General features: G+C 45.8%; 2 protein-coding genes across 2 annotated transcripts; both read left to right on the plus strand.

Moving 5' to 3' along the window:
- The first annotated feature begins 36898 nt into the window (after positions 1 to 36898).
- Positions 36899 to 44681, plus strand: HOXC13 (homeobox C13). The gene is made up of 2 exons (XM_019724370.3): positions 36899 to 37683; positions 43113 to 44681. Exons 1-2 carry the CDS (start codon positions 36954 to 36956, stop codon positions 43367 to 43369), a joined length of 987 nt encoding a protein of 328 aa, XP_019579929.2. The 5' UTR covers positions 36899 to 36953; the 3' UTR covers positions 43370 to 44681.
- Positions 44682 to 51769: 7088 nt separating this feature from the next.
- HOXC12 (homeobox C12) lies at positions 51770 to 57261 on the plus strand. The gene is made up of 2 exons (XM_019724425.3): positions 51770 to 53953; positions 54700 to 57261. The coding sequence occupies exons 1-2, from the start codon at positions 53344 to 53346 to the stop codon at positions 54936 to 54938; spliced, it is 849 nt and encodes a 282-aa protein (XP_019579984.1). The 5' UTR covers positions 51770 to 53343; the 3' UTR covers positions 54939 to 57261.
- Positions 57262 to 60948: the final 3687 nt, after the last annotated feature.

A 60948-nucleotide genomic window follows, 5' to 3' on the forward strand; every position in this document is an offset into this window, starting at 1 on the left:
AATATAGACAGATGGGAATGAAAGTACACGTAATAGCATTTTGTCACATCTCACATCTCTTATTTACCCTCAACAGATGCATTTCCCTCCTACTCCTCCCCTGCATTAAAACCATCTGTGGGTACTAGACTTATTGGGGTGATCACTTTGTAAGTTATATAAACGTCTAATCAAAATGTTGTACATCTGAAACTACTATAATATTGTATGTCAACTTTAATTGAAAAAAATACTTTAAAAAGGGAAAAAAACATCTAGTGCTAACTCCCACAATTTCTCCCCACCCCCCTGCCCTCTAAACTTTATTATAACCTCTCCTCCAAGTGTCTTATATGAATTAGAGGAATATATGGCCTTACTACTTTTAGATGAACCTCTCCACTTCGGTTCTCACTCCATCTCCTTCCCCTTCACCTGTCCCTGACCCATGTTCTCATCTTTGTCACCCAAAATAAACCTTTCCTTGGATCTCTTTCCCCTAAGACTTCCTCAATTCCCTTTCACTCTTCAACCCACCATCTTTCCAAAGCCTCTTTCTCCTGCATTTCCTATCTGAGTTTATGGAGTCACTATCCACACAGTCTCTCAAGCTAAAAACTTTGCAATTATCTTCCACTCTCTCTCTTCCATATCAAGTTGATCACCCAGGCTTTTGACCAATGGAATTGCACATCAGAATTATCTCTCGATTACATTTCTCCTCTCATCCCTGTTTTGGTTCAAACTCTCATCACCTTTACCTCGAACTATTGCAACAGCCACCATGTACTTCTTTCTATCAGGTGTCTTTCATTCTCCAGCCTACCTTCCATACCACCACCACCACCACCACCACCACCAGAATTATCTATCTAAAATATGAATCTGATTGGGTCACTTCTCTGCTCAAACTTTAGCTCTGCATTGCCTATGGGATAGAGGCCAAGCCCCTGGGCGTGGTAGTAATTGCACTTCAGTCTAACTCCCCATTCTCACCATAGGCAGCTGCCACAATGTGTTTTCTATTGTCCCATCTCTGTGAGTCTACATGCTTCTTTCCTGTGGAAAATTCCTGCTTGTCTGTCATTACTGCCTAAATAATCACCACTTCTGAGAAGACCACACTGATGTATTCTCCTCCAAAGAGTTAGATGCTCCCTCCTCTGTGTGCCCATAGCATTTTGTTTATATTCCATATTAACATTTATAATGTTGTTTTTTAAAAGTTTTTTGAAAAATATCTCTTTCTCACTACCTCTCTATAAACTAAGCTCATACAGGGCAGGATTCAAATTTTATTTGTCTTTGTATCTTCTGTGCCCAGAGCAATAATTGACATCTAGTTAGCCCAGGCCAATAAACACTTGAGTGAGTGACTGAGCCAGCAATAGTTTTCTACTGGGAATCCTAGGCAGTGGATGTGAAGTTAATCACACTACTTTTTTTTAAAGCTTTTATTAAAATATAGCTAACATACAATATTATATTGGTTTCAGGTATACACCATAGTTATTTAACATTTATATACCTAAAGAAGTGATCACCATGCTAAGTCCAGCAACCATCTGACACTGTACTATGTTATCACAATATTATTGACTATATTCCCTATGCTGTACATTACATCCCTGTGACTTATTTGTTTTATACCTGGAAATTTGGACCTCTTATTCCCCTTCACCTTTTCCCCCCTTTTTAATTTTTTGATTACAGTTGACATTCAATATTACTTTATATAAATTTCAGGTGTACAGCATAGTGATTAGACATTTATATAATTTAAGAAGTGATCCCCTTGGCTAGTCTAGTACCCACCTGGAACTATACATAGTTATTACCATATTATTGATTATATTCCCTATGCTTTACTTTACATCCCCATGACTATTTTGTAACTATCAATTTGTATTTCTTTTTTTTTTAAGGAGGGCGCAGCTCACAGTGGCCCACGCAGGGACTGAACTGGCAACCTTGGTGTTATTAACACCACACTCTACTCAACTGAGCTAACTGGTCACCCCTCAATTTGTATTTCTTAACTCCTTCACCTTTTTCAACCTGCCCTCCAACCCCCTCTCATCTATCACCCCAATAAATCTAGCACCCATCTGACAACATACATAGATACTACAATATTACTGACTATATTCCTTATGCTATATCCTACATCCCCATGACTACCGTGTAACAACCATTTTGTACTCCTTAATCTCTTCCCCTTTTTCACCCACTCCCAAACACCCTCCCACTTGGCAACCATCAAAATGTTCCCTATATCTATGAGTTCGTTTCCAGTTCGTTTGTTTGTTTATTTTGTTCTTTAGATTCCACTTATAAGTAAAATCATATGACGTTTGTCTTTCTCTGTCTGACTTACTACACTCAGCACAATACCCTCTAGGTCCATCCGTGTTGCAGATGGCAAGATTTCATTTTCTTTTACAGCTGAGTAATATTCCATTATATATATGTACCACCTCCTCTTTATACATTCATCCATTCATCCATTCAGGGACACACAGGTTGCCTTCATATCTTGGCTATTGTAAATAATGCTGCAATGAACATATGGATGCACACATCCCCTCGAAGTAGTATTTTGGGTTTCTTTGGATAAATACCCAGAAATGGGATTACTAGTTCCTTCTTTGTCTCTTGTCATAACCTTTGTTTTAAAGTCATTTTGTCTAATATAAGTATTGCTAAACCAACTTGTTGTTTTCTTTTCCATTTTTATGAAATATCTTTTACCATCCCATTACTGTCAGTCTGTTTGTGTCTTTTGATCTGAAGTGAGTCTTTTGTAGACAACATATACATGGGTCTTGTTTTCTTATCCATTCACCTACCCTGTGTCTTTTGATTGGAGCATTTAATCCATTTACATTTAAAGTAATTGTTATTAGATATGTGGTTATTCCTTGTTTTTTTTCTAAAAGAGTCTTTCTAACATTCCTTATAATATTGGTTTGGTGGTGATGAACTCCTTCAGTTTTTTCTTGTCTTGGAAGCTCTTTGTACTTCGATTCTAAATCATAGCTTTGCTGGGTAGAGTAATCTTGGTTGTAGGTCCTTGTTTTTCATCACTTTGAATAGTCCATGCTAATCCCTTCTGGACTGCAAAGTTTCTGTTGAGAAATCAGCTGACAGTTTTATGGAAGCTCCCTTGTAGGTAGCTAACTGCTTTTCTCTTGCTGCTTTTAAAATTCTTTGTCTTTAACTTTTGGCATTTTAATTATGATGTATCTTGGTGTGGGCCTCTTTGGGTTCATCTTGTTTGGGACTCTCTGAGCTTCCTGAGTTTCAATGTCCATTTTGTTCTATAGGTTAGGGAAGTTTTCAGTCACTATTTCTTCAAATAAGTTTTCAATTCCTTGCTCTCTTCTTCTTCTGGTACTCATATGATGTGAATGTTGGTACACTTGATATTGTCCCAGAGGCCCCTCAAACTGTCCTCAGTTTTTGAATTCTTTTTTAGTTTTGCTGTTTTGTTTGGGTGTTTTCTGCTACCTTATGTTCTAAATTACTGATTGTGTTCTCTGCTTCATCTAATCTACTGTTGATTCCTTCTAACATATTCTTCATTTCAGTTATTGTATTCTTTATTTCTGACTGGTTCTTTTTTTATGGTTTTTTATCTCCATTTTTATGTTTCCTATCTCTTTGTTGAAGTTCTCCCTGAGATCATTGAGCATCCTTATAACCTTCATTTTGAACTGTGCATCTGGTAGATTCCTTGTGTCCATTTTGTTTAGTTCTTTTTCTGGGGCTTTGTTCTGTTCTTTTATTTGGGACATGTTTCTTTGTCTCCCCATTTTGGCTGCTTCTTTGTGTTTGTTTCTATGTATTAGGTAGGGCTGCAATGTGTCATGGTCTTAGTAGAGTGGCCTTATGTCGTAGGTGTGTGGTGGGGCCCAGGAGCATCAGAGCCAGGTATTCCAGGAATGTTCTTTGTGTGGGTTATGTGTACCCTCCTGTTGTAGTTGAAACTTGGTTGCTGTTTGCACATCAGTGGGAGGAATTGACCCTCGGGTTCATTGGTTGTGAGGACTGGCTCTGACTACAATGGAGGAGTTGTGGTGCAGGGCTGACCCTATGGAGCAGGATTCACTTTAGCAGGGCTCTGGTGCCTGCCCAGTCTGCCCTTAGGGTGTGTCATCTTTGGAGATGGCCAGGTGATACTCTAACTCAGTCCAAAACTGGACACTGAGCATGCCAGCCCTGGCTCCTCCTGGGAGGGGACCCACTGCCGGCCAAGTTCAGCCACAGCCCATGTCCTGCCTGGGGACACCTGGCATGAACCACAAAGGAATCTGCAGATGGCCACTGCCTGCACTGTGCTTGGAGGTGCCTTGAGAGACCAAGCCATGAACCAAGGCCAGGTGTCACTAGAGCCAGGCTTAGGGCTGCTCAGCCAGAGGTACAGGACATGCCAAAGTCAAATGCTGCTTTTTTGGGTTTTGTGAACTTTTGAGAGATTTTAGGAATGTCTGCAGTATGAACCAAGGCAGGTCATTTGTATAGAAAAACCACTAGCAGCAGCTTGTGTGGGCCTGCAAGTTGGGTGGGGCAGGGTCTCAGAACCACCAGGGTGGGGTAAATGAACAATTTTAGCCAGGTTGATGGAGACTCCAATATGGCAGCCAGCTGTGTCTGCATGCAGGGAGAGGGGAAGGCTCAACAAAGAAACAATGGCCTCCATCAGCTCCTCCGTCTGGGAGAAATCTTCTCCTGAAATCTTCCCCTCCACCCCTTGTCCTGAAGCCAGACACTTCAGTTCCTCCCCGTATGTCCCTGTAGCCTTTCAAGCTGCTGCCCCAGCACTGGTGCTCAGAGCAAGTGAGTCCATCAGCGAGTAAGTCCATGCACAGGCCCTTTAGGAGGAGTGCCTGGGACTGCAGCTGCACTCTGTCTCACTCAGCCACAATCTCCACTAGTTTTTACAGCGAGAAGTTATGGAGACTTCTCTCCCTGGCACTGAAAACCTGAGCTGGGGAGCCTGGTATGTGTCTGGGACCCCTCACTCCTCCAGGGGGGACTTCCACAGCCGAAATATCCCTCCTGATTTTTAATGGTCACAGGTGGCTTCTTCTGTATGTCCTTAGATGTAGGGCTTGATTCAGCTACATTTCAGGCAATTCTCAATGATGGTTGTTCTAGTTTAGTTGTAATTTTTATGTGGTCATGAGAAGAGGTAAGCACAGCATTTACCTACTTCGCCATCTTGAGTGGAAATCACAACATTGCTTTTTCAAATGTGCAAGAGAATGTGCATTAAGTGATATGCTACAGTTACAGGGTAGTACGACCCAAAGACATATGCAAATGATATTTGCTCTTTTTCTAATATTTGGACTAACTGATGTTTTGGATTATCTACTAACTATTTTGGATGAACTCTACCTCGACTTTCTTCCTGTAATGTTGTTCTAGGTTAGAATATGAATTTTTTTCTTAGACTATTCACACCATTGTATCTCTTGCCCAAGATAAATAATTGGGATTTAGTTATAAATACTGCCTCATTCTAGGATAGCAGATTTGAGTGTTCTCTCCTGGTCTATTGTCAGTCATACTTAACATTGGATAAGGATTTACAAAAGTTTTCCCTGGCTGAAAGATTTATTTTACATATATGCTGTTTTCACCTAATTTTTTTCCTTTGTTTTGTTCACTCCTATATCTCAAGCACTTGGAACACTAACTGGCACATAGTGGGTGTTTAGTAAATGTTTATTGAATGAATTTTTATTATTCTCAGATATTTCATACATATAAAAGAATACATATAACCTAAATGTAACATTAAATAAGTAAAACAGATGCCCATGTGCCTCCTACCTAGCTAAGGAATAGATTCTTATTGATATTAGTGAAGCCTCCCTTGTGTCTCCATTTGATTACATTCCTTTTCTCACCCTCTGGAGGAAACCTCTATTCCAAATTTTGTGTTTTTCATTCCTTGAGTTTCATTATGTTTTACTACTATAGATCCTTTGACAATATATTATTTAAATTTTAATGTGTTGGAACTTTTGTAAAAATTCTGTCGTGATGCATGAATTCTTTGGTGGCTTGCTTTTTTCTCTCAACATTATGTTTATGAGACTCGTCCCCATTGCAGTATATAGCTTTAGTTCATTTTAATTGATGTTGTATAGTTAAATAAATGAATATACCAGAATATATTTAGCGATTCTCCTGTAAATAGATAATCAAGTTCAAATATTTGTTTCTACAAGTAATACTTTTATAAACATTGTATTGTGATATATGTCTCCAAGAACGCATGTGCAGAATTTTCTCTAAGATACATATTTAAGAATAGAACTGCTGGCCACAGATAATATATACAATGGTGAAAAACTGAAAGCTTTCTCTCTAAGATTGGGAAAAAGCCAAGGATGCCTGCTCTCACCACTTCTATTCTACATAGTACAGGAAGTCCTAGCCAGAGCAGTTAAACAAGAAAAAGAAATAGAAGGCAACCAAACAGGAAAGGAAGAAGTAAAATTATCTCTGTTCATATATAACATGATCTTGTATGTTAGAAAATCCTAAAGATTCCACCAAAAAATTGTTAGAACTGATAAATTCAGCAAAATTGCAGGATACAAAATCAGCACACAAAAATCAGTTGTGCTTCTATACACTAGCAATGAACAACTCAAAAAGGAAGTTAAGAAAATGATCCCATTTACAATAGCATCAAAAAGAATAAGCTACTTAGGAATAAATGTATTGTATATATACAATACATTTGTATTGTAAGTATATACATACTTAATTTTCTGTATATTATGGTATTTTGATATCTTAAAAAAAAAATTTGGCTGGGGAGAAACTGCCCTTCTGAGGCTAGCGAATTCTTAGAAATAGAAAAGAGCCTTGTGATATGCAAAATAGCCAGGCCAGAGCCATACCTCTATCTAGCCAATGCACCCAGGAGGCAATATTCCTCTATCTTAATCATCCCAGGGCAAGGTGCCAGGGAATTTAGCCCACTTCTATAACTCAAAACCTACCAAAATTATTCAAACTGGCCAGTCCTAAACTGTTCACCCTGCCCTGCCTTGACTTTTTCATGGAAATCCCAATAAAGGCTGTGGCCTAAACCTTTCCTTTCCTCCTGTCTTCTGCCTCCTGACCTGCCTGGTGTTTTTCCATGTGGTCCTGCCTGGTACGCTGTGCCTTCTGTTTCTAGGACTTGTGAGTATAATACACTTTTTATTCCTGAGCTTCTCCTCTGTCTCCTCTTGTGCTCCACCTGACTGACCATCTCATAAACAAAATACAAAACAATAAACCTAACAAAGGAGACAAAAACTTGCACACTGAAACTAGAAAACATGGTTGAAAGAGATTAATGAAGACACAAATAAATTGAAAGATATCTCATGTTCATGGATTAGAAAAAGTAATATTGTTAAAATGTCAATACTACCTAAAATGATCTACAGATTTAGTGCATTCCCCATCAAAATCCCATGGCATTTTTTGCAGAAATAGAAAATAGCAATCCTAAAATTTATATGCAATCTCAAAGGACGCTTGAATAGCTAAAACAATTTTGATGAAGAAAAACAAAACTGGAGGCCTCAAACTTCCTGAGTTTAAAGCATATTACAAAGCTTTAACAATTAAAAAGGTATGGTACTGACATAGAGACCAATGGACCAGAATAGAGAACCCAGTAATAAATCTTCACATATATGATCAAATGATCCCTGACAAAGGTGCCAAGGTTATACAATGGGGAAAGGACAGTTTCTTCAACAAGTGATGTTGGGAAGATTGGTTATCCACATGCAAAAAAATAAAGTTGGACCCTTGCCTTACACCATATAAAAAATTAACTAAAAATGAAAGACCTGAAACTATAAAACTCCTAAAGGAAAACATAGAGGAAAAGCTTTATTATGTTGTATTTGGCAATGAATTCTTGGATATGATATCAAAAATATAGGCAACAAAAACAAAAATAGACATATGGGACCACATCAAACTTAAAATTTTCTGTGTAGCAAAGGAAACAATACACAGATTGAAAAAACATCTATGGAATGGGAGAAAATATTTGCAAGCCATGTATCTGTTAAGAGGTTAATATCTAGGATATATAAAGAACACCATAATTCAATGATTAAAAAAGAAAACAATTCAATTGGAAATGGGCAAAGAACTTTAATAGACATTTCAAAGAAGATGTTATGCTAAACATCATAATCATTAGGAAAATGCAACTCAAAACCACAATGAGCTATTACTTCCCACCTGTTTTTTATATTATATAACTTTTATATTATAAAAAATAAAAACAGAAAATATAACAAGTATTGGTGAGGATACGGAGAAATTGGAAACTTTTTACCCTGTTGGTGGGAATGTAAAATGGTACAGCCACTTTGTATGGTACTCCTCCAAACAGTATGGAGGTTCCTCAAAACATTAAAAATAGAACTGCCACATGAACCAGAAATCCCATTTCTAAGTATTTATCCAAAAGAGTTGAAAACAAGATCTCAGAGAGCTCTTTGCACACCCATGTTTATTGCAGCATTATTTATAACAACCAAGATGGAAACAATTTCAATGTCTGTCAACAGACGAATGAATAAAGAAAATGTAGTACCTGTATATATGCAATGGAATATTATTCACCCTTAAAAAAAAAAAGAGGGGTGGCTGGTTAGCTCAGTTGGTGAGAGCATGTAGCTGGTAGCACCAAGGTTGCCGGTTCGATCCCCACATGGGCCAGTGTGAGCTGCGCCCTCCTTAAAAAAAAAAAAAAAAAAAGGAAATCTTGTCATATACTACAACTTGAGGACATTATGTTAAGTCAATCACAAAAAGACACAAACTGCATGATTTCACTTTTATGAGATATCTGAAATAGGTAAACTCTTAGAAACATAAAGTAGAATGGTGGTTGCCAGAGGCTGGAAGAAGGAGAAAAAGGCAAATTGTTCAATAGGTATAGTTTCAGTTTTGCAAGATGAAAAAGTTCTAGAGATCTGTTGCACTCTAGAGAGTGTGCATATAGATAACACTGTACCGTACAGCAGTGTTAAGATGGTAAACTTTACGTTATGTATTTTTGACCACACGTACATATACACGAAGAATTAATAGAATTGCTAGATGATAGGTTTTGCGTATCTTCAACTTTAGAAGATAAAGCTAAATTGTTTCCAAGGTGGAGTGCCAATTACACTCTTACTAGTAGTGTACAAGAATTTTGCTCCATATTCTCACCAACATTTGGTATTGCCATACTTTCAAAATTTTGCCAATCTGATGAATTATTTTAATTTGAATTTTATTGATTACTGGAGAGTTTGAGCATCTTTTCAGATGTTTATTGGCTATTTAGATTTCCACTTAAGTGAACAACCTGTTCATGTCTCTTGCCCATTTTTCTGTTGTTCTGCTTGTCTTTTCTTATTCTTTTTAACAGTTCTTTATATATTCTGTGTACAAAGCCTTTATAAGTCACTGAGTAGCAAATGTCTTCCAGTTTGTGGCTTGTCTTGTCACTTTTTAAACAGAGTCCTTTAAAAAAACAACTTTTTATGTAGTCAAATTTATCCATCTCTTCCATTATAACTTACTTATATCTTGTTTTAAGAAATATTTCCCTATCTTGAGGTCATAAAGACATTCTATGTTTTCACCTAAAAAATTAAAGTAGGGGTAGAACTGAATTTTGAAAAGGAATGAGAACTTGGAATGGGAAATCATCAAGAGAGGCTTTCCTTCTTTCAGAGAAGGCGGATGCCAAAGGTTGTCTATCTACGTGGAGGTAGAGCTGAAGTCGCTGCAGAAAGAGTTGGTCTAACCTCAGCAGGGGTTTTTTTGTCCATAAGGGTTTGCAAAGTTTTATTGGCTTACTGAGGCAATGGAGACTATTTCATTTTGCTTGGTAGCAGTGGGTGAGGGGGAGCGCTTGGGGTTGTTGAACACTAGAGAGATAATAATTCAACTGGGAGGGAAGAGGTGAAGAGGCAAGGGACAGACAAAATGATCTCCAGTTTTCTATGAACCTAAATATATCACTAATAGGCTCCAAGGCACAAACTGAAAATAAGTGTGTACAGTTCTGTCTCAGCTTCCACACTTACCCCTTATCCTTCACCTAGAACTTTCTATCTAGCAGAAATAAAACAATCTCAAGAGAATATGGCCAAAACCATAGTGGAAAGGATAAAAGGTAAAACATTGAAAGTTAGAAATACTCTACTTGAGGACTCACCTTCCCTCGAGCTCTGGAAAGTCAGAATGAAATGCCTTTGAATGGAGGAAGGAGGGGACTCTGGAGCTGCTTGGATCTCTGCGGAGGACTTGCACTGAGTCTTATGACTGGTCAGCTGACAAGTCCTTCTCATTCTACTTAATCCAGGGTGGCTGCCCCAAAACGGAGGACATTTCAGGAGTCAGTGGAGAAGGTTTGGGGAAGGAGAGGAGACAGAATGCCTGTCCTCTAGAGCAGAGCGAAAGGAGTGGAGTGAGAAAAGCTCTAGAGAGACAGACTGACAGAGTGGGGATGAATGACACTCCTGGCTCCTCCAAAAGGACATCACTATCAATCTTTAGTTTTTCATTCTAGGCAAGTGAAGGGGAGCCAGAGAGGAAGGACAATGCAGTGTAAATTATTACACAGCCCTTGGCTTTCCGAGTACCGCCAGTAAGAGAGATTTATGGCGTGAACATAGGTTTCTGGAAAATGCTCACACCAACTTCAGGCACACTTGTCAACTACATTTGTGCACGTGGGCATGCATCTCCTCCCCACCCTGCCATACACACACACATGCATTCACACCCATAGAAACAGCAGGCGTGCAGTGGTGTGCCATGTAATTTCACTATACTTTTCAGAAATAACCCTGTCCATTCTTCTGTTTCCACACAGGCTCCAGGCTAGATCCAATCACTGATATGGGTTTTGTTCAGGTTGGCGTGGTATGAGGGGGCGCCTGTAAAAGTGACAAGGGGTTACAGAAGTCTGCACTAAGGATTTTGAATTGATTTGGTAAATGTTCTTGAGGAAGGACGTGAGCAGAGCAGTGATTCATGGAGGCATTGTGTCAACTACTCTATATAACAGGGAGTTAAGTTTTCTCTTTCTGTATACCTGAAATCTATGTAACTTTGCTAACAATTGTCACCCCAATAAACTTTAATTTTAAAAAAGGGAGTTAAGTTTTGATGGCTAGAGACTGAGGACTGAGAAGGAGACTATGCCGTTGGACAGATGCAAAAAGTGACTCTTGGAAACTTCAGCTAAAAACTAGGACTGTAACTGCAATGGCCAAGCAGATTGAACCTGGGGTAATGTGTATGTGTCTTGTGTGTCCTTCTTTTTATTTTCAATCTCTTGGGAGTTGGGGTATAGCCAAGAGCTGGGGGAGAGGGACCTTTGATCTAACGCCCTTGGATGCTCTATTGGGGAAGACTGCCATCCTGTCTGGCTTTTTTAGGAGTTCGCTCAGAGGCTTGCAAAGGACTTCTAAACCAAACCCATGGCTAAGTCCTGGCTGGTTTGAAGCAGCCTCTCAGAAAAACTGAGAAAGGCAAAGGGGGAGGGACACTTGGCTGTTGAGAGGGCAGCTCAGCTATCTTCCCACCAGGGGATGGCTCTTACACCAGCCTGCACTGGTCATGACCACTCTTTCCTAAAAAGCTTCCTTTCTTCACTTGATTTCAATGTGAATGGTTGGGAAGTTACTTCTGGCATTTAACCTTCCTCTGTCCGGCTCTGGGAGGAACAACACCTAGGACATGCATGCAGAAAACTTTAATATGTTTAAAGGACATTGCAGAGTCATCATAGAGCCTTGGGATATTATAAGCTCAACTGTATTTGTTTTTATTTGCCTTTTATTAGGTTGAACCTTATGCAGTTGCTGACATATTTGAACATTTTGGCCTACAAAAATGATAACCTCATAAATTTCATCTGAATATTAAGAACCTACTGTGTGCTTAATAAGACTATGAGGCAATTTGGTGAAATGGTTAAAAGCCAGAGCCAAACTGCTTTTTTTAAAAATCAAGATCAGCTAGTCTTGAACAGGTTCCGTAACTTTTCTGTGTCTCCATTTCCTCATCCTTTGAATGGAGATAATAATAGTAACAACCCTCCCAGGGTTGTTGTGAGAATTTAAATGAACTGTCATATAGAAAGCACTTAGAACAGTGCCTAACTCAGACCAAGCTCTATATAAATACTACTACTACATACTAGTCAGTTATTTCATTTAATTTTATTACTAAATATTTCTGGCATACAAAAAGGTATAGATGCCAAGAAAATAACACTTCCATGTTAGAAATGAAGCATTACAGATATAATGGAAACCCATGAGTACCCTGTTCCTATCACATTACTGTTCTCAAAGGTAGCCTCTGTTCTGAATTTGATGCTTATCGTTACCATGAACATTTTTACACTTTAACTACATATGTATGTAACATAAGCGATGTATAGTATGGTTTTATATAATTCTTACTTTTTATAAGTGGTGTCATACCATACTTATCCTTTAACTTGCCTTTGTTGTTCAGTATTCTGTTTTTGATATTTCTCTATGTGGATACACAAAGCTCTAATTTAGTCACTTTAACTGCTATACAGTATTCCAGTGTAAAGAATGTGCCACAGTTTACTTAGCCATTGTCCTTTGGGAGAACATTGAGGTTGCTTCCAAATCTTTGCTAGTACAAACTCATTATTTAATTTACTCAACCAATTTTTACTGAATGGCTAATACTTCCAGGTATCTTTTAGGCACAGGAATTCAGCAGTGAGCAAAAGACAATCTGGGGCCGGCCCCGTGGCTCAGGCGGTTAGAGCTCCGTGCTCCTAACTCCGAAGGCTGCCGGTTCGATTCCCACATGGGCCAGTGGGCTCTCAACCACAAGGTTGCCAGTTCAATTCCTCGAGTCCCGCAAGGGATGGTGGGCTGTGCCCCCTGCAACTAGCAACGGCAACTGGACCTGGAGCTGAGCTGCGCCCTCCACAACTAAGACTGAAAGAACAACAACTTGAAGCTGAACAGAACCCTCCACAACTAAGATTGAAAGGACAACAATTTGACCATTGTTCCCCAATAAAGTCCTGTTCCCCTTCCCCAATAAAATCTTTAAAAAAAAAAAAAAAAAGACAATCTGTGTCCTCAGGGAACTTAGAGTAGTGGAAGGAAAATGTTTATAAACATAATGAAGATATTTAAGACTATATCATACGTTGGAAGAACTATGATTTAAAAAGCATGATAAAGGGCATGGGGAGTGCTGAGGTGGTCTATGATTTAAACAGGGTGATCAAGGAGAGGCTCACTGAGAAAGTGACATCTGAACTAAGACCTGAAGGACAGAGAGTGAGCCATGTAAGTATCTGGGGGAAGTTTCAGGCAGAAGGAATGGTTGGTGAATGGTCCAGGGTTGGAGAAATGCTGCAATGAATATTCTAGTACATTTCTCCTCATGCCTGTGAGCAAGCCCTTCCCCAGGCTATACATTTGGGAGTGGAATTGCTGGGTTGCAAAGTATGTATCTCTTCAACAACACTTGATATTGCCAAATTGCCCTCCAAGGAGGTTATACCAATTTGTGCTATAGAAGTTCCAGTTATTTCATATCTTAGTCAACACTTCTTACCATAAAACTTTTCAATTTTGCCATTGTGATAGTAGGAAATGATTTCTCATTGTTGTTTTAAATTGTATTTTCCTGACTACTAGAGAGTCAAACATCTTTTCATATTTTTATTGACCATTCAGGTTTCCTCTTCTGTTACTTTCCTGTTCATATCCTTTGCTCATTTTTCTGTTAAATTTTTGTTTCTTTCTTATTGATTTTTAGGAGTCCTTTACATATCCTGAATGTTAATCCTTTGTCCAATATCTGCATTGCAAATGTCTTTTCCTAGGCTGAAACTTATATACCCGTGATATTTATGATGCTTTAACTATTATACATGTCATGATATTTTTATGATGTTTTAAAGTGAATCAACAAACAGTGTTTAATCTTAATTTCATCAAATTTCTCAAAGTTTTCCTTATGGTTGATGTTTTTTGTATCTTGTTTAGGAAATTCTTTCCTATTCTAAGTTCATAAAAAATTCTCATTCATTCACCCACTTATTCATTTAATTCAAATATATTGAATGTCTACTATGTGCCAGAAACTGTTCTTGACTCAGGGAATGCAATTGTGGATAAGACAGGCAATCTTACGGACTTAGATTCTAGTGTGGGAGAGAGACAATAAACAACAGATAAATATAAAATAGACCATGAAAAAAAATAAAACAGGATGAAGAGATAAAGAGAAATCAATGGGCTGCTGTTTTAGATTTAGTGGTCAGGGAAGGCCTGAGGTGACATTCAGCAGACAACTGAAGTTGGTAGATAGCAAGAAGTGATAATAATATCCAAGGAGAAGCACATTCCAGGCAGAGGAAACAGCAAGTGTAGAGGCCCTAAGGTATCAACCTGCTTGGTGGGTTATAGAATGGTTGAGAAAATGGCCAATGTGGCCAAGTGACATGAGTGATGGGAAGAGCGTTAAGTGGTTACTTCAGAGAAGTAGCCAAGGTTTTTTTCTGTGATGGGAAGTCACTGGAGTATGTTGAGCAGGGGAAAGATTTTTTTTTAAAGATCATTATGACTATTATCATAATATCCAGGCAAAAATAGAAGCAAGAAGACTGGTTAGGAGTTTATTGCTGTAGTCCACGTGAGAGATGATATTGACTGAGACGAGGTTGATAGCTGAAAAAATCAAGAGAAGTGGTCAGATTCAGAGTATATTTTGAAGTTAGATCTCATAAGATTTTCCAATGAATTTGATGAGGATTATATGAAACAGAAGTCAGGATATCTCCAAGTCTCATGCCTGAGCAAATGGATGATGGTGCTAATTTTCTTAAATGGGGAAACTTGCAGGAGGAGAAAGTTTTGGGGGAAAATGAATAGTTTGTTTTTCAAGATGTTAATTTAGAGATGTCTATTAGATATCCAAGTGGAAAAAAAATTTTAAGATTTTTGTTTTTTAGACATTATGTTGTTTTTTTTTGTTTGTTTTTTTTAAGGAGGGCGCCACTCACAGTGGCCCATGCGGGGATCCAACCGGCAGACTTGGTGTTACTAGGTAGCACCATGCTCTAACTAACTGAGCTAACCGGCCACCCCGCCCAAGTGGAAATTTTGAACTGGAAGTAGGATATGTGCGTGTGTGGTGTTTAGGCGATAGGTATAAGCTAAAGATGTAAATGTAGAAGTCATTAGCAAAATAATGTTTCTTGCCTTAAATTCTCATATATTTTCCTCTAAAAGTGTTCACTTTTTGCATTTAGATCTTTAATCCAATAGAAATTAGTTGTTTTCATATAGTGAGAGAAAAGCATTTAATTTTTCCTCCTAAGGGTGGCCCATGGTCCCAACAGCATTTGTTATATAGTCCACTCTTTTCTCCACTGGATTGAAATGTCATGTAGCAGATTAAATTAGTACAGGTCTATTTCTGGGTTCTCTGTTCTTTTACATTGGTCAATTTGTGACTATCCCCACGCAAATACCACAGTATCTTAATCATTATGTGATTCAGTCAGGCCTTAGTGCAAAAACAGAAATAAGTCTAGAATTCCAAGCAGAAAGGAATTTACTACAGGAAATTTGATACTTAGAAAATTATTGGAAAGGCTGAAAGAACAGGAGTCACAAGGTGCCATTAAACTCATTAGTTGAACAACATACCACCGGGGCTGTGATCAAGAGGCCAGGAAGCTGCTGCTCCCACCATCATAGCTACGTCACAGAGCTTCTGAGAACAAGGCTGTAGCTGCTATTTATAACTTGCTTAGTCAACTACCCATTCTATGTTCTTTTTGTCCTTAGTCAGCACCAATCTGGTTCAGGTTCCTGGTGGAGAGACCCAAACCTTTATTCCTGAAGGAGCCAGCCTTTAGTGGCCCTGCCTGCATTGGGGTGCTCTATTCTTCCATTAACTTTATCCCAGTCATGGAGGCGCTATGAAGCACCCCAGAGGATACTGTGAATTTTAAGCATATTCCTCCCTGCTCTCACTGGGAGGCAATCACTCTTTCACCCGCGCTGGTACAGGCGTCCTTTTGTTGATTCAGTGGCATGAAGAATACAAAATGGCCGGGAGGCTATAAACCTCTCCTAGGAATTAACACCTCTAAAACAGCAGAATCCAAAGGTAAAGGAATGAGAGGCAAGAGAAATGTTCAAGTAGGTCATTATGTGTAATAGTGAGAGAAGTTAGCTCTATGTACACTCCTTGTGCCTAGATCCATATATTCTGGCTATGGGAGAAATATCTCCAAATATGACTTACCCAAGATAGCACCCCAACCTCACAAGGTGTTGTCTCCAGGCTGGCTCTGTAATAGAGTCTTCATTAGGCCATTCTACCATTCCGTAAAGTTAGCCACCTATGGATGATGGAGTGCATGGTAAGAGTACCAAGTCCTGCGAGCATGAACCCACTGCCTCACTTCTTTTTCTGTGAACTTTTGATGGGAAAGCTGTAGTATGGGATAGCATGATGATATATAAGGCATTTAGTAAATTTGTGGATGATGGTGCTAACAGTTGCAAAATCATTATCTAGAAAACTTCTTCCACTGAGGATAAAACACTGCCTCTTCTATGATGGAAGGGACCCACTATGGCCAACTTACCTTAGCTGGTCCCCTCAGGTACAGTACCATGTGGCTCATTATTGGTCTATGCTATTGGTAGATTATCCTCAGGAAGTATATGGCAGGTAGATCTGCCTTGGTGAGAGAAAATTTTTTTGCTGCGTAATTTGCAACCTTGCCCTCAGAGCTACTGTAGTAATGAGCCCTTTTAGCGCTGAGTGGCTTGATAAAGAGGCAGAATGACATTTACAGATCCAGGTCCTCTTGTCCAGCTGGTTATTGAGATCAGTGCCCTTTGGTGAGTGAGCATTTTGTCAATTTGTAGTTTTGTTGATTATCCCTATTGTGTCTTTGTTTTCTAATTTTTACTTTTACAATTGTTATTTCTTTCCATCAGCTTTGATGGGGGTGAGAGCTGTGATATTTTTTTGTAAATTCTTAAGCTGGGAACTTAGCTCTTTGTTTTTCTTTCTTTTTTTCTAATGTTATTAAGGATATAAATCTCTCTCATGCTACTTTAGCTGTATCCCACATTTTTCGATTGTGTATTTTCTTTATTGTTCAGTCTAAATATGATCTAATTTCCATTATTAAGTATGCTTTGAAATTTGTTCTTAAATTTGCAACTATATAGGAATTTTACCTTTTTGTTATTGATATCTAAATGAATTGCTTGTGTTCAGAGAAATGTAGTCTGATTCTTTTTATTTGTTGAGATTTGTTTTGTGATCTTGTGTACGGTCAATTTTTTAAATGTTCTGTATGTTCTTAAAACAAATGTGTATTCTCTACTTTCCACATAAAAGGTTTTAGGTATATCCAATAAAGCATGTTTGTTGATTATGGTATTAAAACGTTCTATGATTTACTAATTTTTGTCTGCCAATTCATCAATTACTAGAGATTTTTAAAATCTCTATCATAGTTAACTTATCAATTTCTCTTATAGTTTTGTTTTATGCATTTGAAGTGATAACATAAAAGTAAAGAATTGCTTTACCTTCCCGGTGAACTGTTACTCTTATGATTACATGACGACTACATTTTATTTGTCTTAAAGTCTATATTTTTATTGTGGTACAGTAAACATAATGCAATAAGAGTGCTGCAGGTTGTTTCCAGGATTTGTTAAAAGTCACTGTCATCTATTCTGCAAATTTTGATGTGTATGAGTAGGCAATGACAACTACATCAAAAGTTCTGCCTAACCAACAGAGATTGTAGGAAATATCCCAGTTTCAGAGGTGCTAAAATATGAACAAAACATATCTTAGAAGTAAGAAAATATGATATATTTTTCATATCTAAAAACTCCACTAGGTTCCTTTTCAAATTTGTCTGGTCTTTTTTAAAATAGTATTTTATTTTTCAGATTTTAAAAAATGTCTTGCTTTGTATCTTTAATCACATAAGCATATTTATTTTATTATCGGGATCTGATAATGGATTATTTTAAGTTCTTGGGAGTCCAAATCTGCTTTTTGATGTGTCTGCTGATATTTGTTCTTTTGGATGGCTTCTTTGTCTCTTTGTTATCTTGATTTATGAGTGTATCTTAAGCAAGAGTTTATCTGTGGGAATACTGTCTGGTCTAGTTGAAGAGAGGTTTTCTATGTTTGCTTCTGCAAGGCAATCAAGCATGGGATCATGTTAATATTAATTTCTCAGCTAAGGAATTCCTATTCTATGCAAATGATATAAATTTGAACTCCAAAATGGCATGAAGGGAGGCAAAAAAAAAATAATCTCATAGGAGAATGTGTTTTGATATGTTGGAATTCTTTTCCAGTCCAGAATCTAGACCAAAATAGATAAGCTTCTTTGTCCTCTCTCTCTCTTTTTGTAATTTAATTTTTTTCAGTTATTGGTGATATACAATATTGTATGAGTTTCAGGTGTACAACACAGTGGTTAAACATTTATATAACTTACAAAGTGATCACCCCAATAAGTCTAGTCCCCATCTGACACCATACATAGTTATTACAATGTTATTGACTAAATTCCCTATGCTGTACTTTATGAACCCATGACTATTTTATAACTGCCAATTGGTACTTAACGCCATCACCTTTTTCACCCATCCCCCAACACCCCTCCCATCTGGTAACCATCAGTTTGTTCTCTGTATCGATGAGTTTGTTTCTATTTTGTTTGTTTGTTTATTTGGTTTTTAGATTCCACATGAAAGTGAAATCCTATGGTATTTGTCTTTCTCTGTCTGCTTTGTCCTCTCTTTTTACTAGTGGGCAGATGTTTTTGCTACTCTTCCTTTTTATTTGGGCCAAATTTTGATTCCTATTCCTGACTTTAAAACCTAAAAAAAAAGAGTGGGTGTTGACTGGAGAAATGGAATGGAATACAAATTACCTATTCTAATTAAATATATCAAATTGGAAGGAATAAATAAAAAATCTAAAGTTTATATTCCTGTATTTATTATGTTTTAAATTAACATTCTGATTTATGTGTAACATTAAAAAATAAATAAAACCGAAAAACCCAACCCTTCGGTTGCCAAGATCAGCAACTACTCCCAAACGCAGTGTAGGAAAGCTCCAGGGCCAGCTCTCACACTTCCCGTTCAGGTCTTCAGTTCTCTTCTTATTTTTGGTCCCTTAGGAGATTTTTTTTTCCTAGCAAGCTCAGCTATGTATTTAAAAGAATATATTTTATCTAGTATTTCTGGATGCTTTATAGTAAAGCATTCTTGTTTGCGCTAATGCTGGAAACTAAAGTTCATCTCATTAACAAGTTCATTAATTTCCTTTTAACAAATGAGAAGATTAAGGCTCAGTGAGGTTAAATCCTTTCCCCAAGTTCACACAGATAACATGTGGCAGAATCAACGTTCAAACTGAGGTCTTTTTGTTCTCTAAACCCAGGCCTTTAGCATTGAACCATAGGTAGACAGCCTTGCTGTTTTCAGGCTCCTGAGGTTTGCTGATCACTTGTGTATCTCCAGCTACTGGAATGATTACATTCTTATTTATTATAACAGGGGGTTTGAGTTAATTGCACTTTATAAAAATGCCACAATGAACCTTTGATGAGTTTTTTAATATTGTGTTTTTTAAAATAGACTTCTGGGCTGGGAAGCCACTTTAAGCAGTCATCTTTTCCATCCCCTTGCCTCCAGACAGAACCACCCTCCAACCATTACTCACAGTCCTTGCTAGGTGATAATTTCCCTGGGATCTAAGGTGCTATAAGAGATAAACTATGTATTCTTTTAGTCAAACTCAGGCTTAGCCTCCTTTTCTGAACTCATTCTCTCCTTCTATAAATTCAGTCACTTCTGTTCACAGGGGAGAGACAAAAGAATTTTCCTTGTCCTCTTTAAATAGCGTCTTTGCTCTCTCCCCATTACTGAGTAACCAAGCCCCTATGGAATCGCTCAGCTTTTTTAAGCTTTCCCTTCTTTCTTTTTGGTCATTAATTTTTTTCTCAGCTGTAATTCGGTGAGTTATCTCCTATTAATGATGCTGACATATAGGCCCAGATAAAGTGCAATATAAATTCTTATTTTACTACAATATAAGACCTGGTATAATATACTATAATATAATATAATGTAATGTAATGTAATATAATACCAGGTCTTATATTAATTTTTGCTCCAAAAGACCCATTAGAGCTGACTGTCCGGCTAAGTCTTATTTTCAGGGAAACACGGTATACACGAATGCTATTCAACGTCTGCATATGTGTGTGTGGTGTAGAGGGATTAGCATTATGCTTTCCTCCATGGAATGCATATTACTCAAACCCTATCATCAGCTTACCATCTAATTTAATGTCTAATGTCTACTGTTGGTGCATCTTTCGCATACTTTTCTAAAGTGTTCAAGAAGAAACACAATATGTTCTATGATAAGAAATTCAGACTCAATGCTTTAACTATACTATATCTTTAACAAGTAATTTGATACATTTATTCTTATATTACTTCTTTCTAATCTTCATTTCACGCTATAGAAGTAGGTTCAATTCATTTCAGCTATTTCCTTTGCAGTCTTTATAAATTCTTCATTAAAAGAATTCTTTAAATGATATTTTTTTAAAAGGTTAATATTGACCATGGTGGGTTACTTGAATTGGTTAGGTAGGAGACACTGACTTGCAAAATGCAAGTTGATTAATCCTGCTGTGCATTTGTAATATTTGCTTTTGTTTTATTCAAGAAACGTTTGAATGACAGAATGCTATCTGAATGAAAATCTTGGATTAGTCAGATAATTAATGTCTAATAAATTAATTTTGAAAATTTGAAAAACAAAAGGAAGAAACACAGTCAGAACATATAAAGATGTGCATGCAGCCTTAAACACACACATCTGCGCGTGCACACTCAGAGACATATAACCAGGCACGTGCTCCTACACAGTCCCTGGCTCTTCCCTGGGTACTCCTGCTATAGCTGGCAGATATTACTGTTCCTTCATACTGAAACCAATGAAGCAGCCTGCGTTTTCTGTGTGTGTCCTGTTTAGCTGACCAGAGATGACTACATCAGCCTCATTTGCTTAGATTTTGCTTCTTTTCTAAAAGGTAAACAGAGCAAAAGCTTCTTCACTAATCAACATTTTTGTCACAAACTCTTTTACACAGAAATTCATGTCAGGTTCATCTCATCCTGTTGACTTTATAATTCGTCAGCTTCCAAGCCTCTTCTCCCATGATTCCCTGGTGCAGAATTTCTGCTCAAGCAGACTCCTGCACTCTCTCCGACACATACGTTGTCCTCTCCAGTCTCTAAACTGCACAAGTCATTTCCTGACCTGGGACACAAGTCTTTTCCCACGTCTGCGCTCATGCCCATTTCAGCTCTCCTCCCAAACTCTGAATGATCTCCCGTCCTTGACTTTGTCTGATTCCTCCAGCCTCAATGAGGCTTCTGCCTGATATCCCTCACCTCTCTTGTCTCTTAGTTTTCTCATCTTTCTTTCTGGGTCCTGAATCTATGCTCCATTTCCCTAATAGATGGGGTAAGGCTCCCCATGTGCAGAAATTGGCCTTATCTCTTGTTTTGTCATGTCCCCTCCCCCAGCCCAGGACATGCCTTGTTCTTTTTAAGGTGTTGATTGACAGACTGGCTGTAGTAGAAACTCAGCCTCATACCTCTCTTATCTCTTTTCTTAATTAATTTGATGTGTTTAGCATCACTCTGCTGCTAGAGGGGTATTTCCCAGGAGGCAAGAGGAGTAAGGGAGGCCTTGCTCCTGTTCTTTCCTTTCCCAAATAGACTAGTATTTCAACCTGACAGCTCCCAGCCGGTCTTCTGGCTATGGAGCATCGAGTGTTTATTTTCCTGATGTTTTCATTCCAAAGTCTTTGCCAGGGTCTTGTTGTTGAAGTCTGCCAAGTGACAGCATTCCCTGACCCTGCTACTGAATCTGACACATTTTACAGGTACAGCTGTTGTCAGAAAATTATAGAAGCCAAAGGCAAAAAAAAAAAAAAAAAAAAAAAAGCCTTGAGAGTTCATCTTGGACATACCCCTGTCTCCAATTCATTTCCATTCAGGTAAATTAGAAAAGATCTAATATTCAAAGTGCTACACAAGGGGAATGGATGTCACCACACACTCTTCAATTCCCATTCTGTTATCTAACAGCACTCACTGCCAGAATAATATGCTTCATTATATGAACCCACAACCTCTCCATTTGAATGTCAGGCCTTTTTCCTTCGATTGTTCTTCAAAAGTGTGTGATGGTGAATATAACGTACTATAGACTTGAAGATCAGACATAATCCAGAGAAAGTGGGCCAAATGGTCAACCATGATGGATAATTCAATCTTTAACCCAATTTACATTCTTTCCAAAGACCTGAGTAATTTCCAGACTGATTTAGCTGTTAGCCATAGACATGCAAAATAGATCCTGGCTCACAATGATATAAGCGAGTTTCTAAGTTTCCATTAGCCTCGTTCACAGATTTAAATGCTTTTTGTCTACCCACATCCCACTCTACAGCTCTTCCCCCAGCTCAGGCTCAGAGAATGCTGGTGCCATTCAATAGCATGCACACTTAATAAGGGTCTATTAATGCCAAGCAACTGGTCATAAGCAGGAAGAAAATGTCATCTGGTTAATCCATCCACTTGCTACCATATATCGATATATTTGGAAATAACCCAATGAAGGACTGATGTTTTCCTTTGTCAGCATGTACAGAGCCTTAAAACCTTATAGTCGAGCAGTGTCCATGGGCAAAGTTAACTGCATCGTTAACACTTCATTTTTCCATTTGGTATTCTATGGCTGGACAGGCTTTGTCCCCACCTGGTGACCCTGAAGCTGGCCTAGTGGCTTGCACTGATTGTAAAGAAAGATGCCAGTGTCTCAAAAGTGCCAGTGAGTCTGGCACTCATCCTGACTATTAGACAGCTGTTGTGATTTCCATGAGGGAAGATGCAGAATGCAAAACAGAACTGTAGGGAAGAGACAGCCCAGTTCCTAGTGTTGGAAGGGGCAAAAATAGAAACTCATTTTCTGAGAGAGTCTAATCTATATATCCAGGGAAGAAGGTGAGGGAAATATGGGTGAACCAATTCAAAGCAATGTATCCTCATTACCTGTGAAGAAAACGCTCTCCTATCAGCCACCTTTTCAAGGGACCAATTGGAGCTGTACCTACACAATCTAGTGAAGTGAACAGAGATTCCTTACCTAGATCTAGAAATATATCAAACCAAATAATTCAGAAAATCTACTTAAAAACTAAAATTGTACAGATCTGCACTGTTTTGTCTGCATGTTGAATTAAGTAATTGCCAAAGTTCTGCTTCATTCAGTAATTTCCACTACAGTAATCCTGATCTAGTTGGTTTATCTCCACGACTCAAAATACTGAAACATTGTTCAAGCCAATCCCCCACTCTTTCCATCTCTTGAACCACTATTGGGTCTGAAACAGCCCTGAGGATAGGGAGAAGAAGAGAAACACAAGGTTAAGAAATAAAGAACCCAATATCACGCCCCTCCTTTCCCTCTACAGGCATCTAAGATGAAGCAATCCAGAGTTAGGGAGAGTAGAAGATGTCACATTAAATCAAACCCAAAGTCTTGAAGATACATTGGACTGGACGTTCTAATTACAGATTTGAAATTGTGTATATGACTTAAAGCTGTTATAGGTTTGTCTGTTATCTAAGAGTAGGCAGAAGTGAGGCCTCTTAGAGTTTAAATCCAAGGTCCAAGAAGGATTACCTATCATCCATTGACATTCATAAGGGGTAATAGAAGACAAAACTTAAGTTGTGTTTTGTCTTTTAAAGACTGTGTTAGTTAAGGATAGACTGGGCAGCAATATTAAACTCCAAAATGTGCAGTGGCTCAGACACAATAGAATGTTATTTCTTCCTTGGGTAAAGTCCTAAGCAAATGATTCTTGTCAGTGGGCAGCTCTCCTCTACACATGATTCCAGGATCAAGGCTCTTCTCATCTGTGTCTCTCTCCACAGTTCCCTGGGGCCTCGGGACTGAAAGCATGGGGAGAGGGGAATGAGGGCACATCCACTTGTTAAAAGCTTTGGCCAGGAAATGGCATATGCATTCTATTGACTAAAAGCAGTCACATGGCCACATCAAACTGCAAAGGAAGCTGGGGAATGTAGTCCAGCTGTGGGCCCAGGAGAAGAGTTTACAAGATTTAGGGGGAGCAGTTGCAATAGAGACCAACCTGGAAGATCCTCACAGAGTGCTAATTGTTCACTATAGAGAGCATACTTCCTTTTTTCCTCAAAAGGAAGGTCATCACTCTCTAAAGGGACTTTTCTCCAGGTGGTGTGTGCTTATAAATGGGGGAGAATGAAGATGGAATGGGGGAGAAAAGGAGAGAACTCTTGTGAAAGAAGAGGAAGAAAGGTGAAAACAATTGGGTGGCCACAAAGATGAACAAGTCTCCTGTAACTTGACTACTGAGACTTTCCACTTGCAAGAGACTGGTTCCTCCCCTTCCCCTAAATTTCTGGCCTCTTGTGTAGTGAAGATGTACCTGAAACACTAGGTCTTGGGAAACTTGAAAGTGGACTCAACCCTAAAAAAAAAAAAAAAAAAAAAAATTGCTACAGAAAAGAATCCAGTAAAATTTGACACTGAACACAGAAGCCAGTAAAATCCAGTGAAGACAGGAGAATTGCCTGGCCCTTCAGCCCTAAACAAAATCGTATTTTACATTAGATGAATAATTCCCAAACTGGATTTAATTTTGTATAAGTGCCTCATTCTGGTAGGATCAGAAGACACATCTTGCAGGGATGAGGTCATCACAAGAAGAATTTGAATATTTACAATAAAAAAATGTCCTCTGGGGGTCTCACTCGTGGTGGGGGCAAACAGCTTCGGAGGACCTGTCACCCAAGGCAGTTTTCCGGCAACTCGATCCCCTCTGTTACCTATATTCTGGACCTTTACGTTTGCTAATAGAAGGGTGTCTCCATTTTCCCTCAGATGTACGGTTCTGCAGCGACACTCACTACCTTATTTATGCATGTGTGCAGTGAGCATTTTCCTGTTCTCCTAGTTTCACTGGAGTTTTATATTAAGCACCCTCCCCTGCAGGGTTTCTTGAGATGTGGTGGAACACGCTGGAAAAACCAAACGCCTGCCGGAGGAGGTCTGTCAAATCCCAAAGCTAAGAGCAGCCGAGGTTTCCTAAGTAAATAAATAAAAAGGACTTTGGAAAGAAATAATCCGTTAGTGTAGACCCTCAGGGGTTGAGATTACGCCCCTCTCCCTCCAATGACACAATTAAGAAGGACCAGGTCAGCGCCTTTTGGCGTGAGCTGCTCTGAGGGTTACAGAGCTGCAAATTGCGGTTTTGGAGACATCGGGAGTCAGGACTCCCTCACTTCATTCCCGCCGCTCATTCCCGCCGGCCCACGCGCAAGCCGGGTCGCAAGGTTTCGAAGATTTCGGGACCCGTGCTGCTCCGGGTGGCGAAAGACGAGTAGCCTCGTCTGCGGGGCCGCGTCCCCTCGCCACTGCCCGCCCGCCGCCCGCAGCGGCCGCGGCTCCGACGCTGCCTGGAGAGGGGGCCGCCCCTCTGATAAAACAGCTTTGGGGGCGATCGGTCCCGAAAGAGTGAGTGCGGGAAAGTGACGCGGTTCCCTAAAGCAGAGATGTTGCAGCAGGACCCCGCTCCTGGGAAGGGCGGGGAGGCGCTGGGCGGACGCCTAGCCCCAGCGCGGCGCCAACACTCACAAATTCCGCTAGGAATGTTTAAAAATTTCTCCCCATTCCACTTTTTCCCTCCCTTTAAACCAATTCCCTTCCAAAAAACAAAGACGTGGACGGGCAGGCGCCACTGGGTCTGGGCACTAAGGTGCTAACCCGTGCAGATTTCGTTGGGTTCAGGTCGAGAAAAAAGAGTGGCCCTGTCCCAGGCTGGAGCGTGGGGACCTCGGACTCTGGACTGTGTAAACAGACTGGGGCGGGGGCGGGGGGTGGTCCCTCCGAGAAAAGTGCTCTGCCCAGCTGCCCGAAGCCTGGTGGAGGCTCCTCAGAGGCGGTCTGTCCGCACCGCTGGACCCCAGGTCACTGTGGCGGTGGGCAGAGCAAAAGCCCTGAGTACATAGCCCACACCCCTCGAAGTCGCTGACCCGAAAGCGTTGGTCGAACGCATGGGGTGAGAAGGCAAGGGGCAGTCCCCAGCCGCGTGCTCCTCGCTCTGCTTTGGCCATTCCCTCCGCCTGATTTCGGCTGCAGGAGGCCGTCAGTTTTCTAGGGCAGAATACGAAGTTGCTGGGGAATTAGGTAAGAAGGCAATATTCCTGAGCTCTTTGAACAGCCCTAGGAGAGAAGCAAATTAAATAATGCGACTGATTTCTAAAATAAAGACCTGGACCGAGATTGTGACCCCACTGGGGTCATAATCTTTTCCGATGAGGAACCCTTTGCTCCCCCCACCAACCCACCCACCCACACACACACCAGGAGCCTGCACGTCGAGCTGGCTCTGTCCTCAGGGCACAAAAAGGAGCTTTTTTGACCTTAAAAAGGGGGACCTTTCCTTGCAGCGTTGGATACTTGAAACTGTAGCTATCAAGTAAAGGCTGAAGAAATGCTGGAGAGGGAGGTGCTGAGGGGGTTTCTTCACTGTCCTAGGGGTTTGTGACAAAGGCAGATTTTGAAGTTATTGCAGATAGGCTCCTTGTTCAAACAGCGTGAATCTCAATTTCCAGGTCTGCTGTGTGGAGTGGGTCACGGTTCTGCATGGAAGTGGGGTGACAATATTCCAGCATTCTAAAAAAACATCATCACGGAGAATGCGGCGAAAATTCAAACAACTCTTCCTCTCACTTACCTTTGATTATTTAAGTAATTCAGGAAAAGGTGAATTCTGATTGCTTGTGGAGACTCAGCATGGCTGGATAGGAAAAAGATAGGAAAAAAAGGAAAATAAAATAAAGACTGGGGCTGTGTGCTCTGCAATGGTGGACTAGGTCCTCTGTACATTTTTCCTTGTGTACAAGAACAGGGTCTGCCCTTCTGGGGCATCAGTTCCTGAAGGGATATTGTTTCTGTTATGATAAAAGGCATAAAGCTAGATAAAGTTATCAAAATGCATATATATATATATATATATATATATATATAGAGAGAGAGAGAGAGAGAGAGAGAGAGAGAGAGAGAGAGAGAGAGAACACAGGTTTTCTACTTATGTTGATGGAAAACATATTTCTTGCGGGAATAATATTTGGGCTTCAGTTGTTTCCCAGGATGATAGAAGCTGAATAGGACCAGCCCCCACCCCCCACATAATCCTCAAGCTGACTATGCACTTGCAGGTAAGTTTAGGCAGCATCCTACTCCATGGGAACCAGCAGATTCAGAGCCGTATTCCAAGCTGGGCAGAACATCTGGGAAATCCCTGCGGGGTTCAGAGCCTACGGAGTGAGCCCTGAGAGGCCAGCGTGGAGATGTGGAGACGGAAGAGTCTCTAGACCTAGCAAGGAGCACTCCTCTAACGGCTGCACCCACAGGGCCAGACCTCCAGACCCAGCTAGTAGTTGATTGGGTTTTCTTATCCCCAGAATAAATCACATTTGGGACATTTTTGTCCAGGGTGTGGCTAAGCTTTGAAAGGTAGTCAGCCGGCTTTTCTTACTGGCAAATCTTAAAAAGAGAAATTCACCAATTTATGATTCTGTCCCCACTATTTAAAGCATAAACTATTCTAAAGAAAAGGTTTGATACAGGAAGTCTGCAGACCCACAAGTGCACCAGGTTTAGAAGTACATTTGAAACATGTCCAACTGTAGGGGGACATTGTCCTCAAGGGTTTCTACATAAAACATGACCATGACTTCATATGTATTACATGATGTATTACATGTAACAAATGGCAACAAATATATATCATAGCCACACAGAAATTAACACTGAGATTCCTGTCATCTGAATAATTTGCTTTCCTCTTTACCCGTATGCCAGCTTAGATTTACCAAGCTTTGCAGAGTCTGTTCTCATGACTTCTCCGCCTCTGGCTCCAGCTCTTCCTACCCACCCACCCACTCCCCCCCTTTTTTTTTGAACCAGGGATTCTCTCAACCTTTTTGAAAAACCTTTGCAGCTGTGTGAGTTTTCTTTTACCACTTTCGTATCCCAAGACCAGACATTAAAAAAAATAGTTCCCCCCCACACTCCATTTGGGAGGTGTCCTTCCCAAGGAACAGGCAGACAGAGAGAAGGAAGGGAAAGCTGGCTGATTCTTGGTCTGGGCGGTGGTGGTTGCCAATAGAAATCCGCAGTCAGGGTGTGTCCCTCTGGATAAGTACAGGAGACCCTGGAGACACAGGGACATAACTCCCCAAACCTCCAAGTCAGTTCACACAAGCACACCCATCAATGCCCAGTTCGGGTAAGCCGGGGCCTCCCCACACACCCGAGCTCTCAAGGATCTCATTGGAGTCTGCTCGACCCCACAAATAAAGGTACCCACCTGTGTGCTCCTCCATAGGTGCCCAGAGAGCGCACAGTAGCGCATCAAACTGGATTACCGGTGCGATTGCGCCTGGCTCGCAGGATCTGCTCTGGCGCCGCGGGGAATGGAGCCGGCGCTTCCCAACGCCGGCTCTCACCCGCTGTCCTCCGTGCCGGCCATTTATTGTCCTGTGTGCAAGCGGCTTTCGCCAAGCTTAAGCTTGGTCTGATGTAGTAAAATAAAATACTAAATAATTACTACACGTTTTTAAAAATCAGCCTATTAAAATACATAAAGAACTCTCGAAATCTTGGGAGCAATCTAGAGAGAAGAGAGAAATAAGTTAGATGCTAGCGCCTCATTCCTGGAGAGCTAAGCGGCGGTGACTGCTACGGCTGAGGGGACTCAGCTGCGGGGACTCGCCATTCAATCTCCGGAAGTGACCGAAATCTCCTAAAATACGTGCAGAAGAAAAAAAAAAGTGCTGAAATACAGACTCAAAGCCAGAAGCCTTTCGATTTGGGCGAGATGGCAACTTGGTTTCTGGCAGACACAAATTTTCCCTAAGATGGCTGGGTGAAATGGGTCTGCAAAGTTTCTCCTGGATATCCTCAGACCTGGTGTCATTATTCTCTCTTAAAAATAACAGCTTAAAAAGCATTTCTGCCTTACATATGCCTGAATACCATTTCCACTTAATTGATAACTGCATCAGAGAAAGCAGTGGTAGAGATGGATTTAAAAACATGTCTGTGACAACATACATCTTTACCCACAAAACTGGAGGTCCACAAAACTATAGGTCCACCAAACCCCCCTCATACATCTTAGCATGGCATAGACAATTAAATCCTTTAAAAATTTTTAAATTAAACATGACTATGTTGTCATATTCAAGGGGATATTTTTAAAATTTTTTTACAATGATTACCTAATTATATGGATATGGGTATCCGTGGGCACATATTGTTTGTTAATGTTTATCTGAAGTTCCCTTAACACCTAACAAAGCATATATTACATAATTGCTTGTCTAGAGATGATAGGTCTCTAATAGATGAGAGAGAAGTACATCTGTGTTACTTCTTTGCAGTGAAATTCATTAATAAGCTGAGCACTGAAAAGTGCTTTAAATCACAAATGCAGATTCTAGCAGAAAAGAATTTTCCTAAGGCCTCAGAGTAGGAGAGAACTCGTACAAGGTTCCCCTCCTCACCATGCCTTAAGAATTACATCTCTGAAAAACTTGAGGATTGCCTTTTCTCCCATCCGTTTGCTCATAGTGGCTCAGCTGAAGGAGAGGAGTGGGTAGATTCATGGGGTCTTCTCCACGCTCACCTCCTACCCATGTTTCCTTTCCTTTCACCTCTACCCCAGCAGTCTGCCTCAACTAGCACCCCTGTCACCACGGACCTGAAAATGTCTCCATGCTATACAAGTCCAAGGCACACTCATTGCAACACATGTTCACCAGCACATGTACTGTCCGGTAGTGTCCAAAAGCCCAGACTCGACAATCACGTTCCCCAGAAATGCTGAAAGCCATCCAGTGTGACAAGCCTGGGGTGGTTTCTGTGCTTTAAAAGATATTTCTTATCTGAGTTAAATTTTCTCTGATTACCATGTTTCCCCGAAAATAAGACCGGGTCTTCTATTAATTTTTGCTCCAAAAACGCATTAGGGCTTATGTTCAGGGGATGTCATCCTGAAAAAAAAAGATGCTAGGGCTTATTTTCCGGTTAGGTCTTATTTTCGGGGAAACACAGGTATGCAAGTGAGTGCAGTGATCTTTGGAAGAGAGAAAATGGATGTCCCCATCATCCTTTCTAGTTCTTTAAATTTTATTAACTTTGCTGCATGTACAAGGCAACACCACAACTAAGAGGAAAAAATTACTCTAAATACTCCCTGGAGAAGGGGGAAATTGAGAGGGAGGACGCAGTGAGGGAAGGGAAGTCCAACAGCCCTCTCCCCAAGGATGGTATAGGGATAGTTTTCCTCTAGTCACTAAACTGCACCAAATTAAACCCTTTTAGGAAGATTGAATTCATCACCACCAGCAGGAATCTTGTCCCAAGTACCCTCCTGCCTTTTTGCTCCATAGAACCCAAGTAAGGTTGGCCATTTTAGCAAAGAGGGGTTTCTTTCCCACCCCCGCTCCCCCTTATTAGAATCTTGGGTCTTGACCTCTCTCTTTTTTGGAAATGAGGAAATTAAATTTTCTTTCTTTTGATAATACATCTTCTGAAGATCCTTCAATTTCTTGTGTTCTGCTCAATGATTTTCAAATTCGAATGATTAGAATGTATCTTCTGCTGTGACTTCTAAAGGTATCTGGTCAGGGGGAGAACTAGGCTGTGATCCATTGGGGTATAACTTTCCCTCTCCCCATTATAAAATATGCATACATTGCCACCATCTGCTTCTTAGAATCCCATCAAACTCCAGTTCCCAGCATTATGGTGGCCTTAAGGGTGCCTCTCACCTAGTTAGAATTGAAATGTCCAGCCTTTCAACTCTATGCCTTTTATATTTAGTCATTCTTTGGGACAGGTTAAACAGTCCACTTTACCCAGGGGTCCACAACCCACAACCCCTCCCTGAGGGAAAAATGTTATCTTCATTATTTTCCATATCTTCTTTTAAAATAACTAGAAATGAAAGAGAGAGAGAGAGAGAGAGAGAGAGAGAGAGAGAGAGAGAGAGAGAGAGAGAGAGAGAGAGAGAGACCGGTCTACCTCCTTTCTAGGAGCCCCAAATCTAAACTTTAAAGATGGAGGAAATGATTGAAAGTGATAAATACCTTTTCCAAGCATTCGGTTTGTTGGCTTTCTGACCAAAAGGGGCCTTTGTTACATCTCTGCAAGGAAGCCAAATCCAGCCCCTAGCCAACACTCCCCCACCTCTTCCCCAACCCCCCTCAGCTCCCTTGTCTAACTTGAAAATGAACTTGGACTTCCCTCTCAGACAGGCCCTAAAACCAGGAGAGATTTTATTTGTCTGTTTCTGAAGGGCTTCCTAAAAGGGGGAGGTGTTTTGGGGGGAGAGGAGGGGACAGAGGACTCTCTCCCATAGCAGAGGATGGGGTGGGGTAGGGGCTCTGGGGAGGCAAGAAGGGGGAGGAAATAGTTTGTTAATTTCTTAACTCTGTGTTTATTCCCTGAACTCCTTTCGTGGATGAGATGCCACGGAAAAGAAAAGGGAGTAGGAGTAGCAAAGGGATGGGGTTGGGGAAGGAGAGAATGAAGGGGGGTGGGAAAGGGCTCTCTCTATCAAAAACTTGGGTGGGGGGCTAGGAGGGTGGGACTTGGAAGCAGTGGAAGAAAGAGGGCTGGAGTAGGATTCTGGAGGCCGCTGGAGGTTTCCTGAGAGTTCCTCGTGGAAGGGGCTACCTGATTGCCCTGCCCAAACCCAGTGTACCACCAGGCAGCGTCTGTGATTGGGGCAGACTGGAAGAGAACCCAGGAAAAGACTAGTGACCTAAATGGGGACCCCTGTGAGGGTCCCTGCAGAACCAGAGAGGACAGATTGGTGTGGCTCCCCAAACCCTCGGCACTGCGGCACTGCGAGTCCTGAGTTGGCAGCAGGGAGTAGCTTACCCTGATGTCTAAGGGGGGGAAGTGAATAGGGCCTGGAGGAAGGCAAGTTTGGGGTTGAGAGTGGAGAACTCTCAAAGTGATGCTTCAGTCATCTTGGTCCCATCTTCCCTCAAACTGGGGGCCCAGGGAGGGAAAACAATAAAGATGGAAGCCGCCTGGATGGCAGCCGCTGCTCAGGAGGTGAGTTCCCAGACTGGGAGGAGAGGCCTGGGTGGCCCTTCTCTGAGGCCAGGCTATGGGGGTGGAGAGATCAAAGTGGAGCAGGGTCCAGAGGGATCCAGGAACCTGGGAAGTGGCATCGTGTCTGTACACTCCTTGGGCCACCCCCAACCTTCCAGAGCCCAGAGAGGTGGAGGGAAAGAGGCCAGGGAGCCCTAGGATCAGCCATTTTTCTTTCCTTCCCCACCAATACCATCCTTTGCAACCCACCAGGAATTCTTCCAAGTGTGTGAGAGGCTCTTCCCTCTCAGACACACTCTCAGGGGTGCCCTCTCATAGGCTTAACCCTGGGCCAGAAAGGGACCCCCAAACTCCTTGCCTGCCCACCAAGGCCCCAAGTCTGGGCCAGAATCCAGACCCCATGGTGGTGAGGCTCTTTGTTTGCCTGCAGCCTCAACCCACCCCCTTCTTTTTATAACTGGAATTTCTCCCATAAAAAAAGCATGGAGGGGGGTAGGAGCTTCAGAGCTTCAAGCTCTTTTTTTCTGGGGAATATGAAGGAAACAAGAAGGGGGGAAGAAATCAACCGATGCTTAATTTCCAGAGAAAGCAATCTGTGTATTGAATAAAGGGTACATCAACCTCATATCTCTCATCCTCCCTAGCCTGGTATTTCAGCTACACCCAGCCCTCAGTGTGTGCCTCAAGCTTGCACCCTCTTGCTGTAAATGCTGTGAACTTACACGTCTGGCTTTGTCTTGAATACAGTGGGCCAGGAATTCCACCCCTCAACTTCAGGAAAAACACAGGCATCTGCTTCTTCCTAGCCCTTTCCTGGGAGATGTCTGAGTAGAAGATGAATATGTAAATTAAGTGTGTATACAGAGAAATAAACAGACCAGCAGAGATCTTTATTTGCATGTAGAGGATAGGATTTCAGCAGAAGGCTGGGTGTCTTCATAAACACATTTGGGCTGTGTCCACAAAGGCATATGCGGGCACAGTGCATGCAGCCTGCACACAGTCCCAAACCCACAGGCCAAGCATGCACAACACCACACACACGTCCAGTGATGCACGTGAGATATCTACTTTTTGTGTTGGGGCCTTTGAGAAACAAAATTTCAGAGTTGAACTTATCTGGGACCTTGGTCCGTAGAGGAAGCTGAGGGCAGACTGGCTCCCCATGATCCTTGCAATTGTCCCTTTGTAAAAAGCCCAGAGCAGAGCTGGGCTTCCTGACGGGACTGAGGGACCATTTTCCATTTTCCTTTGGTATAAGGAAATTCTTCGTCTTTTTCCCTGCACCAGCAGGGCAGCGAGAGATCGAGGAGCCATATTCCTTTTCATGTGTTTTGATTTTCTGTGAACTTCGTAGTCAAGCGCCATCGCCCCATCCGCGCAGCCCGGCGGGGCGTGGTGTGTCAGTGCGGTGGGGGCTGAGCGCGAAGCCGCGGGTTTCAGCGCCCGGCTTTCTAGGGCGGGATCGTCTCGGAGATGTAATTACTACGTTTCCAGTGGTGCATATTCTCCTGGAGTGTTTAATTTGGTTTTATTTGTGTCTCAGCGAGATCCACATTTTTTTCGGGGGAGGAGGGAGAAGCGACCCCAGGCTTAAAGTTAATTAACCAACAAAGCTTTACTTTCCGCCGCCCGCCCGCGGGCTCTGGCACAGCCGCCTCCCTCCCTGCTCGGGGCGCGCCCCAGCCGTGGAGCTGGCAGTTTCAGGCGCGGAAGGTCTTGGGGAACCCAACGAAAGAGTGGGGGATCATTCAGACGATGCGGACACGTCTCCAGCAGCATTTAATGCCTTAGCCCTGAACTTTCTCCTCCAGCCTTCCCACTCCCCAAAATCTCTTGGGGGCTTGGAGGCGGGGGAGGGGGGGCTACAGCTTCTTCGGCTGGTCTTGAAGAAGGGAACTTTAGTTTCAGCTCTTTACTCTCGTCGCTAAATTTTGGCCACATAGTGCTCCCAATAAATGGAATTGTAAAATTGTCGGGTAAATTAAATCTATCTCAGTGCAATAGGAACAGTGAATAGCCTTATATAAACCTGGAAGAAAACATACTATTAATCTTACTTATTGCTGGGCAGCCCTGCACCCAGATCCTTCCCGCCGTTCTGCCCCCTACTCCCAAATGCTGGGGGACGTGTCTGTGGATTCTGACTCGAAGAATTTGAGTCCAGTGTTGGACTAGAGCGTTCCTGGACCGGGGAGAAAGACCCAAGGATGGAGGGGGCGTCTCAGGCCCTTTGTTTCTCCTGGTGGCCCCATAGGGCCTGATCCTTGTCGCCCAGGCTTCTCCATTCCACGCGAACCCGCACTTCACCAGAGGGGCAGCCAGGGCCTCAGCACCACCTCTCCATAAGCGGCTGGAAACCAGCAGATTTTCCCACCCACCTACCCCCACCAGCCAGGCCCCAGGCCGGCGTAGGGGCCAAGGTCACACGACCCAGTCTAGACTGGCCTGGCTTGTTTGCTCTCCTCATTTCACCTTGACCTTGGAATCCTGAGGCAGGAAAGCCAGTTTCCTAGCAAAGAGCCAGCTGGGAGCAAGACCTCTTTCCCTGGCTCATCCCTCCTTCTAATCCCTCCTTCTACCATCATCATACACTCAAGCTAGCCTGCTTCTGTTTCAAATCTTTGTTGTATTTTTCCTCCTACTGCCAGCCAGCCCAAAGCCTGCTTTCTGAACTCTGAGGTGACTCTTCCGGATGAAGATCACACTGATAAAGATTAGTTTCTTATCCTCACTCACCCATGCCAGGACTCTTTCCATTGTCAAGCACCACCTTCCCCTACAAAAAGAAGGGGGATGGCTAGTAGGCTGGAACTCAGTTCAGACCTTGACATTTGCTTTTCAGGTTGGAGGGGTCCAGTGGGTCCTGCTTAGCTTCAGGCTACTGTGTGGCCACTGCCTGTGCGCTGTCTGGACAGGAGCACCTAGCATGTAAACTATGAGGCAGAGGCAGGAAAAAGGAAGATTCTGCAGCTCCTCTCCGACCACCCCCCCCCCCTTTCCTCTCTCTCTTACCGCTTCTCCTCAGGGAGGCCCTGGTGCTGAAAAGAAACTTTGGCTCAGTTCCACGGAGATGAACCCTGGAAAGGGGTGTCTCTATTATAGAGGCTTGGGCGTAGAAAGCCCTAAAGTCAGGATATTGGGAGGGAAGAAGAGAGGAGCTTTTTGAAAAATCAGTAAATTGGTGTTAATTTCTCCTTTGCAATATCCCGGGGTAATTTTAAAACATGAAAACACTCCACACTAAAAAGGAGTGACCCCAAGAAAGACATGGGAGCTAAAGTTGGGGTTGTCCAGCTGGGAACTGCATTAATCCTGGCTCTGTCCAGCCCGTTGGCCCTCATCTGCCGCCGCCACCTAGGGCTGGCCTCCCGTGAACTGAGGTCTCCCAGACTTGCGCCTGGAAAAGGCCCCTCCAAAGGGGCAATGCTGCTGACTCTCCCACATTTCATGTTTCCTTTTATATAGTGATCTGAGAGCGCGTGTGCTCTTGTACACATCCAGGGCTTTTTAGCTTTCCTAGACCAAATACTTCCTCCACCGTTTCTTTGAGCAATCTCACTCGGAGGCTTTTTATTTCTTATGTATATTGAAATACCAGCCTATTCTATTGCCCTCATTTCCCTCCTTTTATTCTCTCTCCATTTTTCACTGAGAGAATCTCTCCTCCATGTGTTGTGTGTGTTTGGGGGCTATCACATTCTCCCAACCCTCTCTACTCCGCTTGAGGAAGACCTGCAGGCAAGGTACCCAGAGAGTCCCTCCCAGGAAACCGGAGCTTTGGGATAAGTGGATGAAAGTAGGAAATGGAAACAATCCCGGCATCAAAGTCTCTCTCGCTGCTGCGCAACATCGAGTTCTTTCCAGCTGCGAGCGCCAGAGGACTCTGCCAGGGCCACAGCCAGGGCTCCCCACGTCCTGCCCTCGCGTGCTTCGCCTGCTTTCTAGTTTCTTCATTTACTAAGAAAAAAATCCAGTTTCTCCCTCACCCTTAGCTCCAAGCCCCAATCCAGTCACAGGGATCGTTTTGTTTTGTTTTGTTTTTCCGGGGAGAGGTAGGAACCTGTCTCCTCCATACACATCCTAAGCCTAGGGAGAGGCATCCAGGAATAGTCCTGCTCTCTCCAGACACCTTTGCATCGGCTAAATTCAGCCTCCTCCTCCACCCTCGCTCCCTGGGGCAGGCCAGGGGGCGTTGCCCTGTCCCTTTAAATCTCCCAGCTCCCTCCTCTTTTACCCCTCCTGAAAGCCAATCAACATAGACATTTTCCCTTTCGTCCCGCCCCCACCTGGAGGGGTGGGAACCCCAGGAGACTGGGCCTGGGCGCCAGAAGCGCTGGCCGCGGTCACGTGGGCGCTGGAGGGTTGCGGAGGGGAGGCGGGCGGGAGCCGCGCGGATTTCTTAATGAACTGTCCCCGCATGCGTAGAGGGAATGTGGGGAGGGAGGTGAAAGCACCAGGAGGAGGAGGGGAGGGGTGGGGAAGAAAAGGAGGAGGGATGGGGGAGGGGGAAAGGGAGCGAGGTGTATCCCTAGCTCGCTGCCTCTGGCAAGTGGAGTTTTTAAAAAGCTGGAGCAGATCATGTCATGACGACTTCGCTGCTCCTGCATCCGCGCTGGCCGGAGAGCCTTATGTACGTCTATGAGGACAGCGCGGCGGAGAGCGGCAGCGGCGGCGGCGGGGGAGGCGGCAGCGCGGGCGGAGCGGGGGGCGGCTGCGGCGGAGCGAGCCCTGGCAAAGCCCCGAGCATGGACGGGCTGGGCGGCAGCTGCCCGGCCAGCCACTGCCGCGACCTGCTTCCGCACCCGGTGCTGGGCCGCCCGCCGGCTCCCCTGGGCGCCCCTCAGGGCGCGGTCTACACGGACATCCAGGCCCCCGAGGCGGCACGCCAGTGCGCCCCGCCGCCGGCGCCCCCCACCTCGTCCAGCGCCACCCTGGGCTACGGCTACCCGTTCGGTGGCAGCTACTACGGCTGCCGCCTATCGCACAACGTGAACCTGCAGCAAAAGCCTTGCGCCTACCACCCGGGTGATAAGTACCCGGAGCCGTCGGGCACCTTGCCCGGCGACGACCTGTCCTCCAGGGCCAAGGAGTTCGCCTTCTATCCCAGCTTCGCGAGCTCCTACCAGGCGATGCCCGGCTACCTGGACGTGTCGGTGGTGCCTGGGATCAGCGGGCACCCGGAGCCGCGTCACGACGCACTCATTCCCGTCGAAGGCTATCAGCACTGGGCTCTCTCCAACGGCTGGGACAGTCAGGTGTACTGCTCCAAGGAGCAGTCGCAGTCCGCCCACCTCTGGAAGTCTCCCTTTCCAGGTAAGGAAGGGGCCCGAACGCAGCTGCCGCCGCCAGGGACCCCTCCCAGCCCCGCTTGCCCCGGGGCTCCGCGCCCCAGCCACCCCCGCCGTCTGGCCCCGGCGCGCCGGCTCTGCTGGGCTGCCGATGGAGCCGGCCGGGCGAGCTGCGCTGTGGAATGCGCCGGGGAAGAAATCTGCTCCGACACGTTCCCCGAAGCTGCCCCGCTGAGAGTGAAGCAATCATAGGCGCCCGAACGCCGGGCTGCCGGCTGAGCTCGAGTCGGTAGCTTGCCTCCTCCTCCCCCAGCGGGCTCAGGTCTCACGCACGGCTCTCGGCCCCCAAAACCTGCTTTTGGCTCGGAATGGGGTTGGGGTGGGCCTCGAGTGCCTTGGAATCCACAACCAGCACAAAACCCTCAACCCACCGAATAACTGGGGTGGGGGGGATAAGAAACCCCACCATTTTCTTTGCCTGAATTTCCAAGATCGTTCAGACACTAGTTGTGTTTTTGTTTGTTTTGTTTTGTTTTGTTTTGTTTTGTTAATAGGGGTCTAATTTGCCGGGGTCTATAGAAAGGTAGAATGTTTCTCTTTTTTTCCACTTATTTTCTTTCTTTCTTTAAAAAATTTGGCCACGAATTTCCCAATTGTTAAAGGAGCAGAAAACTAAAATATCTTGAGAGGGTGTGGAGAGAAGAGAGTTTGCATCCCTCTCCTAGGATATAAATTTGATTTCCCTCTCTGATATACTAAGCTCAAATCCTGTAGGTGTTTCCTCTGCCAACTCTCCCAAGTGTGGGGGAGAAAGAGTTACCCGTGCCTCAGACACAGAAAGATAGGAGTAAGGATGAGAGGTGGGGCCGGAGGAAGACCTCTGCTGGAAGAATCTGGGGTCCATGCCCAGGCTGGGCACCCCTGGTTTTTTTCTGGCTATGTGTGGGAAGATGAGTGGAATTCACCGATGTCCTGTTTCTTCTCCAACTGAGGCTATCTCTGAACTGCAGGGGATCCTGTAACCCCCATCACCCCCCAGGGTGAAAAGAGCAGTTCCAGGTTTCTCAAAATCACATCAGGAGCTTTGAATTCAGTACTACGCTGAGAAATCGGGGTTTGAGGTCTAACGAATCCAGAGCTTGAGTTTGCTCTGGCTATAAGCAGAGCTCAGTGGGAGAGGGCTGACTGGCTTCCTTCTGATGCCCATAGGGATTCTGGGGGGTCACAGAACAGCCACAGATGTCTCCCCATACTGCCTAGAGGGTCTCCCAGCTCTGCATGTGGGCCCAGGGACATTTTCATTGGGAAGTGTAGACCTGAATACCTCCTAAGGGTGGGCCTGAAATTCCTCTGTGTCCGGGATTGGAGCATGGGCAGATGGTGAAAAAAATCACTGAATGATGTTTAAAAATGTAGCAAATAACGTTCTTGTAAATATTATGAGATTACTCAGTATGACACAACTGTATACCAGGGTGGGACCCACACTAGGCACCCCATTTCTGGCTGCCAGAAGATTTAAGGATACTAGAATTTTAGTACATGGTATCATGCATTACCTGCTCTGCATTGGCTATAATATTTTTATATAATATGATTTCTGTTATTAACTACCTAATATGAAACTCACAATAATACATTTCCAGAAGATTGGAAATTCACATATGGATATCCAATAATGTAAAGAGATGGCCCTTTAATTCCCCGTCTCACCCACACAGAAAGGTTCTTTGGAGATGGGGGCCTAGCAAGAATTCCTGAAGCAAGGGAAGCTGATAGACCATGCTAAAGGGCTGAAGGTAGGGGAGCAGATGCCCACCACTGTGGGCAGAGGTGCTGGTCTAGAGCAATGAGAAATGGATTTAATATGAAGAAGTGAAGAGAGGAAGCTGCTCTGGCATCGCTGCGTGTGCATGTGGAGCAGGGTGGGGTTGAAGGATTGGAGGGAAGGTCAGAAATATCTTTGAGCAAAATAAACATTTTAAAGATTCCCAGGGAAAAAAACCTGCTTAAAAAAAACACTTTTGGTCACAGCCTCCTACAGAAAAATATCTTTGGAAAAAAAAAAATACAGCCCAACTGAGATTTAATACACTTACAAATTACAGCATGGAAATGGACATAAAACCCGGTGTGTCTCAGCAGTTACGTGCTCACACACTCCTTTTGTGGAAAAAGAATCGGGCTAGTGTATCCCAGTGAGTGCAGAGGTCCAGGCAAAAGGCAGATGAAAAAGAAATGATCCTCAGACACCCTCCAAATTTCTACCCACACAGAGATCTTTTAGAAGCAGTGAGATTTCCAGATAACTCTGTCTATGCAATTGTGGTTTGTTCTGCAGCATCTAGGCATAAACACTACTGTCTCTCTTCAACGCCTCTGGCTCTGAGAAACTTCATCTATGGCAGTCTGGGCTGGTGTGGGAGATGGAGCAATTGTTCAGAAAGATCCAGATAATTAGGGCCAAGATGTGTTGTGGCTCCTTCCTACCCCAATTATACAGACCCTTGCTTCATTGCTGGTTTTTTTTTTTCTTCCTATAGTGAGTGTAGACACTTTTTTTTTTTTTTTGACAGAGGTGGAAACTCCAAGAGAGAACCAGCAAAGAAAGGAGGCAGGAAGAGACAGAGACAGATAGGATTGGGGGAGAGAGCAAAAGAGAAAAATAAATAGTGGGTTCTTTGGGCCATACCAGAAGCACCTACTGACAAACAAGCCTTTGGATTTTGGTTGAGAAGAGCAGCTAGGATTTCTAGGCAAGGTCCTCTTCAGAGCCCTGCTGTGGCGGTGGGTGGTCAAGAGCTAGTGCGCAGTAGGAACCTGTACAAAGAGCCCCAAGTGACAGCCATGGCTGAGTATTGATCTGGTTTTTTATTTGCTCCTCAAAGGTGTCTATTAGGTTCCCTGGTATAAAGTGGTTTGTGTGCGGGTATGCTCTGGAGGGAGATTAGGAAAGGGTTGATTGTAAAAATTAATAGCCAAGTCCCCTACATACTTTAGGCAGTAGAGACACAACTACAGTTCTAAGCTTTCAGATACTTCCACATCGTCCATCCCGCTTCCTTTTCAGAAAAGACAGCAGACAATGAAGGGGGACTTTGAGAAGGCAGACTGGAGGTATTTCCCCAGGAGCCCCCCCAATAAAAAAAAACCCACCAGTTTGGTCTGACCCATGAAAAATTTGGCCAAATCAATTCTTGGTATTCTACAGAGAAAAAGAACCAGTTTAGATCAATTATTTGTTTTTCAAGTGATTTTTTTTTTTAGGGTTGTGTTGATTAAACCTTATTGGAAATTTAGAGTTGGGGGTTAGGGGACCCAGAATTGAGTAGGTAATTGTGAGTGGTTCCAGAATGTGACGTAAAAAATCAGGGACAATTATCTGGTTAATTCGGGAATCAAATCGCACTTTTATCCTATTTTGCTCTCCAGGGAAAAGGAGGTATATTTTAAAACTGGATTGTACCAGGTGGCCTATTTCCATTTTAGAACTTACTGTATCATTATGTTGAATCAGAAAATCTGTGTTTAAAATCTGGCTCTTCCACTTAAGTTATTTTACCCACTCAAAGCCTCAGATTTCTCGTCTTGTTATAAATAAGCCTTTAATAAAATAAGCCTGAAAAAAATTGTTCTAAGGATTAAAACAAACAAACAAAAAGAAAACCTCACAATGTCTTCAAGGTATCATTATTTAGTTTCTCTTTTTTATTCTTGTCCCGGAATCATCAATTTCCTGAATCATAGTTACCTCTGTAAAAGTAAAACAAATTTGAGAACTGAGAGGTTTTTTTTTAATTACCTTGTACAAAAAACTCATTTTTAACCTAAAAGATCTGCTCTGTTAAAGTGAAGTTGTTTTGTTTTTCAGATTTAAAAAACAAAAACAAAACAAAACAAAATAAAAAAGCTTGGTCTATTCCTACATAGGCAGAGAAAAGTGACAAGTCCAACGATTTTCCTGAGAAACTATCATGAAGATGGCCAAACCAGGCCATTGGAACCCACTCTCTACCATATTCTTCCTGAGCACTTTATTTCCCCCCTGCATTTGACTGTGACCCCTTCTCTCCCCTTCCTGTATAGATAAGGGTCCCTGAGAGAGCGTAGACCCAACAGGAGTGGGTATAGGGAAGGTGTTTTATGAGGGTGGGGTGAGAAGCATTTCAGGAAGAGCTTTGTGTCTTCATTCTGGATGGTGTCTATACTTCCAAAGGGTAGTAAGAATGAATGAAGGAGAAACCCCAAATATTCAGTCTTCCTCATTAGCTTCTGCGTGAAGTCTAATAATTACATTTTAAAAATTGAAGGGTGAGTTATTTAGATGATCTCCCCAGTTCCCCATTTCCCCTTAAAAGTGTTGCTATGACCTTTATATTGACAGAGGTGAGGGTGGAGTGGAAAGGGGATATAAGTGACATTTATTGTTTTTAGTTCCTGTGAAATTTTCAGAGTATAAAGAATTGAAGTATTAGTGGTTAGGATGACAAGGTATTTAGGATTTAGGGTTAGGGTTCCTGTATGGAATGAAGACAGTTTCCTTCAGCCTTGGAGGAATGGAGAGGAGAGGGGGTTGGAGCAGAATTTGCTCTGTTTTGGTGAGTGGACATTTGTGGGGGTAAGGAGGGCCTTGTGTTCTCTTTATAGAAGACTTATGTGAACAGCTAGTTTTACCTCAAGAAGGGCTCTTCTAGCAGCTCCTCTTGTGGGCAGACCCTGGGACATGGACCCTCTACTTCCAGGGACCTGATTAACTACATCTCAGGGCCAGGACCTCCCACCTTGGATGTTAAGTGGCTCACACATTGGGCTCCTAGAGTGACTGGTTCCCAGCTGGGCTAGCTTCACCTGGATACCTTTCTTCTCTCTATCTGTTGGTGCAGGCCTCAGATTCTTAGAGCAGAGCCAGTGACCAACAACGTGAGCCGCCACTTGGTGGTCTGTGCCCACTGAAGCTGTCTCCCTGCCCACCATGTCGTCCCTCAAATGTACAACAAACATCTTTTTCTCATACTGGGGCAAAGAATAAGCTTATGGATGCCCAAATAATCTTAAGTGCAGGAAGAATACCTGCAATCCTGGTAAGAAGTGCTGTATCGAGCCATACTGGAGCCTAAGGCAAAAGGAAAAATCAGTAATGCTGCTCCCGTGTTTATTTAAAAATTTGATATTTTGTTCATCATGGATTTTTTTGCATTTATTTTTATTTTTTAAACATTGTATTAAAATATTATTTATCTTGATTACTGAATTTACGACACTTCCTTTAATATCACAGTGGCCTTGCTAATACGTAACAGAGGTGCGAAGGCTTGGGGGGCAGTCTGCCGGCCCCCTCCGATTCCCTGCAGGAACCTTGTAACTCTGCAGCCGCGCAGCCTCAGGGCCCTTAGCCTGGTCCGGGGTCCAGCCGCGCAACTCACTTGCTGCCGCCCGCCTTCTCTCTCCCTCCAGATGTGGTTCCCCTACAGCCGGAAGTGAGCAGCTACCGGCGTGGGCGCAAGAAACGGGTGCCCTACACCAAGGTGCAGCTGAAGGAGCTAGAGAAGGAGTACGCGGCCAGCAAGTTCATTACCAAAGAGAAGCGCCGGCGCATCTCCGCCACCACGAACCTCTCGGAGCGCCAGGTCACCATCTGGTTCCAGAATCGGCGGGTCAAAGAGAAGAAGGTGGTCAGCAAATCGAAAGCGCCTCATCTCCACTCCACCTGACCGCCCACCGGGCCGCCTTCCCCGTCTATTTATGTCGCCGCTTTGTACCATAACAGAACCCACGAAGGACGCTTCGTTGGTGCAGACGAATATTTAACGTTAACATGAAAGAGGAACCGCGCCGCCAGAAGGCAGAGAGGATCAGAGGGCAAGCTCTGCCGCCCCCGACCCCCCACACCCCATCTTCAATCCCTTCCCCCATCCATATGGGACCTGCCAGGCCTCAACAGCTTTGGAGGTGGGTCTGAGTGGGCCATGGGAGCCAGGCTGCCGGGCCCCCGCTCCCCTTTGCCCTCATCCCTCTCCTTGCCAGAAAGCCGAGTGGCAGCAAAGAGCCGGATCATTCCAACCAAAACGGGGTTGGGGGACCCCGAATGACTCCATTCTTGCCTCCTCCTTTGCCCAGGCAGATAGACGACCCTCCTTAGGGTGCGGCCTCGGTGCCGGACCTGGTGAGCTCAGCCTTTCCTTTCAGTTCCTCGCCCTCCTCCCTGTCCCTCCTGCACTCCTTAGTTAGGCAAGATTTCCCAGTTAAGACTTTCTGTGCATATTTTAAAAGTCGCGTTAATATTGATGATAATTACTAGGGATCTGGCATTGTGATTGGAGTACGGACAGCGCATAGGTTTTCTTTCTTTCCTATCTGTTTCAACAAAAACCATAGCCCCAACCTCAACCAAGAAACTGAATTTCTCAGGAGCCCCTTTTGCCCCCACTGTCTCCTCTCTTCTGCTCTCCCAGTAAACATGTAGAAATCGAAGGACAGAAACTCAACCATGCTTCTAAAGATTCCTCCTCCTTTTTCTTCTTCTTCTTCTCTCTCTCTAGTCCCCCGACCCCCCAGTCAGGACGGACACAGAAATAGAAGTTTTTTCTTTAAAAAAAGGACAAACTTCTCTCCCAATGGAATGAAGAGTGGGACCAGCAGAGTCCTTCTCCAGTTGCTTCTCCATCACCACAAAGCAGAGAGAGGCCTTACACTTTCACTTTTGCTGATTGCCCAGAGGAAAGCAGTTTTCTTCCAGGAGGCCAAAATGACAGCCCCCAAGTAGCCAGCTAACGTAGATGCTGCCTAACATTTCCCTCCTCAAAGGCCAACTTGGTGCTGGGGGGCCCCTCACCGTCTCCCTTCCCACTGGCACATTACAAAACAGTGTTCTTATGAAATGTTCATCAGAAATAGGCTTTTTAAAAATGTTGTGTATCTGTATATAGTATTGTGATGTCTGAATGACAATGAATTGAATGCAAAAAGAAAAAACCCACAAACCTGTTTTTAAAATAAAATTTCTTTTGTTTTTTTTGGCCTTGATTTTATTGCTCAGGTTCTTTCTGAAGCCCCTTCTGTTCACTGGCTCTTCAGGGAAGTCTCTGATGCCCTGACTCAGCCAGAATGGGCAGGGGATGAGTATAGCTATCACCCCCCAGCTGGAAATAGCCCAAGCTCATAATTTGCTCCATTTACGTTTTTCAAACTGAGTTGTTGAAACTATTTAGACAGGAGAAAATTCCTTCCTATCCTGATGCTCAAAATACACGAGCATATGTTGGGGAAAGAAGAATGTAATCAGTGACTGAAAAGGTCTGAAATCAGGTAAGTGAGAAAAGTATGTTGCTGTTCACTTCAGTTATAGTTGGGGCAATCTTGAGATTATAATGCTAAGCAAAATAAGTCAGACAGAAAAAGTAGAGAACCATAGATTTCACTGATATGTGGTATATAAACCGAAAACAACAAAAGAACAAGACAAACAACTGAAAGAACAAAAACTCATAGACAATAGTTTAGGGGTTACCAGAGAGTAAGGGGGAAGAGGGGAGCAGGTCTCTAGAAGAAGGTAAACGGGTCTAATATATGGTGATGGAAGGAGAACTGACTGGGTGGTGAACACACAACATGATATATAGATGATGTAATACAGAATTGTACACCTGAAATCTATGTAACTTTACTAACAATTGTTGCCCAAATAAACTTTAAAGAAAAAAAATAGTTGGGGCTCCAATCTGGATCTGGGTGCTAAGAAGGTAGCATCCCAGCTGGGAGTTGGGTGTTGTAGTGGTGGTTACAGTGGGGAGCTAACCTTAGGCTCCTGAGGCCCTACTGCCCCTAGAGGGTCCCAAATGTCTCTGGTCAGTTCAGGGCTGGGGCTAGGGAGAGGTCCACACAGCCTGTCCTGCTCAGCATTCCCAGGCTGCACTCTTTCATTCCCCCATCAACCTATGCAGAGAGGCCAGGAGGTTAGGGCCCCTTTGGACCTCCAGTTCACTAAGCCAACCCCACTTTTATTCTCCAGCATTCCTGGAAACCCCAATCTTCCAAGCAATCGGGAGCCTTATAGACTCTGCCACTAATTTGTTTCCCCGTTGCATCCCGTCCAGCCGTGCCTATCTCCCTATCTGGCAGAGTTAATGAGATCGTTAAATTGTCAGGTTAAGAGACTTAAAAAGCAATATAGCCTAAAACAATGTTATTGCAGATTAAATCTTTACTGCAGCAATTTTTATTTATATATAATATTTTTCCTCTCCCGAGACACACAAGACTGGAGGCACTACGTTGGAAATCAGCGGTCTCCGATTTCCCTTTGCCTGATGGCTGAAGTTTTAAATTTTTATTTAAATAAATGTTTCTGGGTGACAAAACAGAGAGAGAGAGAAAGAGAGAGAGAGACTGAAGAATTCACTGTGGAGGCTGTGCTACGATGTGACCCAAGTCCTGTTCAACTCCTTTTCAACTCTGGGTTAACTACCAAAGAATCACATGCTGGGCACTAGAGATTTAGGAGGAAATTGGTGAATCACCCAGGAATAAGTTTCATTCTTAATTCCATCTCCCCTTTCTCTTCCCACCCACTAACCTAACCTCTCTCCCAAACCCCCTGAGTCCCCCCTGAGGTGGAAAGAGTTGAAGATGAAATGTATGACAGGTCAGGAAAAGGAACTGAGTAGGGGCGGCCAGATAGCTCAGTTGGTTAGAGCAGCGTGCTCTTAACAACAAGGTTGCCACTCGACTCCCGCATGGGATGGTGGTGGGCTGTGCCGCGCCCCCCCCCCCATGCAACTATGATTGAACACTGTGGTGACTGGGATTGGAGCTGAGCTGCACCCTCTACAACTAAGACTGAAGGACAACTTGACTTGGTTCTGGGGAAAACACACTGTTCCCCTAATAAAGTCCTAGAAATACAGACTGTTCCCCTTCCTTAATTAAAAATAAAAAATCTTTAAAAAAAGGAACTGAGTAGACAAGAGGCGGGAGGGGGGTCCCTTGATATGGGCATCTACCCTTCTTGACTTGAGGGTGCATTGAGTAGTCCGACAACACACAGTGTAGACATTATGGAAACCATGGAAACTGGAGAGTCAATGGAGAAAGAGAAGTCTAGAGTTCTCCTAGGGATTCCCTCCTCTTCTGCACACATAGTCTAATGAGCAAGTCTTCCCACACATGGAGGGACATGGGAAGGCTAAGGCCCCAGCAGAGGGAGATGGAAAAGAGAAGGAGAAAGCCTCAGCAGGCTCACTGGGGTTGCATTGGGACCCCAGTAACCCAGACAAAGACTGAAGTCCCACTGAGTCCCTAATCCCAGTGTGACCATTTGTTTAGAACCCTCTCACGCCCTGGATTAAATATGTCTGGATGGATTTTGGAGAATGATCATGCCTGGATCAATTCTTTTTAAAGATGCTTCTCCCGTAAGAGTAAGTAAGCATGGGAATGGAAACTCTCTTGGAAGACAGGTATTGTGTGATGTGTGTTCTGGGGAGGCAAAGTTGGGAACATGTATTATTCTTTTCCTGATCATGTTGGTCCCTTACCTTTCCTTCCTCCAATAGTTGGCATTCTCACTGGGGACTCTGTGAGACATTCCTGTGAAGGTATGTGTGTTTGCACAAATGTGTGTATGTGTATGTATAGAGCCTTTGACCAGTGCAGAATTTCTTCAGCCTTTACTGCCTGTGTGTGCAAATATGTAAGTAGAAGTGTTGTCAGCCAGCACTCATCACAGTGTAGAGTGGGTTTTCTCTTCTTTATTTAAATCTATAAAAAGCCTTTCTTTCCAAGGCCAATCTCCTAGTGTTTGTGTGAAGGTGAGGCTGCAATAAATACGAGGATGCAAGGGAATAGAAGAGGTCTGAAGCGTGGTGAGCACAGAGGCTTTCCCTGGAAACAGCCCTTCACTTCTGTGACTGAGGCTCCTACGATCTTTCTCATAAGCCGATGGCACCCTCCATTCTTCATGCCACACCCAGGCCAGAACTGGGGGACACAAGTGGGCTGGAGCCTCACAGGACTCTCCATCTGAAGGTCACTCTACCAGGCTGCCAGGGAGGGCTCAGTAATACCTTTTCCTGAGCTTGGGGAAAACCCTTCCCCACCCACATCTTAGTGCCAGACTTAGAGCCAGCAGATTGGGCCTTTCAGTCTATAGTCCCACAGCCAGGAGCCCACCTGACTGGGTTTCCAGGAGACCCCTCCACGACTGTCTCCAGACCATCTGCTCCTGAGGCTAATCCGCAAAAGGCTGGGTCAGCAGGCCAGTGTGGTCATCAGGCAGGGACAAGCCTGGGACATTCTCCATCTCTCAGAGGATTGGAGCTGGGAACCCTGCGGCAGCTCCTTTTGTTCAAAACAGAACTCTCCAGCCTAGGATCCACCTGGGTCCGACTTGGATGGTGTTGGAAACCCACCCCTCAAAAAAAAAGGACAACTGCTGATTCAGGCAGATGGGTATCCAGACCTGCGCTGGTGGAGGATTGAGGGGCCCCCGGAGAGGGAGAAGCTTCTGGGAGGAGGAGGGGGTCAGAGCCTTTTTGTAACCAACCAGGCTCTTCCTCTTTTAGCCTTGACCGTGACTAGGTCTTTCTGACCTTGACATAACAGGGAGCACAGGAAAGCGGGAGGGTGGAAAAGGCCTTGATCTTCCGGTGGTCAGAGAAGGGGAGGGCCGCTCGCCCCCTTGACGCGTCATCCCCCTTCCTGCCAGAGCCCGCCGCCTCTGTTTACACACAGAGGAGGTGTCGTCTCCAGTCTAGACAGGGGCGCTAATAACGCCCATAAAAGGCGGCCTCTCCAGAGATGCTCTGCAACTTAGCTCCCGTGCGCCTACCGCTGGCCGCTCCCTCCGCCTCCTCTGCCCCGCCCTCCTCAGATACCTCGGCGTGGCCTGCGGGCGGCCTTGGGTGGGGGGGACCCCGAAGGTTTCCAGAGGCTGAGAACCCCCGCTCAGCAGCCTTCTGAACCTCTTCTGTCTCCAAAGGTAGGTGGCCCCCCGCTCTCCCAGCCCGGCCAGCCCCGGGGTTAGCAGCACATCGTCCACAAGCCGCCTATGCGGGTTGCTCTCACTCCGATATGCCCGCGCCCCCGGCCCCGCGCTGGGGTCTTGGATTTGGGAAACATTTGGGTAGCTGGGCAGAGCACACCCTAAGCAGATCTCAGCCGCTCCCCAGAGCTAGGCCTGACCAGAAGCCATGGTCACAAAGAGACACGGGCTGTGGGGCAGGGGCCACTGAGGGTAGTCCTCACCCCACGTGGAGCTTCGAGGTGCACAGAGGCCAGCCCCACCCCACTCCGCTCCCGGACACTTGCAGACGGGCTGTGGGTGTGGCATTTGATGAGACTGTTTTGTTTTGTTTTGTTTTAACTTGGTCCCCACACCTTTCTTGACACTCAGTAATTCACTAGGCGGAGGAGATCCTCTGCTGGCGGAGGGGGAAAATGTCAGAGCCGTGAAACTATTTAACTATTAGCGCGCCGAAAGGACAAAGAAAAAGGGGAAGATGACCCACTTAGGAATATTCAGGTGAGAGGTGGAGGGATGGTCTCCCAGTCCTCCGGGGACTCCCCACGGCTTCCCCATTTGCTAAGTGGCAATGGGGGGGAGTCCAGAGGAGCCGCAGGATTGGAGGACTTCAGGACACTGCTGAGCCCAGGCCGCTTCCCTGAGCCTGAAAGCCTGACTGGGCCCCCTCACCCAAGGTTCTTCTAAATCTTCCTCCTCCGGGTTGCAGGTCCCTAGAAGGCAGCACCTGGAGAAGGGGTCTCCCCAAGTTTCTTCTTAAGTCCTGAGCACCGGAAGAGAGGCCTGGGAACCAGGTGGACTCCGACCCTGGAGGAGCTAGTGAAGCAAAGAAAGAGGAGACTGAACCCACTGCCTCTGCCCCTTAGCCTTGTCAGAACCCAACCAAGGTCCTGTCACAAGCCTGAGCTGCCCCAAAGGGGCCAAATACAGAGGAGTGAGGAGTGGGGAGCTTTTCATCTCCCCTCCCACTGCCAGCCCAGCCCCTACTCACATCCCTTCAAGTGCCCGGGACCTGCTTCATTTGCATACGCGGCAGAACCGCTTTCTGCAAACTAGACAGTGACCTTGAACTGGGCCACTGCTGCCTCTCGACTGACCGGATAGAAGGCCGCGCCGCGCGGAATAATTCCGATCTCGGGTTGGTGGGGAAGCCCAAACACAGCCATTCACAGCCTCTCCGCGGTGGCCTAAGACTCCCGCCGCCGCTGTGCCCCTGCCATCACAGCTGGCGTAGATTTTATAATTAACGTCTTTCGCCTGGCTCGGCGGTGGCGCTGACTCAAGGCCCCACGCAGAGGCCGCCAAGATGCGGGAGGGTTGGAGTCTCAGTCGGAGAAGGCACGGGAGAGGCGGCAAGGGCATCCAGCTGGTAGATGAGCCGAAGCTCGAGGGCTGCAATGGGTTTTCAGGAAAAGCCTTGGACCACATCCTGGCCTTCAGTTTTAATTAACCCCTGAGTTAATGAGCGGGGCATGGTTGAACCAGGCCAGCTGCAGCAGGAGCCGGTGGCCCAGGCGCCAGCAGGCGGGCCACCTCCTCTAACCTTGTGATTTAATGAATGTACTGGAGAGTGGACGCGCAGATCGCTCCGCGGTTCCAGAGCTGGGGATCCTGGCCAATTATGGTTTTGTATGGAGGCTGCGAGGTGCGGGCGGACTAAACCTACCTAGACGCGGTTGTCCAGCTCTTTGGACTGCCAGTCCTTCCTACGGTAGTCTCCGCACCAGCCCCAGTGGGCTCCTGGCGAGCAGCTCCTGACGAGGCTGGATTTAGATTTGAAGCTTCGCACCCGAGCCTCCCGCCGGCCCCGGGGACCCAGGATGGGAGCGGCGCTCCGGGACTTGTTTGTCCGAGCCCGGTTACGGAAGGGGCGCCCGAGCTGTGTGTGCAGCGGGTGTCTTACAAGAGGACAGAAGCGCGGTGGTGCAAGGGGACGCTGGGCACTTAGATTTCCTGGGTCCTCGCCCGGGTCCTGAAAATCCCTAGGTTCACAATGGGACGCGAAAACAGGACACTGGGGATGCGGATTTTGCTGACTGTTCTCTGCAGCTCTCTCCTGAGAGCATTCAGGGTCGGCTGCACGGAAGGAAGAGAGGGTTATGCGTGTGTCAGTGCCCCGAGTCCAAAACCTGGGAAAATGGCCTTTTCTGATGGGACCAAATCGGACTAGGACAAACTGTGAGTTAAGGAAGCCCTCACTGCACCCTCATTTCCCCGGCGTGGCATCTGCTCCCCTGTGGCCGCTGCTCTGTGTGCTCGGCGGCCTGGCGGGAGGGCAGCGGGCAGAGTGTTGCGCCTGAGATTTTCGAGCTAGGGAGGGATGGATAGAGAGAGGCTGAGACCATTCTACTGGGATCCCCCTTCTAGGAATTTGTAGCCAGCTGGGAGGGAGCAGAAAGGGGAGAAGCCTCCAACCCACAAAAACTAGTGATTACTCGGCAAAGCTCAGCTCGGCATTTCTCACACCAACAATAGCTGCTGAGCTCTGAGGCCTGGAGGCCTGCAGACCTCGCCGCCAGCGTAGTGCTCTTATCGAAAACCGCGATAATATTAAAGTCACACCCTGTTTAGCTTTATAACCAAAATAACCCCAAAATAATTTTTTAAATTAAAATTTCAGTGGCGCTCATTAATGCACCTTGAAAAGGGGGCATAAATAAGGTGTTGGAGGTGCTGTGACGTGGGATTTGCAGCTGAGGGATGTTCCTCTCTGCTGTCGTGCAGCCCCTTTATCAATTAGGCACAAAAAGGGCAATCCAGGCGGTCTCCTGCCTGCTCCTCAGCTTCTCGGCTCTCAGGGTCCTGACTGCAGGTGACTGCGCGGGGATGGCATCCCACCGCTTGGCCCTGTTTCTGGCAAGTGGGCCCTATGGGCTCCTGGGGTGTGTGTGGGGAGGGTGGGGGGGAACCTGGCCAGGCAGCCTGGCCGGCCAGGGCGGAGAAGGGGAAGCAGGGCGTGGGGTGGCGCTGAGCTGCGAACTGCGCCAGGCAAGGCGACACCCGCGCGGACACATTTCTGTCCGAATGAGCCCCTATGGTTTGGGATATGAAATCGCCGGGAGCTGTGGAATTCAAAGAATCTGCGTTTCTCTGCTGCGTCCTGCAGAAGAGAGAGAGAAAAAAGGGGGGAAGATGAGAATTTTTTGCTTTGGACTGCATCGGTTCCTGCTCAGACAATTAATTTTCACCTGCATGGGTTTCTTTCTCCCATATTCTCTTGGACTCCCTCAGTCTCTCTAATTTTTTCTAAATCTTCTGGGGTTTTCCCATTAGGCGTTTCATGAACTATTTCTCTCACCTTATTTTATTCAAAACCGCACATTGGCTAGGAGTCCGAAATAATCACATAGCAATGCGAGTATTTTGTCTACTGGACTCCAACAGAATACACCTAATTTTGAAGGGTTTTGTTTTGTTTCTCAGTCCATGTGGCTGTGTTCTGTGGACTTAGTTGAGATCGGATTGTGGTTTCCAAATGTCGATGAATGTCGCTAATGGCCAGCACTGGGTTCTCAGCCTTCTCAGGAAGGAGCTGCTGAGGTTGGCACCATAAATATAATTTTAATCCCACAACAAGACAATTCTCTGGAGTTCTTTCCCTTACTCCCAGCACACCTATTGGGCTCATGGCTTCTGTCTAATGGTCCCAGTAGCAGGCTGGGCCAGTTCAGGGGGGAGGTGGGGGTGTCTTCTCCCCAGTGGGAATCAGGAGTCTCCCAAGCCAACCAAGCTCTGCTGAGGGCCCAGAGCCTCTTGCTGCAAAGACATCAGGAGACCCCGTTCAGAAGCCCCTCTGACCCACAGAGTCACAGAGAAGCATAGTCTGAGACCCCAGATTTCCAAGAGCAGGCAGGAAGGTTCACATCGAGTTGGGCGCCTTTTTTCTGCCTCTTCTGCCTTCGCCTGCCTCCCTTTTCTAAGGGTTGAGTGGAAGTGTGAGTCTGGGGTAGTTCCCAGCTTGGGGGAGGGAGACCCCACATTAATAATTCGCCGTGATTCCTTCCCGGAGGAGAGGGCCCCAAATTCCTGAGGAGAAAGAGCTGAAGAAGAGGAGCACAGCTGCCACAGGGCCGGGAGAGATAGCGGCAAGAAAACCTGTTCTTATCCCTACCTCGCCTCTACTGTAAATAAACCCCGAGCCAAAGGGCTCATCCGTCTCCTTAAACAGCCAGTAAACTTTATATGACACAATATCTAATAGTAATTTATTGGGGAGATATTGTAAATTCCAACGGTTTTAGTTAATAAAGGAGCTAATTAAAGAGGGACGGGCTGTGCTCGGCCAGCTGTTGTCGAGAAGATAATACATCTAGGGGGTGCAGAGTGCAGAAGTGCGGGTATTTTTGGTGCGGCTCTTTTTCTCTTGCCCCGTGTCGGGCGATTGCCTCACCCTTTGCATTAGGTTTTATATGATCTTTTTCCCTAAAAAGCTAGAAGCCAGCGAATAAATCTGCCCCCGTGTTTCACCCCCCCACACACACACACCCCGAGATTGGGGAAGGGGGAAGTTGGATTTGGTGTGCGGGGTGGGGGGATTCTCTGTCCCCACCCATCCCCTGGTGGCGGCGCCCACGTGAGCTGAACGGCCAATGGGTAGCCGGTGCAGGTTTAACTATGTTTAATGTCAGATAGCAATAAAGTAGAAGCTGCCGGTCGGGCCCCGCGGAAATGGGCGAGCATAATCTCCTGAATCCCGGGTTTGTGGGGCCGCTGGTGAACATCCACACGGGAGACACCTTCTACTTCCCCAACTTCCGCGCGTCTGGGGCGCAGCTGCCCGGGCTGCCTTCGCTGTCCTACCCGCGTCGCGACAACGTGTGCTCGCTGCCCTGGCCGTCGGCGGAGCCGTGCAATGGCTACCCGCAGCCCTATCTCGGCAGCCCAGTGTCGCTCAACCCGCCCTTTGGCCGCACATGCGAGCTGGCGCGCGTGGAGGACAGCAAGGGTTACTACCGCGAGCCGTGCGCGGAGGGCGGCGGCGGGGGCCTGAAGCGTGAGGAGCGCGGGCGGGACCCCGGCCCAGGAGTCGGGCCCGGGGCAGCGCTGCTGCCGCTGGAGCCGTCGGGGCCGCCTGCGCTCGGGTTCAAGTACGACTACGCGGCAGGCGGCGGCAGTGCCGACGGTGGCGCGGGACCCCCGCACGACCCGCCGTCGTGCCAGTCACTGGAATCCGACTCCAGTTCGTCCCTGCTCAACGAGGGCAATAAGGGCGCCGGCACGGGCGACCCTGGCAGCTTGGTATCGCCTTTAAACCCCAGCGGCGGGCTGTCGGCCAGCGGTAAGCACCCCGGCCCACTCTGGAGGCTTGCTCTGGGCGGGACAATTTACCAGGGCGGGCAGAGTTGGATTGAGTTAGGGCCACCTGGGGTGACAGAATGTGTGGTGAGGAAGGCCTCTTTTAAAAAGAAGTGGGGGTGGGGGGAGAGCCCTATAAACATGTAAATATCCCCATAAAATAACTGGATAGATTCCTTTTTTGGTCAACCTGCGGCTGGAGGGAGCAGGGAGCTCCGGAGAAGGGAGATCTGACAGAGACGTCCCCGAGCCTGGGGTGGAGACTCAGAGCTTGGTCTCTGCTCTCCCGGGACTTCTCCCTCCACTTTCCCACAGGCCCCCATTACCTACTTTTCTTTTCTTTTAAGAAAAGCAAGTGAACGTGGTTTACTCTCGCCACTCACTCTTTTCTGTTCTAACCGATCAGGGACCCGATCCTGAAGGAAGTGACAGGAAGGGGCCAGGATATCCTGGAGAAGAAGAGGTCTGGGGAAAAGTGAAGGGAGAGGAACATAGAAGGGTCAGGGATACTGCAGTGGGCGGTAGGATTGGGAAGGCAAGGAGAAGTGAAAGGGAAAAAAGCGAATGATGAAAGATGGGGAGTTGGTGGGAACGGGGTCTGCATAAAAGAGAGGAAGGACTTGGGGTTGGGCATTAGGCCAAGGTAAAAGGGCCTGGGGAAGGACCCAGGGCACTGGGCTTGTCACCTCTTAGTCCTCTGGCCAACCCTGCTGGTTCGTCTCCGCCCAGGCACGCCCTGGTACCCGATCCACAGCCGCTCGCGGAAGAAGCGCAAGCCCTATTCGAAGTTGCAGTTGGCAGAGCTGGAGGGCGAGTTTCTGGTGAACGAGTTCATCACACGGCAGCGTCGGAGGGAACTCTCAGACCGCTTGAATCTTAGTGACCAGCAAGTCAAGATCTGGTTTCAGAACCGGAGAATGAAAAAGAAAAGACTTCTGTTGAGGGAGCAAGCGCTCTCCTTCTTTTAGAGGGAAAGACACAGCGCCGGCCCCAGACTGAGCCTGTCTCTGGCAGGGAGCAAGAAGGGGCGCTGCCTGGGACACAGTCCCCACTTAGAACGCCAGGTGTCTCTGGCAGGCCCTCCCTGGATGCCCTCTTGTCCATTTTGTTCGTGGTTCCCTCCCACACACCCCCAGCAGGCCCTGCCAGGTCCCAGAGAGAAAGGAAGAACTCAGCCAGGGAGAGAAGCCCATAGCTGCAGGCCAGGGGGAGGGGCAGGGAAGGTTGAGGCACTGGGGAGGGGCTGGTTTGAAGCAAGACTGGGGCATTGGACAGCCTCCTGAGGATCTGGAGGAGACGTGGTTCAGGCAACCCTCCCCCATTTTTCTTTTGTGGTCTTAAGTCTGTCTGCCTGCAGGAGTAGGCGAGGGTGAGGAGAGTGGAACCAAGGTTCCCCAAAACTCGCTGTTGTTGGAGTTAGGAACCCCTGAGAGGCGGGCAGTCCTGGTCAGGGTAGCTCTGGGAGGGCAGGAGGAAGTGGAGGAACCTAGAAGGAAATGTGATTTAGGAGAACAAAATGAGAAGCAATGCCCAAGTCCTAAGGGTCTGGGTGCTCTAAGCCTGGACGACAGAGCAGGCCGAGACATGGACGTTTGTCAGACCCAGCTTTAGATGAGACGATCATCAGCCTTATATCCCCTCTAGGGCAGGCTGCCTGGTGTCCTGGTCCCGAACCCTCTCCTGAGTCCTCTGAGGGTCCATTCGCATACAGGTGTGCTGCCACCCACTTTTCCTGCCTCCCGCGGGGCCGCGGACTGGAAGCTGCAAGCCCGTAATTGAGAGTTCAGCAGACTCAGTAGCCACCCCAGGGACCCCCACCTAGCCTTCTGGGAAGCCCAAAAGGCTATGAAAGAGGCTGTGAAGCACAGCATTGATTGGTGAGGAGAGTTTCTGACAGCTGTGGCTACCGCCTCTGACTCTTCCTTCCCCGCTGGCGTTCACGGTCACGGCCGGCCAGAGGCTGGACTGGCATAATTTACGAGGCAAGAGGAGAATCCACCCCCAAAGGGGCTGCCGGCCACCGAACCTCCCCCCTCAGTCCCTGTTTCCCATGCCGGTGACAATGAAGGAGGGGACGCTACAACCCCCCACCCAACTCCTTTCTTTTACTCACCCCCACTCCACCTGCTCCTCAATGTCATCTCAGGATCTGCTGCCTCCACCTCCGAGTCCTGGAGGCCTCGAGCCGAGGAGTATAAGGACCAGAGCAGAGGGAGAGTGCATCCCCAGAATGGCTTGGAGGCCAGAGAGTGGCTCCCCCAGCGAAGGGCCTTTTATTCACAGCCGCCTTCAGGAACCAGCCTCTGCCCAACAGATCCTAGGCTGCCTTAGGAGAGGGAAGCAGTGAAGGAGCTCACCCGCCTTCCCATATTCTGTTTTTAATCCCTCTAGGTAAGAGTCCCCAACTTCCCATCTGCTGACTCACCCTTGCCAGGAGCAAGGGACTGATGGGAGTTAAACCCAGCATGGAAAGTGTGGAACCGACCTGCTATCTTGGAGTTCTTCCCACCTGGGGAGAATCTCCCCTAACACACCCTTGAAATGCAATCCACAGAGCCCCCCACTCTCCCACCAGCACACAGCTTCAAGTCCCTGTACAGGATTGTGCAGAGGCACAGGCAAACACATAGGCACAGCCAAGCCCAGTACACTACTGGGCTCACCCCACTCTCCTGAGTGTATTTGCAAGCAGGCAGCCTCATATTCCCAAATACAGCCCTGCAGAGTGGACATACAATACATGCACCCATTACCCACTGGGCACCTGACACACTTCCCCACCCACATAAACTTTTCTCTCTTATGTACAAGTTTGCAGAAATCAACAACATTCCAGCTGTCTACACACTCCCCTGTGGGCTGGCTCAGGTTTGAGGCACTGCCTCCTTTGCCTGGTCACCCATGTACCCTTTCATGCAGCCCCTCCTATGATTTCATGGGCTCTAGAGTGCTGGATTTGAGCTCCATCTCTCCAGCCTGACACCCACAGCCTAATGGAGAAGAGAGACCAGAATACCCCAAAAGGGGTGGGGGGACTGGATATGCAATATTCTCTTCCCATCGCTTTAAACTTGACTTCTGTGAACTTCTTTGTCAATCTGTGTCCTGTTCTCTGTGTCTGTTGCTAGTATTTTGTGTAGTCCCTGTGGGTATATGCCCTCCCCTTCTTCCCTTCCCAGCTCTCTGTAGTGTGCCCTCCTATTCAAACGTTTGTCTTTAGCACGTTTTTCCCTTTATATAGTCCTTGTACAGAGTTGCTTCATCATATTAATAATAATAATTAAAACATGACTGTATGATGATGTGATTTTTTTAAGAAAAAAATTTAACAGGGTCCCCACACATCTTCTCCTCTTCCTAGAAAGAATGGGATCCCCAGTCTCCTAGCTGTTTCTCTTAATTTTCTCCATCTCAGGTGAATAATAAAAATAATAAATGTATAATAATAAAGGAAGAGCAGTTGTAGGGACAACAAAAATATATAAGCAACCACGAACTGTTGATGAACTGCCATCTCCAGTCCCAAGCAATTACTAGCAGAGAGAAAACTGGGGGATGGTAGCTTGGGGGGAGGAGAGGAATGTCTGAGAAGTCATGGGACTGTAAAAGTAACGTGGACAACCCAGAGGAGGCCGAGACTACCTTCAGGGCCAGAAAAAGGAAGTCTGAACTGCAGGATCTCCAAGAAACAAAGCCAGGGTAGCAGTGCAGGCAAGTTGGAGCGGGGAGGATGAGAGTGCCCTGGAATATGAGGCAGGTGTTGGCGGGTCCACACTTCAACCCCATGGTCCTAACCCCATGGCTTCCCTCTGAGAACACATTTTATACACTAACAAAAGTGGGGAGGGGACTAAATACCTTGAAGCTGGTGAAATAGGCTCCATCTCTTTCAGCCAGTGACCCCCACTAGGCCATGCCAGAGAGAGGCCCAGGTCCAGGCCAGAGTCTGGGTGGGAGCTAAGCCCATGAGCCCTCTGCACCTCCACGTCACCCCTTCTTTTGGGGCTGGATGCCCTCCCTCTGCCTTCACCCTTGGACCTCTGGTCAGTTTCTTTCTCACAGCCTGGCTCCCATCATGGAATCTCCTCCTAATTCCCCCTCCACCCTCCTGGGCCTGCTCTGGAATAGCAAAGGCCCCCACTAAGCCCAACTTCCAAGCCATGCCTCCTGCCCTGAAAACTTTCCCTCTCCCTGCTTTTCCTTACTCCTGCAACTAGAAAAACTAGCAAATTTAAATCAAATCCCATTTTCCTTTTACCCTCAGCTGTCTTGTGTAGCTGAGGGATTCAGACAGGAAGGAGTTCTCAAGCTTTGGGGATACCCATACAAAGGCCTCACAGAGTGTGGGTAAGGTTGGGGACTGGATAGCTTCTGGCAGCCATGACCTGGGGGAGAGACTGGGCTACTGTGCCTGGTCTGGATAAAGGGGGGAGGGGATCTGAACCTTAATGAATCCAGGCAAGAGACTACCCTCTTTTTAAGAACCATCCACACAGGAAGAGTTAACAGCAAAGGCATTTCTGGCTGAAAAGTAAAAAAGGAATTTAGGGAGGTTAGAAATAACTGGCCCTTAATCTATTCCCTTGATTTATTCCCAGAGACACTGAAGATCTGAGAAGTTGGCGGGTGGTGTTTACGCAGGCCCTGAGACTCAATAACTGGGGAAGTTGTCAGAAAAGGCAAGACACTATAGCCTCTTCCCAATGGCTGAAAAACAAGTCCTTGGGTCTCCTGGTGAAAGAGAAGTTCATTTAGGTTGAACCGCAACCCAAATACTTAGGGCAGGGCTGAGCTTGGGATCTGGGCAAGGATTGCATCTATTTATCTATTTTGCAACTATATGTCTGGTTTAAGCCCTCAAACTACAATGTACTCCACTGACTTTACGACAAAGCGTCCTGTGTCTCCAGCTGGATCTTGAGGAGCAAGAGGAGAAATAGCTGGACAATTCAGGTAGAAAATAATTCCACTACTGTGTATTTGTAAGCTTATACCATCCAAATGAGTTGTGTATTTGGCCCCGATCATCCACCCACTTCTACTCCACTCTGACCTGCGTAAACGTAGCCAGAGTATTTAAAACCACTATCCATCCAGCGGGAGATGTGCCCGCAGCCCGGGTTCTGTTGGATGCTAATGAAGCCGAAAACCCGGCGCGATCGATCGCTCAGGCCCAGAGCGGGAGCAGGGACCGCGGGCCCCGATCTGCGAACAAAGCAAACCCCCCAGACATTGGGTTCCGGACAGGCCAGAGTCCCCGCCCATCTTCCCCGCCATTACCAGGAAAGTAGGAGCTGTTCTTAGGACCCCGGCCCGCGCGGGAAACGCACCCCGAAGCCCCCAACCCTCTCTACGTGGCGGGCACATGGAGGCGCCGATGGTTCCGGTGTAATTCGGCGCGAGATGGGCTTCAGGCCCCGGATGCCTCAGCCGCGTATATGCCAGAGCATTAGGCTGGAGCAGCCACCCTTCCATGTCTGTCTTCGTCGAGACCGAGTTGCCGATTTTCCGCGGCAAAGCGTGCGGCCGGAGCCCGCTGTCCCTGGACGTCCCGCACGGCTGCAGCCGGCGCCGCGCTCGCGCTCTCTGTTCAGGGGACGCCCCGAGACAAAGGCGAGTCGGCCGCTGGGGGATGACGCGGGCGCCTGGGACGCTCACTCCCAACCCTGGCACGGTGGCAAGGGTTCCCGGACTTCGGTCCAATTCCCCGCCCGGCTCGGCCCCGGCTCCGGTCTGCTCCAGGGTCATGGGGCGAGGAAAGCCGGCGCGCCTCCCAGCCCGGGCTGACCTGGAGCTCTCCGCCCACAGCGCCGGCAGCCCTGGTCGCTGCCAGAGGGTCGCCGAGCCCCCGCGAGGGACGGGATGACCCCTGCTGGCGGTAGCCGTAGAGGCTGCCGAGACCCGGACCCGCTCAGCCGTTGGTCCCTGCGCACCCCAGGCCTTGGGGACGCCCAGTGAGTTTATGGGAGACCTGGAAGACCCGTCTGAGTCTGAGGCGCTGCTGGGCTGCGGGAACCAGGCCTTTCCCCTAAATGCCCTCCCTCTGCTGGGCACGCGGAGTCCCCACAGCAGCGGCCCGCCCTCACGCCGCGCCTCTCCCCGCCAGCGGGTCTGCCCCAAGGCTCCTAAAGCCGGTACCGCCCCTTAGGAGCCTCGCACAGGAGCCAAGGAACTGGGTTTGGATGAGACCAAACACAGACGGATCTTTGGCAAGTGTGACCAGTCGGTTGCGTGTGTGTGATTTCTCCTCTCTGAGCTGAAGCCACTCCCTGGAGATTGGAGACAAGCCTCCACTTTATCAGTTTTCCTGACCCAGACTGGGGACTTCTTTCAAGGACAGGTCTGTGTGGATGGAATTCACTGGCATTTGTTGCTAGGAAAGCTCCTATTGAAGATGTATATAGTCCACATGCAGAGCAGGGAAAAGATGTTCCATAAAATGCACACTTGGCCATGCTGCCGACATAACCAATATATTGAAACAGTCTAAAATACACAGATATCTATATTACATGTACATTCTGGGCATGGAAAATATATTTATCAAGAAAATATACATACAGAGTCCTATCTATTGTATGGGAAAGCAACCTCCTGAGAAAAGATTACATAAAGCACATATATCCACCACATGTAAAAATTCATTTACATATATAAACAGTACACTTGCATATATCCAACACAGGGAATTAGAGTCCTGCATCTATTTAGCTACATGGGTATATATCTTCCATAGGGCATATAAAATCAGTGTATAGAAAATGCATCCACATATTTACATATCCACATGAAAAACTGCATTAAAAATACATCGGATTGTTATATATTCACAAAGTGCATGTCTACCCAATGTATGAAAAATATACTCTACAAAAATATATTTTGCATTCCAACTGTATGTACCAAATACAATTGAAGCATATCCTTTGGGTTTACATATCATTGTATTTGAAATACACATTTCTCTGGCAATATTAA

This window comes from Rhinolophus sinicus, chromosome 1 (genome assembly GCF_057876585.1).
Source record: "Rhinolophus sinicus isolate RSI-liver-muscle chromosome 1, RSI-T2T, whole genome shotgun sequence".
NCBI lineage: Eukaryota > Metazoa > Chordata > Mammalia > Chiroptera > Rhinolophidae > Rhinolophus > Rhinolophus sinicus.

What these genes read in the sequence shown, in the direction of transcription:
- HOXC13 (XM_019724370.3), top strand. Translation starts at nt 36,954, where the DNA reads ATGACGACTTCGCTGCTCCTGCATCCGCGCTGGCCGGAGAGCCTTATG. An exon ending in CTGGAAGTCTCCCTTTCCAG is followed by an intron (nt 37,684 to 43,112) that starts GTAAGGAAGGGG and finishes CTCTCCCTCCAG; the next exon opens with ATGTGGTTCCCCTACAGCCG.
- HOXC12 (XM_019724425.3), top strand. Translation starts at nt 53,344, where the DNA reads ATGGGCGAGCATAATCTCCTGAATCCCGGGTTTGTGGGGCCGCTGGTG. An exon ending in CGGCGGGCTGTCGGCCAGCG is followed by an intron (nt 53,954 to 54,699) that starts GTAAGCACCCCG and finishes GTCTCCGCCCAG; the next exon opens with GCACGCCCTGGTACCCGATC.